The sequence below is a fragment of the Triticum aestivum genome, chromosome 5A (genome assembly GCF_018294505.1).
Source record: "Triticum aestivum cultivar Chinese Spring chromosome 5A, IWGSC CS RefSeq v2.1, whole genome shotgun sequence".
NCBI classification, from domain to species: Eukaryota; Viridiplantae; Streptophyta; class Magnoliopsida; order Poales; family Poaceae; genus Triticum; species Triticum aestivum.
The window spans coordinates 639,553,420-639,625,508 of NC_057806.1; positions in this window are offsets into that span (position 1 = coordinate 639,553,420).

A 72,089-nucleotide genomic window follows, 5' to 3' on the forward strand; every position below is an offset into this window, starting at 1 on the left:
ATCAGCGGCTTCGACGAGGCATTTTTAGTAAGTGCTTGAACGAACTTCGAAAAAAAAAGTTCGGCGAGGAAGTCGACTAACAGAGTAATGTCTTTAGGTATGCTCACAGGTCGTCCTGCAGAGGAGATGCCCGGTTCTACGGCTGACCTTCTTCCCGAACTCTCGCAACTGCACGAGCGAATTCGGCAGGCGATGCGGGGTATTGCCCAAGCCTTATGGCCTGCCCACTCCGTGCCCGAGGGCCTTGGAGAGCTTGCGGAGAAGCTAAAGGGAGCTCAGCGGCGCTTCCGGTTGTGGAAGATATCGGCCTGCCGACAAGGCGCTAGGGAGGCCTCGGCCATAGTGAAGACCCGTTTTACGAAGTCTGACCCAAACCACATGGCCGAGGTCGGACCAGTGGGGCCTGACGGGAAGGAGATCCCTGTGAGCTTAGTATACGGCCAAGTAGAGTTGGCCGCGAAGTATTCCCAGCAGGACTGTAAATTAGACAGCTTGTTAGATGGTATAGAAGAGGAATACAATCAGTCAGAATGACTATGTAATTTTGAATTAACATGTGTAATGCCTTCTAGACGGATTGTAGATCGTTTGTCGTTGCCGACCTTTTCGCTTCAACCTCGGGACCTGACGGTCCGGAGTGTGTCCGAATACCATAGCGGTTATATAAGAACCGGGGTATGCGTGGAGACCAGGCGTAGGGGTTATTAGTGCTTTATCAGACAAGTGCCCAACTAGTTATGTTATATTACATGGTTAGTAAGAAACATCTTCCAGAGAGAATAGTTCCGTTAGGGGTTCCTTTCGTTGGGAGGCGTGCCCTAAAGTGCATGTCCAGACTGCGTGAAAAGACGCAGAAAAAAGCATCTGGGGGCGCATAAAATGAGTAAAAAGATCATCTTTTATTTCATCGACCGAATATTCCCTTAAGGACGCTAGCTTTCGGCTTCACCCAGTCTGAGGTACACATCCTGCTGACCCGACAGTAACAATCGCAGAGGTGCTCCCTTTACCGCCTAGCCGAACAATCGGGAACGTAGGGGTAAGCACAGGAGCCAGGCAACCCAGCTTGGCCAAAACTTAAGTCATATCGATGCATATAATGGTGAAGAAAAAGGTACATGCGGAAGTTTGACGCATGTGTTGGGCGTGAAGCCCATATAAATAAGCTTCTGTTAAAGAAGCCCCCAGGTTTAATGAGCGCGAGTGGCGCGTCACTGGATGAGCCTTTAAGGGCTATAAAAGAAAAGAGGGGAAGGAGAGAAATGTAAGACAGAAAATGCAAAAAATGGACAGAGGAAGGAGACGAACATAGAGTCCGACGCTAGGCGTAGAATCTTCGGAGACGGGTGGCGTTCCACGGGTTCGGCTCGAGTCGATTATCCGACGCATCTTGCAGGCAGTACGCCCCACCAGTCAGGACTTGGTCGATTATGAATGGACCTTCCCACTTGGGCTTGAGTTTGTCCTTTTTCTTATCCGGCAGGCGTAGAACTAGTTCGCCAACATTGTAATTTTTGGCCCGTACTTCTCTGCTTTGATATCTTCGGGCCTGCTATAGATAAAATGCGGAACGGGCTTTTGCCACATCTCGCTCCTCCTCCAAGGCGTCCAAGTTGTCCTGCCGATCGAGCTCGGCTTCTCTTTCTTCGTACATGCGCACTCTAGGTGAGTCATGAATTATGTCGCAGGGCAGAACTGCCTCTGCGCCGTACACCATAAAAAATGGTGTGTATCCAGTGGTGCGATTTGGCGTGGTCCGCAGCCCCCATAGCACAGAGTCGAGCTCCTCTACCCACTGGTTGTTAGATTCCTTGAGGGACCGCACCAGTCTGGGTTTAATGCCTCTCATGATAAGACCATTTGCATGTTCGACCTGGCCGTTGGTTTGTGGGTGATAGACGGAAGCATAATCGAGCTTGATGCCCATGTTTTTGCACCAGAGTTTTACCTCGTCGGCGGTAAAGTTTGTATCGTTATCGGTTATGATGCTGTGGGGGACGCCATAACAGTGTACAACCCCGGATATGAAGTCTATCATAGGTCCGGATTCGGCCATTTTAACAGGCTTGGCTTCTATCCATTTGGTGAATTTATCCACCATGACCAGTAAGTATTTTTTCCTATCGGCCCCATCTTTAAGGGGTCCGACCATGTCAAGCCCCCAGACCGCAAAAGGCCAGGTGATGGGTATAGTTTGGAGTGCGGTGGGTGGCATATGGCTTTGGTTGGCAAAAAGTTGGCAACCAGCGCATCGTTGGACTAGGTCCAGAGTGTCTGCCCGGGCCGTCGGCCAATAAAAGCCTATATGGAAAGCCTTGCTAACAAGGGACCGAGTAGCGGCGTGGTGACCACCGAGTCCGGCATGAATTTCAGCCAGAATGTTCCGCCCTTCCTCTTCGGAGATGCACCTTTGAAGGACTCCGGTAGTGCTTTTCTTATAAAGCTCTCCCTCATGGACTCTATAGGCTTTAGATCGCCGCACTATGCAGCGGGCCTCGTTTTGGTCCTCCAGGAGTTCCTGCCTAGTAAGGTAGGCTAGGAATGGTTCTGTCCACGGGGCGATAACCGCCATTATTACGTGGGCTGAAGGTGTAATTTCATTGGCAGAGCCTCCAATTGTGTCATATTGTTCGGCGTCGAGTGGTGCGGCTGGGTCCGGGCTGTTATTTGCGGGTTCCCCCTCCCATGCTACGGATGGCTTGAACAATCTTTCCAAAAAGATGTTGGTGGGGACTGCATCGCATTTTGCTCCGATGCGTGCCAGGATGTCCGCTGCCGGATTGTTTTCTTGGGCTATATGGTGAAACTCCAGCCCTTCGAACCGAGCTGACATTTTCAGGACGGCGTTGCGGTAAGCTGCCATTTTTGGGTCCTTGGCTTCGAAGTCTCCATTTATTTGGGATATCGCGAGGTTTGAATCCCCGCGTACCTCTAGGCGCTGGATACCCATGGATACTGCTATCCGGAGACCATGTAGGAGGGCCTCATATTCGGCTGCATTGTTGGAATCCGTGTACATGATCTGGAGCACATATTGGACTGTGTCTCCTGTGGGGGACATCAGGACGATGCCAGCCCCCAGTCCGTGCAACATTTTGGAGCCGTCGAAATGCATAATCCAGTTTGAATATGTGCCGTACTCTTTAGGGAGCTCGGCCTCCGTCCATTCTGCGACGAAGTCGGCCAAAACTTGCAATTTAATAGCTCGCCGTGGCTTATAGGTTATGTCGAACGAGAGAAGCTCGATGGCCCATTTTGCAATCCGGCCCGTTGCATCGCGGTTGTTGATAATATCGTTGAGTGGTACTTCCGAGGCTACTGTTATGGAACACTCTTGAAAGTAGTGTCGTAGCTTCCGGGATGCCATGAATACCGCGTATGCAATCTTTTGATAATGCGGGTACCGTGATTTGCATGGAGTGAGGACAGTGGATACGTGGTAGACCAGCATTTGAAGGGGGAATTTGTGTCCATCCGTTTCCCGCTCGACAACGAGCACTGCGCTAACAACTTGATGTGTTGCTGCAATGTACAATAACATAGGTTCGCCGGTGTTTGGCGCGGCCAGGACTGGGTTTGTTGCCAATATGGCTTTTATTTCATCAAATCCGGCCGTGGCGACATCCATCCACTCAAAGTGTTCGGTGCACCGAAGGAGGCGATAGAGGGGTAGTGCCTTTTCTCCCAAGCGGGAGATGAAGCGGCTTAAAGCTGCCACACGTCCGGTTAATTTTTGTATTTGTTTGAGGTCCTTTGGGATATCCAATTGTGACAAAGCTCGAATCTTGGATGGATTTGCTTCAATTCCTCTACCGGATACAATGAAGCCCAAGAGCTTTCCGGCTGGAATGCCGAAGACGCATTTTTCCGGGTTGAGCTTGATGTCATATTTTCGGAGGTTATCGAATGCAAGCCTCAAGTCGTCTACTAGAGATTCGACATGTCTTGATTTGACGACCACATCATCCACATACGCCTCCACTGTTTTGCCGATCTGGTTTGCCAGACATGTCTGGATCATGTGCTGATATGTTGCGCCGACGTTTTTCAGCCCGAAGGGCATTGTGTTGAAGCAGAATGGGCCGTATGGCGTGATGAATGCTGTTGCGGCTTGGTCTAATTCTGCCATCTTGATTTGATGGTAACCGGAGTATGCATCGAGGAAACACAATGAGTCGTGTCCTGCGGTGGCATCAATAATTTGATCGATACGGGGGAGGGGGAAGGGATCCTTTGGGCAAGCCTTGTTAAGGTCTTTAAAATCGACACACAGGCGCCAGGATTTGTCCTTCTTTGGTACCATCACCAGGTTTGCTAGCCAGTCCGAATGTTTTATGTTTCTAATGAATCCGGCCTCCAATAGCTTGGCTAGCTCCTCTCCCATAGCCTGTCTCTTGGGTTTGGAAAAACGCCGAAGGGCTTGTTTGACAGGTTTGAATCCTTTTAGGATATTTAAGCTGTGTTCGGCCAGCCTGCGTGGGATCCCTGGCATGTCTGAAGGGTGCCAGGCGAAAATGTCCCAGTTCTCTCGTAAGAACTCTCGCAGTGCGGCGTCTACATCAGGGTTCAGTCGTGCCCCGATGGAAGCTGTTTTATTGGGGTCCATTAGATGGACATGGAATTTGACTATTTCGTCAGCTGGCTTGAAGGATGTGGATTTGGATCTCTTGTCGAGTATCACATCATCCCTATTAACCATGGAGCGCAGCGCAGTCAGTTCCTCGGCCGCTAAGGCTTCAGATAGTGCCTCAAGGGCTAATGCGGCCGTCTTGTTTTCGGCGCAGAGTGCTATGTCCGGATCACTAGCTAGAGTGATAATTCCGTTCGGCCCGGGCATCTTAAGCTTCATGTACCCGTAATGTGGTATTGCTTGGAAGATTGTGAATGCTTCCCGCCCTAGTAAAGCGTGATATCCGCTTTTGAACGGGGCCACCTGAAACGTGACTTCTTCGGACCTGTAATTATCCGGCGTGCCGAACACCACATCTAGTGTGATTTTTCCTGTGCAGCGCGCTTCCCGACTGGGGATTATTCCTCTAAAGGTTGTGCTGCTTCGCTCGACGCGGTTCCAGTCTATTTCCATTTTTTGAAGGGTTTCCTCATAAATGAGGTTCAGTCCGCTACCTCCATCCATGAGCACCTTGGTGAGGCGAAAGCCGTCCACTATGGGACTGAGGACCAATGCGGCTGGTGCTCAGGCTGTTCGGAATCTAGGTTCAACACTTGCGTTGAAGGTAATGGCAGTGTCGCTCCATGGATTTATTGTTACAACTTGATAGACTTCGGCGAGGCTGCAGAGTGTTCTTTTTCGCACATTGTTTGATGCGAAAGTCTCGAAGACTGTGAGAACGGTACTGGTGTCCTTGGGCTGGCTTTCTGCGGCCTCCGGAATTAAGAGGTCCTCGCCGATTTTGGCCACCTGCCGGAGTATCCAACATGCTCTAAGGCTGTGAGTTGGTGTGGCGTCCTCTGTACTGTGAATTCTACAGGGTCCATCAAGCCATCTTTCCAGTACGGTTCCATGCCCTGTAGAGGGTTTTGGCTTTTTGGTGCTTATCCCGGGTGTCCTGTGATAATGCACCCTCTACGGGATTACTATTCAAGGCCGGATTATCCCAAAAATTTATTTCGGTTTTCCAGGCGCTTTCCATCACACAGTATTTTTGTACTATGGACGCCAAGTCAGCGAAGCGTGTGATATCACGACGACTTAAGGCATTAAGGATTCCCTTGCCCGTGCAATTACTGCAGAAAATTGAGATTGCGTCTTCCTCGCGGCAATCCTTTATCCTGTTCCTAACCAGGAGGAATCTGGCCCAGTAATGATGTACTGTTTCTTCGGGCCTCTTCCTGATTTGGGAGAGATCGCTTATGATCGGGTGGGCGGGTGTCGTTGAATCTGAAACCTCACCCAATCCAAGATTCGGAGGCCGAAGAGTTTCCGAACTCTGAAGTTCGGATTCTTGGATGTTGTCCAGTGAATCTGGCCCATTGCCTGATCCTAAGCTCAGGTCTTGAGTTACATCTCCCCCTCCGCGGGTATCCGGCTTGGAGGGGTCGGGAATTCGGATGTAGCTAGTCCTTAAAATAGATGAAGGGTCGCCGCACTGCGTCTCTACCACGGCAACATGGTGGGTGACTTGGGGAGAGTTAATTTCTCTTAGATCGGGTTAAGCCCAACCTGGTCATAATCCGTAGCGACCCCCAGGGCGGCGATGCGATCCAAGAGCTTGTTTACGGAAGAGAGCTCCATTGGATCTAGCTGCTCGACGAGCTCCGAGCTGACATGTAGGTTGCTTTTGATGACCCGAGAGGTCACCGTCGGCGCAACAGCCGAACAGGCGGTCATGAGGAAACCACCTAGCCGGAGGGTTTGGCCGACAGCCAAGGCTCCCTTAGCAACGATGCCGTCTTTAAAGACGGGAGGAGGCATCCTTCCTGATTGTGACGGCACAGAGGAACTCTCAATGAAAGCACAAATGTCGGTGTCAAAACCAGCGGATCTTGGGTAGTGGGTCCCGAACTGTGCGTCTAGGTCGGATGGTAACAAGAGGCTGGGAACACGATGTTTTACCCAGGTTCGGGCCCTCTTGATGGAGGTAAAACCCTACGTCCTGCTTGATTAATATTGATGATATGGGTAGTACAAGAGTAGATCTACCACAAGATCAAGGAGGCTAAACCCTAGAAGCTAGCCTATGGTATGATTGTTGTATATGGAGTTGATTGCCTACGGACTACAACCCTCCGGTTTATATAGACACCGGATAGGGTTAGGGTTACATAGAGTCGGTTACAATGGTAGGAGATCTTGAATATCCGCATCGCCAAGCTTGCCTTCCACACCAAGGAAAGTCCCATCCGGACACGGGACAAAGTCTTCAATCTTGTATCTTCATAGTCCTGGAGTCCGGCTGAAGGTATAGTCCGGCTACCCGAACACCCCCTAATCCAGGACTCCCTCAGTATGTGTCTGGTTCTGTTTAAAAAAATAAAAGGAAAATAGAACATGCATGTGATATGACATGAAGGTCAGGTTGGTATGCACTAGCAGTCCAACCATTCAAAAACTTCAAGAAGGTTCAGGTTTTTTAATTGTAGACAGTATTTCCCCTTTGCAAAACAAGAAGTTCAGGTTGTGGAGAGTCCTAAGTTCAGGTACATCTAAGTAATCAAATACTATAGAATTAAAAAACATGGTGTGAAGTTCATTCTGTGAAGGGTGCTCAGTTCAGGTACAAAGGCATCGGCAGATGCTTAGCTCAGTGCATAGTGTGATGGCTCTCACCACTTTTATATGAGAAGTTCAGGCTGTGAATAATGCTAAGTTCAGTTACAAAGGTATATGCAGATATAACTTGTGTGCTAATAGACATTTTTTTCTTTTATGTCAGCAAGACGAGAGACGCATGAAGAAGCTTAGAAGTTCCCAACAGCAATTACACAATCCAAAGCCTGTACGCGTTGCACCACCCCCTCAATGGGTCACACCTCAAACGCACCAACAGCATTACCAACCTGCTCCAAACCAAAAATGGATGACACCCAAAACACACGGATACTTCCAAGATGCTGGGTCGCAGCCCTATCCGCAAACGTTTGCGCCTCCACCTAATTGGGTGACGCCGGAAATCCCCCGCGGATTCTTTGTATCCACATGCAGGCTCCCAAGCACGCCGATGGAGGAGGGGGTTAGCTCAAGTCCTATGTGTAACTCTGGAGGTTATCCTGGTGTGCCTCATCAATGCCAAAGCGAAGCAACTAAACCGGATCCCAGGCCAAATACAACAGCAACACACACACGGAGGAGAGTGATCTGCACACTAGCACCGTTTGATCCTGCTGCTGCTGCTACAAGTCAGAATTCTACGGGGCATAAGGTAGATGGATTGCTTCACAAAAAAAAGAGCAAACCAAGACCAGGATTGCAATACCTCCACAACCACCTCAAGCAAAAAGGACGCAAACAAGAGAGAGGCCATCTTCAGCCCTCCTTCCTCCTCGTGATCCACTGCTGCATCCTGCTATGATTACTCCGCCATGCCCCATCCCAGAGGGAAAGCAGCCGACACCGGCGGAGTTGCGATCATACATGCACGTAAGTGAAACAAAAAATATTTATATATGCATCTTGTATTATCTGCACATTTTCTGCTCCCTCCAGAATAACAAGTTCATAAACTGCATTTTAACGTGCTATTTGGATTTTTTTTCTTTTTCTGCAGACGCCGGATCTACCGGATTATCTAATACCAAGACTAAAGATGCGATTCAAAGATGTAGAGAAAGCAACGGAATTTTATAACAGATACGCCAGGCACGCTGGTTTTCGAATGAGGAAGACGGGTGGAAATGACAACCACAAGTATTTTGTTTGCGCCTTCCAAGGGATACACACATCTTCTGTTTCAGAGGCCAACAGGAAGCAAAACAAAACATCACAGAGGACGGGCTGCAATGCAAGAATGAGGGTGAAGGTGCAGGAGGATGGCACATGCGTGGCAGTGGACATTGAGTACAATCATAATCACCAGCTCATGCAAACTGATGACATGCTGGTATTTTTGCACTCACACAAGAATTATGAGCCCACTATTCTGGAGTATGTAAAGCTCCTGCAGTACCATGATGTCAAGCACACAACAATCATGTCCATGCTATCTGAAAATGAAGATAGAAGCTACTTCCTAAGCATGACCGGACGAGACCTCCTAAACCAGTAAGTATTCAAACACCCACATGCTGCAATGTAAAAATAGCATCCTAGCACACAACCCCTTTGATAGCAAAAATAACAAATGCATGTTGGCGTGTGATTTGCAGGAAAGACATGAATGCAAGGAAAGATGATTTGGATGATGTATTAAAACTTGTTTCATTCTTCAAAGACATGAAGGCAATAAATGATGAGTTTTTCTATGACATCCAAGTGGACAAGGACAAGTGAATTAAAAACATTTTCTGGTCCAATGCAAGCTGCCGAGGAGCCTATCAAGACTTGGCGATTGTGTAACATTTGACACGACTTACAAGACCAACAGATTTCATATGCCCCTAGGAGTGTTTGTTGGAACAAACCATCACTTGCAGTCAATGATATTTGCTGTTGCCCTTATAAGAGACGAAGATGCAAAGTCATTCAAGTGGCTGTTCGATACATTTCTATGGTGCATGAAGAACAAGCACCCAACTTGCATTCTAACAGGTGAGTTCAAAAAAAAACTCCTCAAGTTTCATCATCTTTTCAGTCTATGGGTCTCTGTTGATTGGGTACATTTGTTTTTTCTGAAAAAAATGTAAAGAATGCAGTTCAACCACTGTTAGCACAAAAGTCCAACTAGCAATACAAGAAAGTAAAATTATCTATCACATGTTTAGAAAAAAAGTAGTTATGAATGTGAATTTCAAGTACATGAATCATAGAAGTTCAAGGATGAAGCTGTTAGATAAAAATATGTAGCATGTTCAGAAAAACATAGTTATTTATGTGAAGTTCAATCATTGCTACCACAGAAGTACAACAACACTGCTGTAAGAAAATTTTTGAGTGTGACACTACTAGTTTGTCCTACTACTAACTGTGAAGTTCAAGCACTGGTACCACAGAAGTTCGGCAACACTGCTGTAAGAAAAAAAATACATGCGACATTCTTAGATAGCCATACTACTAGATGTGAAGTTCAATTACTTGTGCAACATAAGTTCACCATCAGTACAAAAAAGAATCAAGTTTCATTTTTTTTAGTTCGATCAGACCAGTGCCCATCGATGGCGAAAGCTATACCACAATCATTTCCAAACACCGTCCACAAGCTATGCCATTGGCACATATTGAAGAAGTACAGGGAATACCTCGCGTTGTTGTACAAAAAGTATAAAACATTCAAAGAGGAGTTCACAGCTATATTGAACTGGCCGCTGATGCCAACGGAGTTTGAAGATGCCTGGGCTAAACTCGTGCACAAGTACCACCTGGAGAACGACCAGATGATGATGCAGCTCTGGAGTGATAGGAAGATGTGGATTTCAGCATATTACAAGAACATTTTCTGTGCTAGAATGACTTACACACAACGAAGCGAGAGCATGAACCACATGCTAAATAAAGGGTTTGTCAAGGGGACCCAGAACCTACACAAGTTTACTAGGCGGGTCAATGCTTGCATACAAACTCGGATGCAGAAGGAGAACGAGCAAACAATGACCCGCATGGTATAATGACAAGTACAAAACACCACCATCATGTTCTGTTTACCTTCAACATGTGCACTTTGAATTTTAAAAAATGAAACCCATGATTTTGCTTCGACTAATATCTTACTTTTTGACATGTGCAGACCAATCCTGTGACAAAGACAACTTACGGCTACGAGGAGGACATGTCTATCAAGTACACGAGAGCCGTGTACACCGAGATGAGAAATAGGATGAGAAAGGCCACGCTATTTCGCGCAAAGTGTACAACAGAGTCCACTAAGTACCTTGTGTACTACCACGACAAGCCTGGCCATGATGATGAAGAAAGATTTTCCTGGTCAAAGCATGAATTCTAGGTTGTAGCTGACCCAGACAATGAAATATACGAGTGTGAATGCAAGCTCTGGACACACACAGGTGAGCGGGAAAACAAACTCATTAAATAGCTAGAATAGTAGTATCATATCAAAATTTATGAAACTCATTGCAGGCTCACAAACTATGTATTCTGCATTCATCGCAAAATGCAGGCCTGTTCTGCCTTCACATCATGAACATACTGGACTACCTAAAGCCTGACAAATTTCCAAACAAGTATATCCTCAAACGGTACACAAAGACTGCAAAATCACAGCCAACCTTTGATACAAGGGACTACAACACAACCACATCGGATGGCAGCTCAAGGCTATCGAAGCAAGACATCTTGCTGGAGCTAAATTTGATGGTTAACAAGAAAGCGATGAGATGTGACCAGCAGTATGACAGAGCCTACTATGTTCTCAAGAGGCTCGTAGAAGAGCTTGATGCAATACATTCAGCAAATCGAGTGGATGCTGAAGAAAGGATGGCTGAAGAGGACGCTGAAATTGAAGATGACCTTCACTATTATGCAGCTGAAATGCTCAACGCCGCTGCTGAAGCCAACCAATGCAAGAAGGGTGATGGCCAATCAATGGAGCAACGACAGCAAGAGACGATGAAACCGCCGCTGTATTCTGAAACAAAGGGTAGGAAGAAAATTACTGCAGCAAAGAAAAGTGACAAGAGAGCGCAAATAAAGGCACCACCTGCAGGAAGAGTCGTGGTGCTCGATGAGAATGGAGTGCCACTTGGACACAGGAAATGTAGTGTGTGCAACCAGGTTGCGGGACACAACAAGCTGACCTGTCCAACACTCTTGGAAAGAAACAATGCCGAGGAGGTCAAGCAACCCAAATCTCAAAAGCAGCAACCCAAAGTTATGGAACAAAAGAAGGGACCACACCCACATAAAGCAAGCACCAGACTTTGTAGCATATGCAAGGAGTATAAACCACATAATGCAAGAACATGCCCGAAGCGAGCAGATGTTGAAAAGACAAGCAAAAAGCCAGAGAAGAAACAAAAAGCAAAACCCAGAGCCAGCAACAAGAAAGAGGTGGAAGAGGTAGAGGAAGACGAAGACGAAGACACCGTCGAAGAAGAGGAAGACAAAGACGAAGACACCGTCGAAGAAGAGGAAGACGAGGAGGAAGAGAACGATGAAGAGAAAGAGGAAGAGGATGATGAAGAGGAAGAGGAAGAGGAAGAGGACGATGAAGAGGAAGAGGTACATGTCAAGCAAAAACCTATACAACCAAAGCCTAGGAGGAGCGCAAGGCTGATGAACAGTTAGAATAGGTCAATTAATACAATGCAAACTTATGTCATGTCAATGTCCAGAAATATTATGTCATCCCCTTTTATTGTTGAACTTTCAAAGAAGTCCTGGTAACATACACTGTGAAGTTCACGTAGTATTACTGAAGAAGTCCTGGTATGTATGAGATGAAGTGTTGTGCTGATGATGTACTGCATGAAAGAGCAAGCAGTAATAAAATGAAAAACATACACTGTGAAGTTCAAGTAATATTACTGGAGAAGTCCTGGTATGTTATGGGATGAAGTGATGTGCTGGCGATGTATTGCATGGAAGTGCAAGCAAGAACAAACATGAAAAACATATACTGTGAAGTTCAAGTAAGCTTACTGCAGAAGTCCTGGTATATTATAGCAGGAGGTGCTCGTGTTGTATTCCATAAAAGTGCAACCAGCAAATAATCATATAGTATTGAAGTTCAGGTCAGCTTATAGAAGAAGTTCTGGTATATAAAAATCGATGTAGGAAAAAATATGCTTAAAAAATAAAGTTTCACCGCATAAACTAAGGTTAGCAAGCCTAAGACAACGCGTTCAAATGTGAAGTTCTGCTTGGATACGTGAAGAAGTTCATGTACAATGCCGACAAAAGATAAAGAAACGTCAACAATATTTCTGCACAGATTTACATATGAAATACGTTCGCACTTGAAAAAAACACAAAAAACAAATATAGATTCTACGCAGAAGCATACATATTGGTTGGGGTTGAACAATACAAATACATTACACAACACAGAATATCCTCTCCATCTGAAACCAGCAGCCCATCCACATCTCAAAGCAGAAGTTCAAGTCTACGGTTATATGTTGGGAGCCCGAAAATAAACAACACAAAAAAATAAAGCAGTTAACCCAAAACCGAGGCAGAAGTTTAGGTACATCTGTTGGGGCCAAAAACATTCAACACGTGGATACTGAAAAACGACAGAGTACATTGAAATTCACAAAGTCAAATCATTCTTCACACCAAATGCATTTGTCCACTGTATCATAAGTAATAGTGCTGCAACAATAGATACACAAATCACTAAAAACATTCTTACAACCAAATCTTTACGGAATTGTTCCAATCATTATCAAACCTAAAAATATGTACGAAATCAAATCTACAGATGAAACTAATGCTTCGAATTCACGGGTCAAAGGACTGGATCTCTTTAGGGAGCTCTGAACGCACGACTTCATTCTTCTCGCTAAAAATCAGAGTGTGCATGAACTCAGCCTTCCAGTCATCTACAGCAGCCTGTAAACAAAAGAAAGGTGAAAACGATGTTTTAGTAACGGATATCTAAAACCACAGCAGGAGCGTCTCAGCAAAAACACACAAGAATAATCAAAGGATGATGAGACAGGAACAAAGAAAGAACATACTTCCACATCACCAAAATCTTCAACAATCTCATCGCCATCATACGAAGAGCTGAACTTCATGGCAAAGAAACCACAATCATTACTCTTCTGCTTCGGGACATCGATGAAAGTCGGCCTCTTTGCAATAGTCACCCAGTTAGGTTGCTTGCTCGCCTTGTATGTAGCCTTGCCGTACACCTCCTCGAGCAACCCAACAAATCTCTTCATCTACCGGAAATAACAAAATTAGATGAAGTCAAAAACATGTTAACCAAAATAGTTAAGTTCAGGTACATAAAAAAGCGACACTTGCATAAGATCCACCTAAACAAAATAGCAGAAGTTCAACTTCTAAATGACAGATAGTTCAAGCAGTATTACCAAAATAGATACAACAACATATTTTTTCAACACAAGGCATAATAAACTTCGTGTCAAACAAGAGAATGTGAAAGGAGGTTCAGGCTAAGAAACACTCATGATATTTTGACAGTCCCTGTGGAAACTCGATCGCGACGTTTGCATATTATCGTAAGAAAGTGAATCAAGGATGTCAATGCTCCCACGATATCTATTCAACACATACACACTGTAGTGCGCCATTGTGCCAATTGGCTTGAATAGAATCAAGAAAACCTGCCAAGAATGAAAGGACCGGTGAACACAAACTATAAAAGCATATGTACTGATGAACCGGCATGAACAAAAACTTTCTTGACAAACTCAGCAAAAGGATGCACGTGAAATTAAAAAAAGCAAAAGTTATGAAAACCTAACCAGTTTTGCGTTAAGAAGTTCTTCTTCCTTGCGAACAAACATTGGGAGGAGACCAGCAAATTTTTTTGCATCAAACTTTGGAACTGTTGCACCGAAGAAATCATACTCCAGGCAGTATTGTGCATTCACAAAAACACAATTAAAACACCTCCCAAATGCTACTACAACAAAACTAAGGCAAAAAGAAGGAGATAGGGGTGCAAAGAACTAAAACCTATATGAAGTAGGGACTAAGTACAATCCTGTCAGCACTAGTGAATATCTCAGAGGTCTCCGGCTTATCCTTCCACAAATTTATGAGATAATCCATTATGTCTCCTTCCATCTTCCGCCCTTCACCGAAAAGCGTATAAAGGATACGTCCTGTGAGGTCAATCACATTCGCATGGATGGTAAACATGCAGTAGCTTGTCCTGCGGAATACAAAACGATGGTAAAAAATATATTAGAAGTTCAGATACAACAACAAAGAGAAGTTCAGACACTATAACTCAAAAGGCAAGAGGAGACATAAAACAGAAGTTCAGATACTACAACAATGGCAGTTTAGACAATACAACAACAGAAGTTCAGACACTACAACTCCAAGGCAAGGGAGCGACAGATGAGGGTAACTCACTCAGAATACTTTTGCAGACCGTCTTTACTCAACACATACTGTTTCAACTTCCGGGCCTTGGATAGATGAGGGTAACTATATTTTTTCAGGGGAGCGACAGGAGAACGCCACTTCAAAGGCAATCTTGATGCTCTCTTGGAGGAAGTTATGTTCCCAGACTCAACTGCCGGTTTCCTCCTGGTGATCAAAACATTCTTCCCACCTCTACCAGCAATAGTACCAGCAACACATTTAGCATTCTTCGGGTAAGCAATCTTCTCAAAATCATCATCTGACGAAATCACTTCTACTTCGGCTGCTTCGACTGCATCAGCCTTCCTGTAGCAAGGGGTTTTTGGAGTACCATGAATACCACCAGCCTGCTTCCCCAACTTGGAAGGAAAAATGGTCCTAGGTCTATCATCTCCTATCGGAGTTGTACTCATTGGTTCCTCCCTAGGCTGTTATTCTTATGACCCGAGGAATGAGTAGTGGTAATCGGTCAGCTCCAACGGTTCCACTGTCAAAAGAAAAAAGGAAGAGAAAACATCACCATTAAATACAGCTAAAGTTCAGGAACATCACAATGTGCAGTCCAACTAATAAAGATGACATGGTTACTACTCAAGCTGACCTAAAAAAATTAGTTGCAGTAAAAAACTAAATGAAGTTCAGGCACAACCAGAGGCACAGTTCAAGATAAGCCGATGAACTGTAAATCATTCAACTACAGCTAACAAAACCATAGAAAGGCATCATCTCTGAAGTTCAATTATAAAAGAAATGCTCATGTCCATTTAAGCAAAATGAAACACACAAGCAAAATTAAAAAACATAGAAATGAAGTTCATGTACAAAGAAAATGCTCCTCTCCTTCCGAAACCAGCAGCCGAGCCAGACCTCAAGCAGAAGTCCAAGTTCAAAGAAAAATATGAAGTTCAGGTAGAATAAAAGATGAAGTGCAGGTAAGCAGTACAAGTACCAAAATACTTACATGTGTAGTAGCCAAATAGAGCTTGGAAGTCTGTCTCAAACAGTTTAGAAGAAGCGATTGAGTACAACCACGTCTTCCTGATATCCCCGATATTCTCATGGGAATAATTTGCAAGAACCCCGTCATGATACGAATTAACATTCGTAAGCATGAAGAATCCGCAGTCGATACAGCCATCAAACGAAGTAAAAGAAATAGTGTTAGGACAGAAAAAGAAAGCCAACGAATTAAACATATCGCAGCTTAAGTACAACTACAGTTAAACAGATGTGATAAAGAGAAAAAGTCGAACTCATACTTGTTTTGCTGCTGGGGGACATCAATCCAATCCAGAGGGAAATTGTCGATGCTAATAGGACTGAAGGGTGTCTCCCTGTCATTGCTGGCATCCTTCCAAAGGCTCTTGATATTGTCGGTCATCTGTCGAAACAGGCGTACCACACATTCATCTTTTGGTCCATAGTAGGAATCGAGAAGCTGGAACCTTGAATTCTTCATGTCAAGGAACACCGACACCCAATGATCGACACCACCCATGGAAGCAGGAAGCTCAGGCGGGTCAAAAGTAGGGAAAACAACAGGAAGCATCATAAACACACGAATCATTAAAAAATGAGAATTAATATCAGAATGGTACAAAAGAAAAATAAAACAAATATTAACACAGTGGATCGCACTTCAGAACTAATACAGAGGCAAAGAACAAGATATTGCATACCAAATCATGTGCATCCATGCTATCTGGACCACTCGCCATGAAGTACTTCCTCACACGGGAATCAAAATGACCTCTAAAAATCTTGTCCTAAAATAATGCAGACAACACCAACATATGAAAAAATACAAAAATGAGACGAACAAGTTTTAACTAAAATGGTAAGGAACAAAACAGAAAAGAAATCACTGTATGGTTGACTTACACAAACCCAATACGGCAGGATGAGTTTATTCGATCCCTGGTACTTTACACGTAGACAATAGAGTGCACACTCAGCCACATTAGATGTAAGCATTCCGCGAGCACCAAAAAATATTGCGACTTCTTGAACAGAAGCTTCACACTCCTTGTTTTGGAACATAATCATTGATCTAAAACAAGCGAATAGAAAGTAACACAAGTTAAGCAGCAGGAACTCAGGAAGTTCATAACACATGTTAGCACAGAAGTTCAGCTATATCACAACAGGCAGTGCAGTACAGAAGATGCCAGAAGTTCAGCGCTAGAGAAGCAAAAAAACAAGAAGTTCAGGTACATAGAGTTTAGAAGTTCAGGTATGAAATCACAGGCAGTTCACAGGGGGTACATGGATGATGTAAATGTTGAGCAGCTGCACTCACCTCTTGGAACGATCGTTTCTAAGCCTAGTTACACTGTAATAAAAGTCATCAACCTTCTTTCACATGACAGCAAGGTCGCTATCTGCTCACCAAAAAAAATAGCAATTAACAGCAACACTCAAAGCACATAGATTCACGACAGTTTCAATTAAGACCAACATTCAAGCACAAACATTCAAAACATAAGCACATCTCAGCTGCTACATCAGAAAAGATAAAAAACAGCATCATAGACATCACAACCCATGCATTACAAACATCCACTCACATAGCAAACAGGTTCACTTAACATTCTTTACAACCCACACGACAAACAACAAAACCAGAAGTTCAACTTAGACCACACAGGCAGTTCACAGGGGATATCATGGACTAAACCAAAACAACAAAGAGGGAAGGGAATGGGGAAAGAAGAGAGAAGCATGCTCCTCTCTTCATGGATCCTTGCCTAGACCAGTGGCAGCACTGGAATGATCAACCTCCTCTCCATAGCTATCGCTTTCGGTATCTTCATCGTCATCTCCAGCAGATGTTACAGCGTCGTCAGGAAGGACACCAGCAGCAGCTGGAGCAGCTAGAGAATCTGAAACAAGAAAAAAATTTCGTTGTGCCTGTACAACATTAACATCAACTGATGGCTCTGCTACAGGAGACTTCTCCGGGCTTGCAGCAGCACTACCACTAGTTTCAACAGCAGACTCAACAACATCTTTCTCCAAAATGATGTCTCCAGTTGTCTTGCCCTGCTTAGCATTTGAAACCTCAGCGACAATGGACGACCGAGGTTCAGTCAGGACCACCCCGTCGGAGCAGCCGGTGCCTGAGACGGACATGTCTGCAACCTTCTCTGGAGGAACACTAACATCATCATTCTGCTACTGCAAAAAGAAATAGAAAGTCATTACAAAGGGCTGACTGAACATCATGCACAGGAGCAGCAAGTCCGTCTGAGGGGCAACAAGACAAAATGGACAAGAAAAATGGTACCTCATTTTCACTGCCATGAACCTCATCGACTATTACGCCACTAGCCGGAGCAGGTTCATGCACAGGGGCAGCCTCATGGACAGGAGCAGCTTCATGCGCAGGTAAAACATCCTCCTCAACCCTAGCATCATCATGAACAGCTTAAAAAATAAAAAAAATCATTTAGAAAACAAATACCTAATCAGTAGAAGTTCAGATTGCACAATCAGAGAAGGTCAGCTATCACAACTGACACATAATGGAAGTCCAAAATACAGTAAACATAGCAGGTTAGATATCAAACTACTCTAAGATACAAAAGGGAACAAAAAAGGGCCAGTCATCGAAGTTATGGAAGTTCAGGTGCTGTAGCAGTTGAAGTTCAGGTTCAATAAACAGATAAGGTCACCTAGGAACACTAGTGCTAAAAAGAAACAGTTTACGACACATCAAATCAACAACGCTCGCCTATGACCACAAACAGTAATAACTGAAAGCTAACGTTTAACATTGAACATTAGTGCAAACCTCTTTGGTATGCTCCACGTGGCCTCCTTCACGACCCGAACGAACAGAATCCTGCCTCTGAATCTGTCTCACAACAACACTTGCCACATCTTCAAAAGGCTTGCAACGAGCATCCTGCATTTCCTTGAACAGCCCAACGCTAGTCCGAAGGTGGGAAGTGCTCTGACGAAGCTCTTCAAGAAATTTAGCTTCAATACATAAGACCTCCTTCGAAGACTCAGCATCAAACCCGTGCCCAGGAGGAAGAATCCCATCAACGCGACTAAGACGCTCAGCAGTCGAAGGAACACGAGCCAACTCCCCACAAACAGTTTCAAGAAGACTGTCAATCCTAACCAGAGAAACATTGACAGCTTCAAACAAATCCTCGCAAGAAACGCCACCTGCAGCACTCACACGGGCAGAAGAACCTCCTGGATCTACAGGGGGCACCAGTATTAACATCCTGGGAGAATTCAAATAATGGGGAACTTCCACTCCCTAGGCCGGCAGAATGAGGCATAGTTAGAACAGGACGTTCGATAACCCTAAAGAACACAACCTCAGCCTGTGTCTTCCACTGCATACAAAAACAGAAGTCAACGCGTTAGAAAACAAATGAAGGAACATGGGAACAAAAAATATACAAGACCATACCAGAAGTTCAAGGAAAGAATAATGCATAGAAACACTCACAGGCAGTCTCCCAAACACCCATTTGGCTGGGTCATCATCACCTTTCGTGACCAAGTCAGCCGCAGCAAGCTCAAGAAGCTTGGCCTGATCCATGAAATTGATGCGAGGGGTCCTCAAGTCAATATTAGGCGTCTTGCCAATGATAAGGCAGTCCAGATACATAAGAAGCGGCACGATGGCACAGCCTGTGACAGCTTTTCCTCTGCTAGTACCTTGCTGATACCTAACAACAGCACTCCGAATATCTTCAACAACCAACTGGCAGTAGTCCATGTCTGCCATATCCTCAAACAGAAGGTTCTCGGCCATTGATGCCTCCCTGGACACTCGTGTAGACGTTCCAGGGATAACCACCTTCATGAAAACAATAAGGTAAAGCACCTGCAGAGCAAGATCATCCTTCATCTCATGCTTCACAAGTTCAGCAAGGATATTCCGCAAATCCTTTGTCTTGATGTCGTCACTCCTAGCATACCCAAGCTTGCCCTTCAACCTCATAACAGCATCATCGAAACCATCATTCGAGGGCCTGGGGGGGGGGTACGATTACCTTGAGGGAACCCAAAGAGATGGTGAATAGCATCACTTGTAATATGTATAACCTTGTTCACCTCACCCATGTCCAAAATCATGGTTGAAGGGTCAATCCTTGTGTAGATGTTGCCCATCAAAGGACGAGAAATGTTGGAATCAACCTTCAAGTCAAACACACAACCAAAACCAGCCTTGATAACCCTCGCCTTGTGCCTATCTTGTAGCATTTTCGCACACGTCTTGACCTCTCCTAGTGAGCAGCGAACCGTCTTGTTAAAACGTTTCGCCTCACCTCCTCCTTGGCCACCTTCTTCGGGCGCTTTGCCTCCTCTCTTCCTCCTCTCAGGCCGCTGCACAAGCTGATATTGAAAAAAAATACATTGACAAGGAAAAAAAGCAGAACAATGAGACACACAACCTTCACCAAAATTCAACTTATGCCTACATATACACACTACATCTCAGAAGTCCAACCATGTTTACATAGGCAGTACAACCATGTATGACCAGAAGTTAACATGCTTTCAAAAATGTTGGAAAAATTTACAAAAAGCAGAAGTTCAACCATGTATACCAAGGCAGTAATCAAATATGTATCTCAGAAGTCCAACTATGTCTACATAGGCAGCACAACCATGTATGAACACTAGACAACATGCTTTCAAAAAAATGTTGGAAATTTACAAAAGCAGAAGTTCAACCATATATACCAAGGCAGTAATCAAACATGTATCTGAGAAGTCCAACTATGTCTACATAGGCAGTACAACCATGTATGAACACTAGTCAACATGCTTTCAAAAATGTTGGAAATTTAAAAAGCAGAAGTTCAACCATATACACTAAGGCAGTAATCAAAACATGTATACAAAACAAGTTGAGCTAATTTCTTCATGTAGATACCCAGAAGTCCAACTATGTACACAAAGGCAGTAATACCATAAAAGCAAAACACGTCGGCTAATTTATTCGTCTATATTGAGATGGAGCAGAAGGTCAGCTATGTACGCCAAGGTAGTGCTAAAAACAATAAAACTACAGCAACAACGACAAATTCTCTAAAAAATAGTAAACATGAGACATTCATACCTGATTAGCTGTAGCAGCATCATCGACGTCGTCCTCATCATGAGCATTGAAATCAGCACCATCATTGTCCTCTGGATTAACACGAGAACGCTTCTTCACACCCTTGTTGACCTTTGCAGGTGGAACCTTGCGCTTCACGCCGCATTTCTTCCCCTTACTGGATGCACCAGCACCAAGCAGAGAAGGTATAGGCGTGCAGTGGCAAGCACACGAGGACTACGACATGGCGTACCACCAAGGCCTAACCCTTCATCTTCAACAACTTCTGCAGGCCTTGAAACACGTGGGCTCCTCCGAGGAGTAACTTCACCAGCTACTAGCTTCCTCGCAGTAGTCTTCTTGATTTTCTTCTTAACAGGGACAACCGTGCCATCACTACCACACAACACGTCTTCTTCAACAGTGAGCTCAGCTGCATGAATAGATCCAGGAACATCAGAACCTTTCTCAAGGCAGGCCGCCCTCTTCTTGTCAAAATTTTCTTGCTTCTTCCTCTTATGTTGGTCCTCCAGGAGAAGCTGAAAAGGCACATCCTCGAGTTGCGTGACAGGTTCAGTGCCATCAACAGATTGCGACTGCGTCTCTGACATCTGAAGAGAGCACAAAGGATCCGGAACGGAATCACAACCTTTGACTAAGGGAGCCCCCTCCTCAGCTATAGCAGGGTTTTCTGATAAACCCAACTCAGATAAAACATCATTGACGGTGTTCACAGCTTCCTCCTCTGTGGACACATCTGCAAAAACACAAAAAATCGAAGCAAAAAATAAAAAAAATCATGAACAAAAACAAAAACAAACGACATGAACAAGCTAAAAAAACATGGCTGAAAAATTTAAAATGAAAAGAAAAGGGGTTTCACATACTAGGTGAAGCAAGAGCTGCAGAAGCAAGATCCTCGAGGCTTGAAACATTCTCAAGGCTCGAAGCAACCTCGGCAATCAAAGTCAAAGGGATAATGGGTGATTTAGCCATATCAGATATTGGAGCATCAGTATGAACCTCTGAAGCTCCATCTTGATCGCAGGCATTTTTTAGAACTATTCAACTCATCACCAACTACAAAAAATGCTAGTAAAAAGGCAGTTGCGTTCTAATGCACAATCCTACACCAAAGGGACTTCTACTTTGACAACAATGTCCAATAACAAGAAGTTCAACAATACCTAACAAAGCAGTAAACACAACAAACAAACTAAAATCTACATACTAACTATAAAAACAATCTACACTCAGAGGGGCTACTACATATAACATGAATGTCCAAAAGTTCAACGATATATAACAAAGTAGTAAACACAAAATGTGCATAACAGAAGTTCAACCAAATTTCATTATGAACAAACAATAATTAAAACCAGAAGTTCAACTATGTGACCCAAGCAAATAGCACATAAAAAATATGTAGCATGACCACAAATAGTATTTCACAGCCAAACTAAATATCAATACCATGAACATGATAACAAATAAAAAACAAAAGATATACACTATAAATATGAATCATTGGGGAAGTCCAACAACACTTGGTGACATAGTTTCACCTGCAAATCATCAACTAAAAAGTAAAGCAACACTACTAACTCAAGCTAAGGGTAAAAAGCATACACATAACCTTTCTTAGAAGTTCACACTAATAAGAATGGCAATCCAACAAGAAAACTAAATGTAGATATGGGCAGACATATATAAGAATACTGCTTTAAAATACAAGATCCAACTACATTAAGATACCTGGAGAAGGTTTGGAAGCCATGACAACACAACGCCCTTGACGAATGAAACTCCAAACACAACCTACTAAAAACAGGGGATAGAATGCATATAGTTAGTAGGTAGAAAATCATACAACAAATACAAAAAACAACTAAATGAAACCCTAGGATGAAACAACTAGATAATATCAACAAGTATGAAAATATGAACAATAGCACATACAGGCAAGCACAAACCAAAAAAGAATCCAGAAACTAACTAGCATGTGACAGACACAATCTAGACTTCGAAATCAACAATACTAAGACAATTAGATACATCAGATTCAGCATGAACCATAACACCACACCCTCTCTCACATGCATATAAATGCTGAAATCACCAAAGGGGAAATGAAATCCAATCAACTCTGAATGGAGAAATAGCACACACAAGCATGTCATAGACAAATCTGACCACGAGGGAATGGAATCCACCCACCACACGCACAAGAACCCTACCTAATCTCCCATCAAACCATCAGAAGAAGGGGGTAGGAGGCGGACGCGAGAGCACACAGGAGGCAGACTCAACAGATCTGGCGAAACTAAAAGCAAGCATTAGGGGGGCGGGGGCAGCATTTGTACCTCTCGAAACAACCCCCGCACACACGAATCCCGCGGCGGTTCTTCCACTCCCCACGATGCCGCGCGCACCTTGCAACCGCGCAGGAAGTTGCCGCCCTTGCTTCAGAGCAGAATAGAGCGGGTTGGGCGAGGGAGAGCGGGGCGTGGGGAGAAATAGGAGCGGGGGCGTGCGCCGGTTACTCCAGCACGCGGGCAGGGGACAGGGGCGGAGAAATCGGGGGGATTTTGAGGCGAGGAAGGCTGTGGAGCGACAGAGAGGGGGAAGAGAGCGAGCGACAGGGGGAGATGGGTTTTCTGATAGGTGGTGATGAGGGAGATGCTCACTTAATGCCTATCTGTCATGGGAATTGCAGCGCCACTGAATTTACAGTTTTACCCCCCCAACAGCTAAAAAAGTAAATACATCTATAGATAAATGAATGCACCATTTGAATGCATCTATTATAATGAGATAACTTCACACGATAGCACTGCTGATATCCTTAAAACCAAAAATAGATGGCAAATGCACTACCAAAGGAAGAAAAATACATACATAAACATGCACCTAAAAAACAACAGAAAGAAGTTCAAAAAATAAAGAACAGAAGTTCAAGTACTCTAATAAAAGAAGTAATGGCATAAGAATAAATAAACCCTAAGAGACAAAATGAAGAAGTTCAAGTACAAAAACAAATGAAGTTCATATCTAACACTAAACCATAATAACCCTAAAGCCTAAAAACCCTAAGATAGATAGTGGGGTCACGGATGTGACGGACTCGCCTCTGCATGCGACGACGCGGCACGCTGCGTCGTCGCCTGCTCCGGCTCGTTCCTGTCTCGGCCTCGCAGGAGGAAGGGAGGGGCGGAGCCGACCCCCCTCCCCCTGCTCGGCCTCGTGCTACCGCATTGGTCAATACGCGCAATGCTGATTTCAATATCTACAAAATATTTAAATCCAAAAAATAAGAACCTCAAATTTAACATGTTAAAAATGATTATCACACTGAAGTTCAGGATAGTTATTCAGTGAAGAACAACAACTATTATAAGTACATAACATACTAGAAAAAATAAAAAATACGCATATCCATCGCCCAATTACATGGCTGTTCATGGGACTAAGTCAAAAAAATCCAAACGAATGCAAAGAATGAAAAGTAACATAAAAAAGAAGGAAATACATAGGAATTGCTTTATAACTTTGCAAAGAAGGAAAAAGCAGAAGTTCACGTATAAAGAACATAGAAGTCCAGCTTCTACAAACGACCCTTACATGATCTGGAAAAAGTGCATGCATACTTGGTCTAATCCCATGATTGCTCATGAGACAAAAGTATAAAAAGGAACATCTGAAGAATTAAAAATACGAAAGGAAACCAAACAAAGAAAAATATAGAGCACCATGTGCCTTCGCCTTGCAAATGTGGAATGTAATCTGGAAAACCAGAAGTTCAACCATTAATAAAAAAAAGAGAAGTCCAGATCTTACCAAAGATAAGTGGATGATCAAAAAACTATACCAAAACATAGACTAAGGGAAAAAGAGGGTGCATGTTCTTGTGGTCCAGCTCCACGCTTACAAACTAGCTACAACAAAAATTTCAGAAGAAAATCTAGTAAGGGTTTCTGATACAAAGGACTTGCTGCATTATCTTGCAGCGAAAAGAAAAAAGAAGAAGTTCAGGTATGACAACGCAGAAGTCCAGCACAGAAACTCGGACAGACCCAACAGGATCCACCTGATCCTCCCCCGATCCCGATCCCGAGCCGCTCCAGCCCCGACAGGATCCAACGAAGGAAAAGAAGAAGTTCAGGAATGAAAACGCAGAAGTCCAGCTTGTATAACGACCATTAGAGGATCTAGAAATAATGAACAAATGAATTCGTCCGAAGCATAAAATCATCTCCACAAGATTGCAACACGTCTGCACCCCCTTGGAAATGATGTGGCAACTACCTTTCAACAACTGAAAGGACCAGAGGGTAAATTTCAAAACCGCTAAAATAACATGTGCAGAAACCCACAGGAGTGCCAACATCAAATCGCTAGAAATCAAACCGTAAGTACCCTCCCGATTAAAATTTACGGATTAGTAAGCCTCGAATTTCACTAAAGTATGCAAATCAGGCAGCAAACTTTAAAGAAAAACGAGAAATCAATAGAAGCGCGGGTTGCATCTCGGGCGGATGAAGAACATGGGCGATTTCAAATTTGTTTGAAATAACAAAGAATTTGTGCTCCAAACTCGTACTAAAACCTAATCCCCATCGTTCCAGAACTTCGACAACATCCAAAAAAATGCATTAAACTTGTAACAGAAACAAGTTCATCATGACCCCGAGAGCAAATCCGCCAACGTGCTAGAATCCGAATCAAAACAATCATTTAGACTCTAAAAAACGTGTCCACATTACACTTACATCACAAACAACACGAATGATCAGAAAAACTCGCAGGGAAAGCCACGGTTGCGAAGATAGCCAGAAGGTCAGGTTAGTACACAGGGAAGTTCAGGCGCGTTACTCAGGCAGTTCAGGTTGTGATCAGAATATTATTCTGATCCCGTGATCAGAATAGTGTTTACATATATATATATATATATATATATATAGGCACTATTCTAATCATGGGATTAGAATAACTATTTGGATCACGGCGCACTATATAGGAGCGATCTGCTGTTACCGAACTTCACAAACCGCCGACAGCAAACAAAAAAGAAACTATCCACCCCGCGTCGTCGCCCAACTCCCCCACACGGGCGATTTCCACTACCCATCCCCGAGCGTCGCCGGCCTCCAACTCCCCGGCGAATCCCCCTGGATCTGCCGCCACCACGCGACGGCCAGCTCCCCTGACAAGGATTCGGTGGGGCGGTGCTGGCCCGATCCCCTGCCGCGACCAACCACCTCTCACTCCGTCCTCCACTATGGCCATCATCGGCGGCCTTCTAGCCGCGCTAGAGCTGCCCTCGCCTGGATCCGGCCCTACACAAACCCCTCGCCTGGATCTGACGCCTGCGTCGCCCTCGCGCCTGCTTCCGGCCGCTGCGCTGGACCTGCTTTCGGACGCCGCGGAACACCCGCCCTGACCACCTCTGCCCCACCCCCAACCTCCCCCGCGGCGCCAACTTCCCTCCCGTCCGGTGCGACCTTCGCTCTACTTCATCGCGGCCTTCCTTCAACTCTGGCTTGGCATGCCCTCTGCTCCGACATGCCCTCCTGAACCCTCCGCCTCCCACCACAATCTTACTGCCGCTGGCCACCGGAACCCGGTGCGCTACCGGTGATCCCGCCGTCGTCGCCCACCAGCACGCCGAGCATGGCGCCGCGGATCCCATCGCCACCGCCTGCTAGGGGACCCTGTGAACTCCGTTTGTCGCCTCTGCACCCCCGCAGCTTCCTCGTCCTACAGGCGGCCACGGTCCTCCATGGAGGACTCCCTCTATCGCCTCTGCACGCCCTACCTCGACATCCCTCGTGGGTGACCTACATCGGCGCCTCTCATCAATCATTCTCGTCATCTCTTCTGGTCCGCGGGTGCGCTCCTAGACCTCTCGGCCCACCATGCCCCGCTGCCAAGCTCTTCGGGTTTCATTGGCGTTACCGCGGGCAACCACGCACACCTCCAGGCATGGTCGTGGCGCCTCCCGTAACAGCTTCAGCGCAGTCGCGGCCGTCACAAGCACCTCCCAGCTGTAGTTGTGCGCCCCCCATTATGCATCTTCGGAGCTTTTCGGTCAACAAAGCTTATCCCTGGGTCGCGGTTGTCATTAGGGTCAGCTGCTACCACACGCAGATCCCCCGACCTTCATTGCTTCACAGCGGCGACCTTCCTAGAGAATCATCGGCGGCCTTCATTGTGTGCGGCCGACCACACACAAAACAGCAGTGCTCCACCAGTCTCACGTCTGTACGTGGCGTCGTGGCTGGCAGCCTACCACACATTGCTGCTCCGTTCCATCTCTTCCCTGCATTCTACCTCCGCTCCACACTCCTGCCCCATGCTCTGCTGCCAATGCATTGCTGCCCATGAGGTTATTTGGGCAGACAAAGCCACAAAGGAGAGAAGAAAAGGGGCAACTGGAGAGAAAGCAACCACGTCTATCCTCGTTCAATGTGGTGACTGGACCTATGCCTCGATTCCTCCTAAACTATTGCTTCCGTAATTTCTCTGTTTTCACGTGAATTTTTGGCTTCTCTTACAACTGTTCCAATATGTCTGGATTTCTAGCGGAAGTTCATGTACAATACTGACTGTGTGTGAGTTCACATATGCCAATTTCCATGAGAGAAAAAAGACCAAAAAAATGTGATTTCCAAAAAAAATTGTGAATCAGCACTTTTTTTGTGAATGTGTACATTCAGAAAAATGCGTGTGTGAATATAGGCTGCTGGACATGTCCAATACAATGTCCATTGTGCAGCAGTACAAAAATATGTGTTTTTTCAGGGGGTTTTCTTACTCGTGTAATATTGTATTTACTATTTGGCCTTTATATCACTCAAAAAATTAATTGGTAGATTTCTGAATGCTGGTACATGAAAAAATTGATTAAAAGATAAACATAAAAAACATCATATAATTTTGAGGGCTTGCAAAAGAAAAGAGAAATATTTCTGACTAAGTCAAAGGTTCTCGTTCATATGGTTCTATTCGATCGCATGTTGAAGTCAAAGGAATTTTGTCGAGGAAGTTTAAATACACTGTCTCAGGAAAACACCAAGATTTAAAGAATACATTAAGCATGAATTACAAGAATTTTTTCCTTTGAATTTCAATTAAATAATTTTGCTCGGAAGTTCAAGTACACTCTCTTAGGAAATTATCAACAATTCAAAATCAAAATACATGATATAGTGAATTAGAATAAAAATATGGTAAAATTGTTTTGTTAGGATCACCGTGAACATCACATCGGAAAGAAAATTTAAAAATTGAATAAATGCAGGCAGAGAGTTGCATCTACTCTTGTCTAGTTTAATTTTTTTTCAAGCGATTTAGTTCAAGTTATAATCGTCCACAAAAAATTGGACAAAAACCTCGATGTTCTTTCTCAACTATAATATACCAAGAATATGAATCTATAACAAATTGGACTTTTGGTGGTGTGCACATGATGTTGACATGCCGAAAATGAAGTTGTTTAATGTTTGTAAAAAACTCATATTTTTCCAAATACTAAAGATTAAAATGAAGAAGTTTAATTTAAAATCAGAGTAGCTCAATGTATATAAAAACTCAGGTTTTCTCGTGACTAGAGAATAAAACCAAGAAGTTCAATTGGAAGAAACAGAGCAGTTTGATATTTATTTGAGAAAAATCAAAAATTTCCAGTTTCTAAAGAATTAAACCAACCTGTTCAATTCAAAATAATGAAGAAGTTCGATGTTTCGAAAAAACTTCAATTTTCACATTTCTAAAAAAACACAATGAATTTTAAATAAAAAAGGTAGAGCGGTTCAAACTATAAAAAACTCAGATATTTTCACGTAACCGAGAGAAGTTCAGATTGATAACTGCCAGAAGTTCACGTACTACACGGTGTGCATTTTGTATGAAAAAAAGAATAAAAATGCAAAGGCTAAAAGTTTTGTTGCTAGAAGTTCAAGTACTCGGCCCGGGAAAGTTCAAAAATTCTAGTGTCAGAGGTTGAACAAAGAATCTGTGATAGAAGTTCAAGGTGAAAACAGCGGGAAGTCCAACTACTACATGGAATGCGTTTCAGATAAGAATATAAGAATAGAAAACAAAAGTCTTAAAAGGTTTGTTGCAAGAAGTTCATGTGCTCCTCCTAGCATAGTTCAAAATTAATGTGTGAGACATCCGTCATTCATTTACATGTTGAAAAAAGGCAAAAACAACATTGTTTTGCAATTTAAAAACCGCTCTCAAACGACAAAGAATTTGTAACACCAGTCTACATGAAAAACTTGCTGCTATTCATAAGCTTCCCATCGGGTATATTATGTGCCACATTTCGATGGACGGTCTAGAATGTATACCATTTAAAACACGTTTTGATGTATTCAAAAAATTCTTACCTATTGAAATAAGTTCATAGTGAAAACAACGAGAAGTTCAAGTACTACAAGGAATGCATTTCAGGTGAGAATAAAAACATAGAAAAATAAAAGCATAAAAGGTTTGTTGAAAGAAGTTCAAGTGCTCTGTCCAGGGAAATTCAAAAATTCTTACGAGAGAGATTCACCTCGTATTTCCATGTTCGATTTTCTCCGTGTAAAAATCGAATACAATTCTTTACTCGAAAATATGAAAAGGTGAAGTTCAAATTGAAATATCAGAGAAGTTCGGAGTTTATTGAAACCTAGGATGTACCTATTCAATAAATAAAAAACACAACGACATTTTTTGCACTTTTAAAAACAACTGATAAACAAAAAAAAGGTTGCTAGAAGTTCAAGTGCTCAACGATTAAAAGTTAAAAAAAATCTTGTGAGAGAGGTTCACCGTGTATTTAGATGTCCAAAATACATAAAAAATATATGTTGTTTTTTGTGTTTTAAAATAATTCTCTCAAACCAGAGAGAAGTTCAAAGTGATAACAACCAGAAGTTCATGTACTATATGATGTGTATTTCATATAAGCAAAATACAATAAAGTGAAATAGAGTGAAGTTCAAATAGACATGTCCCAGAAGTTCAACTACTTCACGAAGTGCAAAAAACAACAAGTCAAAAACAGAGCGAGGTTCAAACAAACATGCCCGAGAAGTTCAACTACTTCATGAAGTGCGTTTCCATTCGCAATGAAGGCATAAATCATGATCTCGTCATTTCTCTAATTTACTTCAAAACAACAGGAATATCATTTGTGTAAAATCAAGTCCTCGGTCGAAGAAAGTTAACAAATATATTATGAGGGAGGTTTGTACAAAGAGAATATCATTTGTGTAACACTGACGAAAATGGATAGGAAAATTAAAAACGAAAATACGTCACAGAAGTTCAACGAGAAAACAACACGAAGTTCGACAACTATAGTGACTGAATTTGAGAAGAAAAACTTTTAAAATTGTCGCGAGTATGAAAGAACGATCAACACAGGAAAGTTGCATGTTTACAGCAGCTTTCCATCGGTATATCACTTGCTCAATTATGGTGAGTGGATGGAGAGCTAAGAGCAGTGGATGTTGATCTACGGGCAAAAAAATCACGTGAAAAACAGAGTGAAGTGCAAGTAGACATGCCGAGAAGTTCAGGTTCTTCACGCGCTGCATTTTCGAAGAATCTGTTTCGCGATAAAGGCAGAATGAACGATCTCGCCATTTTCGAAATTACTTGAAAACGGCAAGGAATCATAGAAAACCATCAACATGAAAAAGTTTTGAATTTTCCTTAGCTTTTCAGCGGTATATTATTTTCCCCATTCCGATAAAGTTTGTAGAAATTACGGCAAAAATACGTTTTTAGCCATTTTCAAAACTGACATAAAACCTCAATGAATTAGGAGAAACAATATCTACAAAAAAGTTTTGCATTTCTTCAAACTTTCCAACGCCATATCATTTACTCCATTTGGACGTACGGTTAAAAAATTAGCTCAAAAATACGAACTCGGTGGAACTTGTACCGTTTCCTAAATTACTTTTAAACCGTTCAAAATTAGAAAAAACTTTCAACATAAAACAGTAGCGCATTTTCATAAGCTTTCCAACGCCATATTATTTGCCTCGATTGGATTAGCCGTTTATAAATGACATAAAAAATACAAACTCGGGTGTTCCATTTGCAAAATTCTACGATTTTCCAAATTACTCTTTAACCGTAGGGAATTAGACAAAACTTTCAACATGTGGAAGGAGCGGTTTTTCAGCATCTTTCCAACGCCATATTATTTGCCTCATTCCGATAAACGGTTTAAAAATGTGATTGAAAATACGATTCATGTTTTTTGTAAGAAGAAAAAATGGTTTTCAAAACTGCTCTTAAACCGCTTACATTTTGCCAAAAATTTAACGTGGATCATGATACTGATGTCCATAGCTTTCCAATGGTATATCGCAAGCCCCATTTGGACACCTTTTAGCTGAAGTTCAACCTAGTACTCAGGGAAGGTCAGGCCCGTTACTCGGGAAGTTCATGTTGTGATCAGAATATTATTCTGATCCCGTGATCAGAATAGTGTTTATGTATATATATATATATATATATATATATATATATATATATATTACATCATTTGACCGATTCCTCAGCGCTGACGTTTTCGTTTTTGAGTCAGCTTCTTTCCCTTCTTGTTCGTCGAAGAATAATTGAGCCCCTCATTGTGACTTTGCCTTTTCCATGGAGTACGATTTTTCTTAGGTAATGTAGTATTGATTCTTCTTTTGACGTATACTTCATCATCATCATCATCTTCCCTCATTGGGTTGCCTTACTGATCATAGTCTTCCTCGTTGGCGACTCCATCCATTCCAATGATGTTCCTTTTGCCTCTCCTCACGACAACACGACTGGGATTGCATGGGTCGGTTATGAAGAAGCATTGTGTCACGTGCTTAGCGTGTACCCATGGCTCGTTTTTTGCGATAGAGTTCACGGTAGCGCTCTTGGCATCGGGTATAGTCATGGTAGTGAAAATCCGGTTTTCTCTTTCGACATTCTTAGCCCATCTGACACGGAACATCGTCGTGTTGTGCAGTCCAGAGTAGTCAAGCTCCCAGATCTCCCTGACCCTTCCATAAAATCGTCCAGTTGCGCCGTTGTCGCTACCGGTCATGCATTCCATCGTCACCCCTGAGTTCTGATCATCACTGTCCATATCTTTGGCCTTCGTGTAGAACGTGTATCCGTTGATATCATATGCATGATAGGTTACGAGGTTGGGCGAGGGGCAATGTGCTAAGGCGTATATGAGCAATCCATCCTTAGATCCCTCCTCCGGGGGATTAGCAATAATATGCTCTTTGAACCAATGCATGAAAGTGCAGTTGTGCTCTCTAGTAACTTCAGCGTCTGTCTTGCATACCCCCCGGTCACGATACTTCTTTGCGATAATTTCTTTGTGCAGTGCCAGAAAAGGATCTACCTCGTCTAGATGTTGTAGCACTACCAAGTTTGCTCTGTCAAAGTCGCCGCGTCGATCTGAGTATGCCACGTGCAATTCCCTGCGACCGTTGCAGTGACCTTCTCCATCGAGCCTCCCATCGTGCTTGTTAACGGGCAAACCAACACTAACACCAGGCGGCTGGTCTGCGCCATATAGAAAATTCTCACAGAAAGAGATGCACTCTTGTGTCAAATAGCCCTGGACGATGCTTCCATCCGGACGGGACATGTTACGAACGAATCCTTTGATGATCCCATTCATCCTCTTAAACGGCATCATGTTGTGCAGGAATGACGGCCCCAGGTCTATTATGTCATCCACAATATTGACACATAGATGCACCATGACGTCAAATAACGCGGGTGGGAAGTACATCTCAAGCTCATTCAGTATCACAACAATCTCTTCATGTAGCCTTCGGAGCTGCTTCACACTGATCAACTTTCGAGATGGCGTCGAAAAAGTTGCAGAGACCAATAAGCATGTCACGGGCGTGCTTGTCCATTATCCCTCTAAGGGCAACAGGTAGTATATGCGTCATCATCACATGACAGTCATGGGACTTCATCCCGCTGAACCTTTTCTTGTCCGTGTCTAGATATCTGCTTATCTTGCCACAGTAACCGGAACTAACTTTGACTCCGGTAAGGCACTTAAAGAATTGATGGATCTCAGCCTGACTTAAGGTGAAGCAAGAAGGGGGGCAATAATCCTCTTTCTTTATTTTCTTTCCCTTCTTCTCCCGTGCCTCTGTCTCCGTCTCTGTCTCGTCTGACATTTTACGGGCGGCATGTGTAGATCTTCCCTGTTTTTCAAATCTTGCAAGTCTTTTCTTGCCTTCGACCCATCCTTGGTCTTATCCGGCATGTTCATCAGTGTTGCGAGCAAGCTCTCAAGGACATTCTTACAGATATGCATTTGATCAAGGCAATGAGGTATATCGAGTTTGTGCCAGTACTCCAAGTCCCAGAACACATACCTCGTCTTCCATACCTTCAGCAGCGGCTCCGGCGCCTTTCTCATCGTCTTTCCCGACGTGGGGCACTCCTTCCAGTTTTCAATAGCTCATCGATTTCGGCACCGCTCCTCTTACGTGGAGGTCCTCGATGCTCAGCATGACCATTGAATAGATCTCCATGGTTTCTCCACGGGTCGTCCTGTTTGAGCCATCTTCGATGCCCCATGTACACGATTTTCCCAGACCCGCCATCTTTCCTTGACGTTAGCTGCTGAGACATCGTATCATCCATGCACCGCGTGCATCCGCAATATCCATGGCACACCTGGCCTGCCACATATCCGTAACCGAGATAGTCCTGCACTGTCGTGATCAGCGCGGCTCTCATGTTGAAATACTCGCCTTTGCTGGCGTCCCATGTCTTGGCCGGTGTTTTCCATAACGTGTCTAAATCCTCTTGAAGTAGCCCCAGATACAAATTAATATTATTTCCTGGTTGTTTCGGCCCTTGAATAAGCATGCTCATGTGAATGTACTTCGATTTCATGCATAACCTGGGGGAGGTTGTACATCCATACAAACATGGGCCATGTGCTATGGTTGGTGTTCTGATTGCCAAACGGATTCATGCCATTGGTACACGTGTCGAGCACGATGTTCCTTGCATCACATCCAAAATACCGATAGAAGTTGTTCAACACTCTCCACTGGCTTCCATCCTTGACGTGTCTCAGCTTCGGATCATCTCCATCGTCGGGCTTCTTCCTCTCCGCGTGCCAGCGCATTAGCTTTGCTTCCTTGGGATCTACAAAATACCTCTAGAGACGGGGAGTGATCGGTAAGTACCATACCACTTTCTGGGGACATTTCTTCCCAACCTTCTTGTATCGAGAAGCATTGCACAGTGGACAACTTGTTTTTTCCGTGTGCTCCTTCCGATAAATTATGCAATCGTTGATGCATGCATGGTATCTAACATGTGGCAGATCAAGAGGGCATACGATCTTCTTGGCCTCATCAACACTACTAGGACATAGATTACCCGCGGGAAGAACATCCTTTAGGTACTTGAGATGCTCATCGAGGCTAGTGTCGGTCCATTTGTTTTTAGCCTTCGTCTTCAGGAGTTGGAGCGTGAAACTCAAGCGGGTCACCTCAGGATTGCAACCATCATACAATGGAATGTTCGAGTCTACCACCAGTTGCTCCAGCTTAGCCTCCTCTCTAGAAGCAGCTCTCTTAGTACTCGTCTCCTTGCGAAGTAATGCTTGAACATGAGGGTCCCGCACGATTGAACTTAGTACCGATGAACTCTGCTGCGTGGAGTCCATGTCGTTCTCTCCGCTGCCATGTCCTGCCCCTTCTCCGCCGCCATGTCCGGCCTCTTCCCCGCCGCCATTATCGATCATCTCTTTGTCTTGCCTCGTGTCATCATTGCATGCCTCATCGGCATCCTCAAAATCGTCATCCTCATCTTCAATTATCCACCGAGTATAGTCATCCATGAAACCAGTCATGAGCAGGTGCGCTTCGACATGACCATCGTCACGGGGGTTGAGCCAAACTATTCCTTTGCATTTTCAACACAGACATAAAACCTCTGTCAGGTTATTTCCTTCATTTCCTGCACCGCCGACCGCAACCACCTGTCCACCATCGTTCCACTGACCATCGTCAACTCTGCACGGTAATAATAAACAAATTGATTATAAAAATGCGTGCATTCATCAAAGTCATACAAAAATTCGGCATGACCTTCCTTAAAAACATGACATATATAGATCTAGAGTTTGCCCGGAATTCGCCGAAACGGAAATAAGTCGACATTTCGGCAAAACATAGGCAACTCAAAAGCACAATTTGGCGTCAACTCATGCCACACACAAAATTTCCATAAACACATCACACACACATAAACATATTTCCATTTAGCAAAAGCATGAAATTTTAATCACCTCTATCTCGAGATCGAGCACACGGTGGAGATGATGTTGTAGGGAGATCAAAAGTGCACAAAGCTCTTCTTGACAAAGATAGATCTAGTTAGGGGCAAATAGGCCACTTAACTAAATGCTACATCTACCTAGCTACCTAATTTGGGAGGAGACAACTTTAACTAGTGGAGGGGAAGGAAAAAGAGAAAGGAGATGCATTAATGGAGGTGGTGTAGTTATAGCTAGAAGTAATGAAGAGAGAGAAAGGTAGGTAGAAGAGGGAGAGTAATGGGGGGAGAAGTATTGAGGAAGAAGAAGAGTGAGAGAGGGAGGATGCGGGAGGTAGGGGAAAGGGAGGAGAGAAGATGGGGAGGGGGAGGTGGAAAAAGGAGGTGGGTGCTATGTCTTAGCAGTAGCGCGGGAGCAAAAGTGCGCTGCTTCTAAGAGCGTAGCAGCAACGCGCTTTCCTATCACGCGCTACTGCTAAACGGGCCAACCATGTGGACAATTTCAAAATTAGCAGCAGCGACGTGACTAAAAAGAGCGCGCTACTACTATGGCATTAGCAGCAGCGCGCTTCCTGACGCCGCGCTACTGGTAAACTTAGGTCGTTGTGTACTGTCGGTGGATTTTTGTAGCAGCGCGGTTTAAACATCACGCACTACTGCTAAATTTGCACCAGTAGCGTGCTTTCCGTAACCGCGCTGCTACTAATTAGCAGCAGCGCCTCTTTTCATGCCGCGCTGCTGCTAAGATTCTGTGTATAAGGTTTTCCCTAGTAGTGCTACATAACCTTGTAGATCGCGAGCGGAAGCGTTCAAGAGAACAGGGTTGATGGAGTCGTACTCGTCGTGATCCAAATCACCGATGACCAAGTGCCGAACGGACGGCACCTCCGCGTTCAACACACATACGGCTGGGGAAGACGTCTCCTCTTCCTTGATCCAGCAAGGGAAGGAGAGGTTGATGGAGATCCAGCAGCACGACGGCGTGGTGGTGGAAGCAGCGGTGATCTCGGCAGGGCTTCGTCAAGCTCCAACGAGAGAGAGAGAGAGAGGTGTTACGAGGGGAGAGGGAGGCGCCAAGGGCTTGGGTGCGGCTGCCCTCCCTCCCCCCCACTATATATAGGGCCCCTAGGGGGGCGCCGGCCCTAGGAGATCCAATCTCCAAGTGGGGGCGGCGGCCAAGGGGGGGGGACTTGCCCCCCAAGTCAGGCGGGGCGCACCCACCCCTAGGGTTTCCAACCCTAGGCGCAGGGGGAAGCCCATGGGGGTGCACCAGCCCACCAGGGGCTAGTAACCCTCCCACTTCAGCCCATGGGGCCCTCCGGGATAGGTGGCCCCACCCGGTGGACCCCCGGGACCCTTCTGGTGCTCTCGGTACAATACCGATTACCCCCAAAACTTTCCCGATGGCCGAAACTGGACTTCCTATAAATAAATCTTCACCTCCGGACCATTCCGAAACTCCTCGTGACGTCCAGGATCTCATCCGGGACTCAGAACAACTTTCGGGTTACCGCATACTAATATCTCTACAACCCTAGCATCACCGAACCTTAAGTGTGTAGACCCTACGGGTTCGGGAGACACGCATACATGACCGAGACGACTCTCCTGTCAATAACCAACATCGGGATCTGGATACCCATTTTGGATCCCACATGTTCCACGATGATCTCATCGGATGAACCACGATGTCGAGGATTCAATCAATCCCGTATTCAATTCCCTTTGTCAATCGGTACGTTACTTGCCCGAGATTCGATCGTCGGTATCCCAATACCTCGTTCAATCTCGTTACCGGCAAGTCACTTTACTCGTACCATAATGCATGATCCCGTGACCAAACACTTGGTCACATTGAGCTCATTGTGATGATGCATTACTGAGTGGGCCCAGAGATACCTCTCCGTCATACGGAGTGACAAATTCCAGTCTCGATCCGTATCAACCCAACAAATACTTTCCGGGATACCTGTAGTATACCTTTATATTCACCCAGTTACGTTGTGACATTTGGTACACCCAAAGCACTCCTACGGCATCCGGGAGTTACACGATCTCATGGTCTAAGGAAATGATACTTGACATTGGAAAAGCTCTAGCAAACGAACTACACGATCTTGTGCTATGCTTAGGATTGGGTCTTGTCCATTACATCATTCTCCTAATGATGTGATCCCGTTATCAATGACATCCAATGTCCATAGTCAGGAAACCATGACTATCTATTGATCAACGAGCTAGTTAACTTGAGGCTCACTAGGGACATGTTATGGTCTATGTATTCACACATGTATTATGATTTCCGGATAACACAATTATAGCATGAATAATAGACAATTATCATGAACAAGGAAATATAATAATAATCATTTTATTATTGCCTCTAGGGCATATTTCCAACAGTCTCCCACTTGCACTAGAGTCAATAATCTAGTTACATTGTGATGAATCGAACACCCATAGAGTTCTAGTGTTGATCATGTTTTGCTCGCAGAAGAGGTTTAGTCAACGGATCTGCGACATTTAGATCCGTATGTACTTTGCAAATATCTATGTCTCCATCTTGAACATTTTCACGAATGGAGTTGAAGCGACGCTTGATGTGCCTGGTCTTCTTGTGAAACGTGTGCTCCTTGGCAAGGGCAATAGCTCCAGTATTGTCACAAAAGAGAGTGATCGGCCCCGACGCATTGGGTATGACTCCTAGGTCGGTGATGAACTCCTTCAACCAGATTGCTTCATGCGTTGCCTCCGAGGCTGCCATGTACTCCGCTTCACATGTAGATCCCGCCATGATGCTTTGCTTGCAACTGCACCAGCTTACTGCCCCACCATTCAAAATATACACGTATTTGGTTTGTGACTTAGAGTCATCCAGATCTGTGTCGAAGCTAGCATCGACGTAACCCTTTACGACGAGCTCCTCGTCACCTCCATATACGAGAAACATATCCTTACTCCTTTTCAGGTACCTCAGGATGTTCTTGACCGCTGTCCAGTGTTCCATGTCGGGATTACTTTGGTACCTTCCTACCAAACTCACGGCAAGGTTTACATCAGTTCTGGTACACAGCATGGCATACATGATAGACCCTATGGATGAGGCATAGGGGACGACACTCATCTTTTCTCTATCTTCTGCCGTGGTCGGACATTGAGCTGAGCTCAATTTCACACCTTGCAACACAGGCAAGAACCCCTTCTTGGACTGATCCATATTGAACTTCTTCAATATCTTATCAAGGTATGTGCTTTGTGAAAGACCTATGAGGCTTCTCGATCTATCTCTATAGATCTTGATGCCTAATATGTAAGCAGCTTCTCCAATGTCCTTCATTGAAAAACACTTATTCAAGTAGCCCTTAATACTGTCCAGAAGTTCTATATCATTTCCCATCAAAAGTATGTCATCCACATATAATATGAGAAATGCTACAGAGCTCCCACTCACTTTCTTGTAAACGTAGGCTTCTCCATACGTCTGCATAAACCCAAACGCTTTGATCATTTCATTAAAGCGAATGTTCCAACTCCGAGATGCTTGCACCAGCCCATAGATGGAGCGCTGGAGATTGCATACCTTGTTAGCATTCTTAGGATCGACAAAACCTTCCGGCTGCATCATATACAATTCTTCCTTAAGAAAGCCATTAAGGAATGCCGTTTTGACGTCCATTTGCCATATCTCATAATCATAGTATGCGGCAATTGCTAACATGATTCGGACGGACTTCAGCTTCGCTACGGGTGAGAAGGTCTCATCGTAGTCAACCCCTTGAACTTGTCGATAACCCTTAGCGGCAAGTCGAGCCTTATAGATGGTAACATTACCATCCGCGTCCGTCTTCTTCTTAATGATCCATTTATTCTCTATCGCTCGCCGATCATCGGGCAAGTCTGTCAAAGTCCATACTTTGTTTTCATACATGGATCCTATCTCGGATTGCATGGCTTCAAGCCATTTGTTGGAATCTGGGCCTGCCATTGCTTCTTCATAGTTCGAAGGTTCACCGTTGTCTAACAACATGATTTCCAGGACAGGGTTGCCATACCATTCTGGTGTGGAACGTGTCCTTGTGGACCTTCCAAGTTCAGTAGCAACTTGATCCTAAGTACCTTGATCATCATCATTAACTATCTCTCTAGTCGGTGCAGGCACCACAGGAACATCTTCCCGAGCTGTGCTACTTTCCGGTTGAAGAGGCAGTACTTCATCGAGTTCTACTTTTCTCCCACTTACTTCTCTCGAGAGAAACTCTTTCTCCGGAAAGGACCCGTTCTTGGAAACAAAGATCTTGCCTTCGGATCTGAGGTAGAAGGTATACCCAATGGTTTCCTTAGGGTATCCTATGAAGACCCATTTTTCCATCTTGGGTTCGAGCTTTTCAGGTTGAAGTTTCTTGACATAAGCATCGCATCCCCAAACTTTTAGAAATGACAGCTTAGGTTTCTTCCCAAACCATACTTCATACGGTGTCGTCTCAACGGATTTAGATGGTGCCCTATTTAAAGTGAATGTAGAGCGTATCCCCAAAATGATAGCGGTAAATCAGTGAGTGACATCATAGATCGCACCATATCCAATAGAGTGCGATTACGATGTTCGGACACACCGTTACGCTGAGGTGTTCCAGGCGGCGTGAGTTGTGAAACGATTCCACATTTCCTTAAGTGCGTACCAAATTCATGACTTAAATATTCTCCCCCACGATCTAATCGTAAGAATTTTATCTTTCGGTCACGTTGATTCTCAACCTCATTCTGGAATTCCTTGAACTTTTCAAAGGTCTCAGACTTGTGTTTTATCAAATAGACATACCCATATCTACTTAAGTCATCAGTGAGAGTGAGAACATAACGATAGCCACCGCGAGCCTCAACGCTCATTGGACCGCACACATCAGTATGTGTAATTTCCAATAAGTTGGTTGCTTGCTCCATTGTTCCGGAGAACGGAGTCTTGGTCATTTTACCCATGAGGCATGGTCGCACGTGTCAAATTATTCGAAATCAAGAGACTCCAAAAGTCCATCTGTATGGAGCTTCTTCATGTGTTTGACACCGATGTGACCAAGGTGGCAGTGCCATAGATATGTGGGACTGTCATTATCAATCTTACATCTTTTGGTATTCACACTATGAATACATGTAACATCACGTTCGAGATTTATTAAGAATAAACCATTGACCAGCGGGGCATGACCATAAAACATATCTCTCATATAAATAGAACAACCATTATTCTCGGATTTAAATGAGTAGCCATCTCGTATTAAACGAGATCCAGATACAATGTTCATGCTCAAAGCTGGCACTAAATAACAATTATTGAGGTTTAAAACTAATCCTGTAGGTAAATGTAGAGGTAGCGTGCCGACGGTGATCACATCGACCTTGGAACCATTCCCGACATGCATCGTCACCTCGTCCTTCGCCAGTCTCTGCTTATTCCGCAGCTCCTGTTTTGAGTTACAAATATGAGCAACGGCACCAGTATCAAATACCCAGGAGCTACTATGAGTACTGGTAAGGTACACATCAATTACATGTATATCACATATACCTTTAGTGTTGCCGGCCTTCTTGTCCGCTAAGTATTTGGGGCAGTTCCGCTTCCAGTGTCCCTTTCCCTTGCAATAAAAGCACTCAGTCTCAGGTTTGGGTCCATTCTTTGACTTCTTCCCGGCAACTGGTTTACAGGCCGTGGCAACTCCCTTGTCGTCCTTCTTGAAGTTCTTCTTACCCTTGCCTTTCTTGAAACTAGTGGTCTTATTAACCATCAGCACTTGATGTTCCTTTTTGATTTCCACCTCCACTGATTTCAGCGTTGAAAATACTTCAAGAATAATTTTCACCATCCCCTGCATATTGTAGTTCATCACAAAGCTCTTGTAGCTAGGTGGGAGCGACTGAAGGATTCTGTCAATAACCGCCTCGTCCGGGAGGTTAATGTCCAGCTGGGACAAGCGGTTGTGCAACCCAGACATTTTGAGTATGTGCTCACTGACAGAACTATTTTCCTCCATCTTACAACTGTAGAACTTGTCGGACACTTCATATCTCTCGACCCGGGCATGAGCTTGGAAAACCATTTTCAGCTCTTCGAACATCTCATATGCCCCGTGTTGCTCAAAACGCTTTTGGAGCCCCGGTTCTAAGTTGTAAGGCATGCCGCACTGAACAAGGGAGTAATCATCAGCACGTGACTGCCAAGCGTTCATAACGTCTTGGTTCTCTGGGATGGGTGCTTCACCTAGCGGTGCTTCTAGGACATATGCTTTCCTGGCAGCTATGAGGATGATCCTCAGGTTCCGGACCCAGTCCGTATAGTTGCTGCCATCATCTTTCAGCTTGGTTTTCTCTAGGAACGCGTTGAAGTTGAGGTTGACATGAGCGTTGGCAATTTTATCTACAAGACATTTTGCAAAGGTTTTTAGACTAAATTCATGATAATTAAGTTCATCTAATCAAATTATTTAATGAACTCCCACTCAGACAGACATCCCTCTAGTCATCTAAGTCATACATGATCCGAGTCAACTAGGCCGTGTCCGACCATCACGTGAGACGGACTAGTCATCATTAGTGAACATCTTCATGTTGATCATATCTTCTATACGACTCATGTTCGACATTTCGGTCTTTCGTGTTCCGAGGCCATCTCTGTACATGCTAGGCTAGTCAAGTCAACCTAAGTGTATTGCGTGTGTAAATCTGGCTTACACCCGTTGTATTCGAACGTTAGAATCTATCACACCCGATCATCACGTGGTGCTTCGAAACAACGAACATTCGCAATGGTGCACACTTAGGGGGAACGCTTTCTTGAAATTATTGTGAGGGATCATCTTATTTAAGCTACCGTCGTTCTAAGCAAATAAGATGTGAAACATGATAAACATCACATGCAATCAAATAGTGACATGATATGGCCAATATCATTTTGCTCCTTTTGATCTCCATCTTCGGGGCGCCATGATCATTGTCGTCACCGGCATGACACCATGATCTCCATCATCATGATCTCCATCATTGTGTCTTCATGAAGTTGTCTCGTCAACTATTACTTCTACTACTATGGCTAACAGTTAGCGATAAAGTAAAGTAATTACATGACGTTTATGTTGACACGCAGGTCATAAATAAATTAAGACAACTCCTATAGCTCCTGCCGGTTGTCATACTCATCGAAATGCAAGTCGTGATTCCTATTACAAGAACATGATCAATCTCATACATCACATATATCATTCATCACATCTTTTTGTCCATATCACATCACATGGCACATGCTGCAAAAACAAGTTAGACGTCCTCTAATTGTTGTTGCAAGTTTTTTATGTGGTTGCTATAGGTTTCTAGCAAGAACGTTTCTTACCTACGCCAAAACCACAAAGTGATATGCCAATTTCTATTTAGCCTTCATAATTAGGACCCTTTTCATCGAATGCGATCCGACTAAAGTGGGAGAGACAGACACCCGCTAGCCAACTTATGCAACTAGTGCATGTCAGTCGGTGGAACCAATCTCACGTAAGCGTACATGTAAGGTCGGTTCGGGCTGCTTCATCCCACGATGCCGCTGAATCAAGATAATACTAGTAACGGCAAGTAAATTGACAAAATCAACGCCCACAACAACTTGTGTTCTACTCGTGCATAGAAACTACGCATAGACCTAGCTCATGATGCCACTGTTGGGGAACGTAGCAGAATTTTAAAATTTTCTACACATCACCAAGATCAATCTATGGATTCATCTAGCAACGAGGGAAGGGGAGTGCATCTACATACCCTTGTAGAACGCGAGCGGAAGCGTTCAAGAGAACGGGGTTGATGGAGTCGTACTCGTCGTGATCCAAATCACCGATGACCAAGTGCCGAACGGATGGCACCTCCGCGTTCAACACACATACGATTGGGGAAGACGTCTCCTCTTCCTTGATCCAGCAAGGGAAGGAGAGGTTGATGGAGATCCAGCAGCACGACGGCGTGGTGGTGGAAGCAGCGGTGATCTCGGCAGGGCTTCGCCAAGCTCCAACGAGAGAGAGAGGTGTTACGAGGGGAGAGGGAGGCGCCAAGGGCTTGGGTGCGGCTGCACTCCCTCCCCCCCACTATATATAGGGCCCCTAGGGTGGGCGCCGGCCCTAGGAGATCCAATCTCCAAGGGGGGCGGCGGCCAAGGGGGGGGGGACTTGCCCCCCAAGTCAGGTGGGGCGCCCTCCACCCCTAGGGTTTCCAACCCAAGGCGCAGGGGGAGGCCCATGGGGTGCGCACCAGCCCACCAGGGGCTGGTTCCCCTCCCACTTCAGCCCATGGGGCCCTCCGGGATAGGTGGCCCCACCCGGTGGACCCCCGGGACCCTTCCGGTGGTCCCGGTACAATACCGATTACCCCCAAAACTTTCCCGATGGCCGAAACTGGACTTCCTATATATAAATATTCACCTCCGGACCATTCCGGAACTCCTCGTGACGTCCGGGATCTCATCCGGGACTCGGAACAACTTTTGTTTTACCGCATACTAATATCTCTACAACCCTAGCGTTACCGAACCTTAAGTGTGTAGACCCTACGGGTTCGGGAGACACACAAACATGACCAAGATGACTCTCCGGTCAATAACCAACAGCGGGATCTGGATACCCATGTTGGCTCCCACATGTTCCACGATGATCTCATCTAATGAACCACGATGTCGAGGATTCAATCAATCCCGTATTCAATTCCCTTTGTCAATCGGTACGTTACTTGCCCGAGATTCGATCGTTGGTATCCCAGTACCTTGTTCAATCTCGTTACCGGCAAGTCACTTTACTCGTACCGTAATGCATGATCCCATGACCAAACACTTGGTGACATTGAGCTCATTGTGATGATGCATTACCGAGTGGGCCCAGAGATACCTCTCCGTCATACGGAGTGACAAATTCCAGTCTCGATCCGTATCAACTCAACAGATACTTTCGGAGATACCTGTAGTATACCTTTATAGTCACCCAGTTACGTTGTGACGTTTGGTACACCCAAAGCCATCCTACGGCATCCGGGAGTTACACAATCTCATGGTCTAAGGAAATGATACTTGACATTGGAAAAGCTCTAGCAAACGAACTACACGATCTTGTGCTATGTTTAGGATTGGGTCTTGTCCATCACATCATTCTCCTAATGATGTGATCCCGTTATCAATGACATCCAATGTCCATAGTCAGGAAACCAAGACTATCTATTGATCAACGAGCTAGTTAACTAGAGGCTCACTAGGGACATGTTATGATTTATGTATTCACACATTTATTATGATTTCCGGATAATACAATTATCGCATGAATAATAGACAATTATCATGAATAAGGAAATATAATAATAATCATTTTATTATTGCCTCTAGGGCATATTTCCAACACTGGGGGCGGCCCCTGGGGACGTGACTGGAAGCTAGGTCACCCCAGGGGCCGAACTAGCGCCGGTTCGTCCCTAGACCGCTATTTTTTAGCGCCCTAAGGGCCGAACGGCTGGAGATGTTCTTATGGCGACCTGCTCCACAACGGCTTCCGCCTCCTCGGCGCATCCCGTCAGAGCCCAAAGCCCTCGCCTTTGTATTCTCATACCGCAAAACGCGGTAACGCATCACCCATGACAAGGAGAATTTCATATGCTCCTTCCGCAAGGCCCACCACAACATCCCACCACTCCTTGGTCTCTAATCCAACGACATCCACCGTTGGCTCAACTTCATTTCCACCACAGCCTGCGTGATGAATATTCGGGCCCCACCGTTGGCCTCTTGTCGTCGCCCACGAATTCAGTTACCGTGGCTACGGCTACACCCATGGTCGTGTGCTCCTTGAAGCCACGATGTGTCAGATCCACTAACCGGCGAACAAAACCTCATTCTGTCGTGCCTAGTTTCCTCTGGGGGCAGAGCTGTGGTGCAGCGCTGGTCTGCGATACCAATCACTGCCACTTGTCATCATCCCATGTCGTCTTTGCGTACTGCAAGTACGTGGCCACATGCCTTCTGGCTGCTGGCACCCGTCCATGGATGGTGCCCATCCGCGCCTTTGCGTGCATCTACAGCTCTGTGATCGGAAGCTGGGGCGTCCGCCCAGCAGCCACCATGGTCATGAGGTGCTAGTTCAATTCAAAGCCGAGCGCATGGCCTCGAACAGAGCTGTTGTGTTCTGCATGACCGGGAAGTGCAGCAACTTCCTAGAATTTAACTTGGAGAAGCAGAGGCTTCTACTGACGGAGACACCGGATGTTATAGAGGGCAATGACTTCGGACTGAGAATTTTCTAGACAAGCTAGTTTCTACCAGTGTCATGCTAGCCAATTGAAATGTGCCAAGTCTTCATGTACACATATCAAATACAAAGTATTTCATTCATTTTCTTTATCATATGTCATTTCTCCTGTCTTGCTGCAGAACCACCCACTACTTTATGAGGTGTAGAACTTTGTTGTACTCAATATATTGTATTCTTTAACCCCCACGGTCCATCCACGCATACTTTTAATTTGATCCTAAAATTTATAACACTTTTGAATTTCGAATCATAATGAAACTTATATCAAATCTAAGATGAAATATAAATGCACTGTGGAATGAAACAACAACAAACACTTGCTAAAGGGAATGTATGAAAATAATGAAAATGTGTAAAACTTGCGATGACACGGAAATAAAATCATATAGAAATATGTGGAAATAACACTTTTAGTTCCTATCCCAACCATGAAAGATAATTCAACAAAATGATATGAAAAATTATTTGAATACTCTAAAAAATAGAAATGAAATAGTTCTGAAACCTGAAATGAAAAACTATACCGAATAAATAATTAAACGTGCAATAATACAATGAAACACAAATGAACTAGTTTGATATAAACTCAATATTGTTTCATATTTTGATTTTTTTGAAAAGTATTCAAAAATGGTCTTGTTTTGATGATGTAAATATCATGAATACTGATATCCTAACATTTTTTCAATCGGATATTTAGTTCAAACAAACTATATAATCGAATTGAAAAGTGTGGGTGGGTCATGTAATTCTACCTTTTAATTCCGAACATGTCCACTAGTCACTTTGCTATGGGGCCTTCTCTCTATATGTCACACACGTCACAGAGTTGGGTAAGAAGGTTAGATGGATTCGAGGCAGAAGGTATTATGATGTATATGTGTTAGACAATAGCGATTGATATAGTAATACAAGGACACATCTCGGGAAATGATGGATGGCATCAACCTGTTCCGCTAGAAAATCTTTTCACAATGATTTTCTTCTCAGGCCGGCTAAGGACGCGTGTATGGGTTTAGCTGCTGTGATAGGCAAATTCTTCATGTTGTTTTTATGGGATGGTTGCGCATGGATTCATCGTATCACTAATACATGTCCAATTTATCTATAATCTTTTATTGTTCCATGTTATTATAGTATCAATCTTGGATGTTTTATATGGAATTATATATCATTTTGCCGGACTAACATATTAACCTAGTGCCTAGTGATAGTTGTTGTTTTTTGCTTGTTTTTGGCTCTTCAGGAAATCAGTACCAAACGAAGTCCAAATGCTACAAAACTTCTTGACGATTTTTGGTGGACCAAGAGAGACCCTAGAAGGTTCGGAAGAAGACTAGAGGAGCCATGAGTGAGCGACAAGCTCACCAGGCGTACCCCAAGGGGGGCACCCCTTGGGCTTGTGGGCCCCTCATGGCACATCTTGACCTAACTCTACATCTCTAAATTCTCAAATATTCTCATTACATCAGAGAGCCACCCGAAACACTTTTTTTTGCAGTCGCAAGTCTCTGTTCTTCCCAGATCCCATTTGGAGGCCTTTTCGGTACTCTGTCGAAGGGGGAATCGATTACAGAGGTCTTCCATATCAACCTTGGTGCCCTTCTGATGATATATGAGTAGTTTACCACAGACCTATAGGTCCATACCTATTAGCTAGAGCGCTTATTCCCTCTCTTTGATCTTCAATACAATGTTCTCCTCAATGTTCTTTGAGTTATGTCTGATGTAATTCTTTTTGTGGTGTGTTTGTTGGGGTCCCAGGAATTGTGGATTTATGATCAGATTATTCATGAATATTATTTGAGTTTTCTCTGAATTACTTTATGCAAGATTGTTACAGCTTTGTATTTCTCTCCAATCTGTTTGTTTGGTTTGGCCAACTAGATTGATTTATCTTGCAATGGGAGAGGTGCTTTGTAATGGGTTTGATCTTGTGGTATTCCATAACAGTGACAGAAAGGGAAAGGACATGTATTTGTATTGTTGCCATTATGGATAAAACGATGAGGTTTATTCATATTGCTTCGATTTACTTTGTCTACATCATGTCATCTTGCTTAAAGTGTTACTCTATTTTTATTAACTTAATAATGCTCTAGATGCATGCTGGATAGCTGTTGATGGGTGGAGTAAAAGTAGTGGATGTAGGCAGGAGTCAGTCTACTTGTCTCGGACGTGATGCCTATATCCATGATAATTGCCTTGAATATCATCATAACTATGTGCTTTTCTATCAATTGCCCAATAGTAATTTGTTTACCCACTGTATGCTATGTGTTCGAGTGAGAAGCGTCTAGTGAAAACTATGGCCTCCACATCTACTTTTATCATATATAAAATCCAAAAATACCTTGTTGTAATTTCATTACCGTTATTTTATTTTGTGTTTTTATTTTTTTATCTACCACTATGAGATTTAATCCTTGCAAATAATCGCTGAGGGGATTGACAACCCCCTTGATCGTGTTGGGTGCAAGTATTTACTTTTGTGTGTGCATGTACTGGTAACGAGGTTCTGCATGCTTCTCCTACTGTATTGATAACCTTGTTTCTTAACTGAGGGAAACACTTATCTCTACTGTACCACATCATCATCTCCTCTTCGAGAAAATCCAAACGCAACTCTCAAGCGGCAATCACTACTACTAAATAACTTATAGGTGGAGGATTAATAGTACCGAGCATTAATACACAATGCTACTCCTAATTTGCAGCAGCGTGGGGTGGCAACACGCGCTACAGGAAAAAGTAGTAGTAGCGTGCGCTCAACAACAAGCGATGCTGATAGGTGGTCCCCACCATGCCCACCGGGGCTGCCTATAGTAGCAGCGCGGCTGATGAAAGCCCGGCTACTGCTAAACAGATAGCAGTAGCACGGGGCCCATGCTACTTGTGAGCTGCGTTGGGATTTCCTCAAAGAGGAGAGGATGAAGCAGTACAGTAGAAATAAGTATTTCCCTCAGTTATGAAACCAATGTTATCAATCCAGTAGGAGAACCAAAAAAACACTATATAGACATCACCGGCACACAAACAACAAATACTCGCAACCCAACGCGTAGAGGGGTTGTCAATCCCTCAACGGATATGAGTAAGATTAAATTGTATAATTTTTGATAGATAGATTGAACAAAATTACAGCAAGGTGTTTTTAGTTTTAATATATGACAAAAGATAGACCTGGGGCCATAGTTTTCACTAGAGGCTTCTCCCATGAAAATAGCATACGGTGGGTAAACAAATTACAACTAGGCAATTGATAGAAAAACAAATAATTAGGACGATATACAAGGCAATGATCATATATAGGCATCACGTCCGAGACAAGTAGACCAAAACAATTCTGCATCTACTACTATTACTCCACACATCGACCACTATCCAGCATGCATCTAGTGTATTAAGTTCTTGAAAAAATGGAGTAATGCCTTAAGCAAGATGACATGAGCTAGACTAGATAAACTCATGTATGAATAAACCCCATCGTTTTACCCATAATAGCAATGATAGATCTGATCATAAACTCACAATTCATCGAATCCCAACAAACACACTGCAAAAAGTCATTACATCAAATAGATCTCCAAGAACACTGAGGAGAACATTGTATTGAAGATCAAAAAGAGAGAAGAAGCCATCTAGATACTAACTATGGACCCGTAGGTCTGTGGTAAACTAATCACACATCATCGGAGGACAGCAAGGATGATGAAGATCCCCCTACGTAATCGAATACCCCTCAGACAGAGTACCGGAGAAGGACTCCAGATGGTATCTCATGGTTCTAGAACTTGTGGCAGCGAAAAAAATATTTTGGGTGTCTCTCTGATGTCAGGGGAATATTTGAGTATTTATAGAGGTGGTATTAGGGTTTGATGTGCCATGAGGGGCCCACAATCCTAGCCCCCCACCCCCCCAGCGCGCCCATAGGGCATGTCGCTCCCTCGTGGCTCCTCTGGCCTCCTCCCGAACCTTCTAGGCCATCTTGTGGTCCAGAAAAAATTAATCCAAAGTTTTTTCTCTGTTTGAACTTTGGACTTCATTTGATATTGATTTTCTAAAAAGCCAAAAAAAATGCAAAAAAATAGCAGTTGGCACTAAGCAATGAGGTAATAGGTTAGTCCCAAAAATAATATATATTTGCATCTATTGAAATATAAAACATCCAAAATTGATACTATAATGGCATGTAACAATCAAAAAGATACATTGGAGACGTATGAGCCCAGTACAGCACTGCAACTATGGTTGCACTCTGCCAGTTGGTGGGTCCTACCTAGCAGCGCTGCTAGGCATGCATTACACGCTACTACTAATGGGCTTAGTAGTAGCGCGGGCCCTATCCCCACGCTACTACTAAGTCAACCTTATCCCTCTCCCTCACCCATTGACTTTCTCACTCCCTCTGCCTCCTCCCGCCGTCGCCACCTCATTATCGCTGCCGCCCTCCCTCCTCCTTCCTCGGTAAGCCGTTGCCCTGCTCCCAATGCACTCCTCCGGTCGCCATCCACCCTCCTCCCGCTCTCTCCTCCTGCTTCCTCCAACATCCCTCCTCGTCCGTCCGCCCTCCTCCTCTCTCCTCCCTCCTCTCTCCTCCCTCCTCTCTCCTCCCTCCTTCTCCTCCTCCTCCTACATCATCCTCCTCCTCCCCTCTTCTCCCTCCTTCGCCTCCTCCTCACTATATGCAAAATAGTTAGTTTAGGTATAGAAATGTATTGGAATGCTATATGAGAAATTTAGATATATGCAAGATAGTAAATTTAGGTACAGAAATTTTTAGTAATAGGAAACTTTAGTAAAATAATTTAGTAATAGAATATTTTAGGTATAGAAATGTTTTGGAATGCTATATCAGAACTTTTGTAGGTATCAAATTTAGTAATAGAAACTTCTAGAAAAAAAATAGTAATAGAAAATTTTCAATATAGAAATGTATTGGAATGCTATATGAGAAATTTTTAGGTGTCAAATTTAGTAATAGAAGTTTTTAGTAAAAAAATAGGTATAGAAATTTTTAATAAAATATATAAATGTATTGGACACTTTAATTATTTTTATGTCATTGTCACTTTGTCATCAATGAATGCTATTTGAGATTCGATGATCTAAAGTTTTCACTCGGGGGAATATGTAGGCTTTGTAGTGATCATCGCCGGAGCTTCCTCTAGTTCCTCTACAGCCGTGTCGGCGAGCTAAAATTGCACCTCCTCCTTCTCTTCTCTCGGACATGTCTATGATGATATTTGGACATTTATTGGTTCTCTTTGGACAAGTGGCCTATGTTTGCAGGGAACACCTCTGACTGGCCTATGTTTTTTTGGAATGTTGATTCATTTCTGTTCTGGCAAATCTTAGGCCCTTGATATGTCCTATTTTAGAAAAGGTCGTGCCGAAATTTTCCATGGATTTCAGCATGACTTGTGCTATAAAGTAAGAAATATCGAGTGCCCGTGATTTGCGGGAACATGAATTAAATGACATTTTCGTAAACCTGTTGGGGAACGTTGCATGGGTAAAGAACCTATGCTCACCAAGATCAATCTAGGAGATGCACATCTATGAGAGGAGAGTGGTATCTACAGACCCTTGTAGACCGGAAGTGTTAACGATCTAGAGATCGTGGTTGATGTAGTCGTACTCGTGTCGAGATCCAATCCGATCCAAGTATCGCACGTGCGGCACCTCCGAGTTTAGCACACGTATGGCTCGGCGGAGTCCTCTCCTTCTAGATCCACCAAGGGAGAGAGAGGAGGTAGATGAGATCTGAACCAATATGATGGCGTGGTGGTGGTGGTGGCAGCGGAACTCCGGCAAGGCTTCGCCGAGCGCGTACCGGTGAAACATGGGAGGAGTTCGGAGAGGTAACGGGCAAGGGTCGAAGGGTGGCTGCCCCCAACGCCTCCCCACCTTTATATAGGCGTGGAGGGGGCTGGTGACTTGCCCACCAGGGCCCTAGAGTCATTGGTCAAAGGGGGAGGAAGGAAATCCCTCCTTTCCTTCCCCACCGATCACTATCTCGCCTTTTTGGGGATCCTAGTCTTATCCCTTCGGGATATGATACTATTCCTTTTAAGGGAGGATCTTGGTGCCCCTAGAATAGGGTCGTGGGAACTTTCCCCACTACTCGCATTCATGTGGGTCCGCATGCAGGTGGGCCCCACTCCGGAACCTTCTAGAACCTTCCCTGTACAATACCAAAAAACTTGAACTTTTCCCGAAACCCCGACAACAACTTTCCATATATGAATCTTTACCGACTATTTCGGAGCTCCTCGTGACCTCCCGGATCCCATCCGGGACTCCGAACAACCTTCGTATTTTCCATTATTAATATCTCAATACTACCCTAGCGCTACAGAACGTTAAGCGTGCGACCCTACGGGTTCGGGAATACGCAGACATGACCGAGACCCCTCTCCAGTCAATAACCAATAGCAGGAACTGGATACCCATATTGGTTCCTACATATTTCACGAAGATCTTTATCGGTTGAATCACGATGTCAAGGATTCAGCTAATCGCGTATGCAGTTCCCTTAGTCCATCAGTATGTTACTTGCCCGAGATTTGATTGTCGGTATCTCCATACCTAGTTCAATCCCGTTACTGGCAAGTCTCTTTACTCATTCCGTAATACAGTATCCCGTGGCTAACTCCTTAGTCGCATTGCTTGCAAGCTCATTGTGATGTGGTATTACCGAGTGGGCCCCGAGATACCTCTTCGTCATACGGAATGACAAATCCCAGTCTCGATCCATGCCAACTCAATTATGTTGTAGAGAATATTTATAGTCACACAGTTACGTAGCGACGTTTGATACACACAAGGTACTCCTCTGGTGTCAGTGAGTTGCATGATCTCATGGTTATAGGAACATATACATGACATGCAGAAAACAATAGCAATAAACTTGATATGACCATATGCTACGTTTATAGTTTGGGTCTTGTCCATCACATCATTCTCCTAATGATGTGATTTCGTTATCAAATGACAACTCATGTCTATGGCTAGGAAACCATAGCCATCTTTGATCAATGAGCTAATCCGGTAGAGGCTCACTAGGGACATGTTGTTGTCTATGTATCCTGATACCTCTCCAACGTATCTATAATATTTTATTATTCCATGCTATTATATTATTTGTTTTGGATGTTTAATGGGGTTTAATATGCACTTTTGTATTATTTTTGGGGCTAACCTATTAACCAAAGGCCCGTTGCAAATCGTTGTTTTTTTGCCTATTTCAATGTTTCACAGAAAAGGAATATCAAACGGAATCCAAATAGAATGAAACCTTCACAAGGATCTTTTTTGGAACAAACGCAATCCAGGAGACATTGGAGTGGAGGTCAAAGAAGCCACAAGGTAGGGCGGCGCGCCCCCACCCTCCTGGGCCCCTCGTAGCTCCATCGACCTACTTCTTTCGCCTATATATACTCTTATACCCTACAAACATCCAGGGGAGCCACGAAACCACTTTTCCACCGCCGCAACCTTTTGTACCCGTGAGATCCCATCTGGGGACCTTTTCCGATGATCTGTCGGAGGGGGATTCGATCATGGAGGGCTTCTACATCAACACCATAGCCTCTCCCATGATGTGTGAGTAGTTTACCACAGACCTTCGGGTCCATAGTTATTAGCTAGATGGCTTCTTCTCTCACTTTGGTTCTCAATACAAAGTTCTCCTTGATGTTCTTGGAGATCTATTCGATGTAATACTTTTTGCGGTGTGTTTGCCGAGATCTGATGAATTGTGGGTTTATGAGCAAGTTTATCTATGAACAATATTTGATTCTTCTCTGAATTCTTATATGCATGATTTGATATCTTTCCAAGTCTCTTCGAATTATCAGTTTGGTTTGGCCTAGTAGATTGACCTTTCTTGCAATGGGAGAAATGCTTAGCTTTGGGTTCAATCTTGCGGTGCTCGATTCCAGTGACAGAGAGGGAACCGACACGTATTGTATTGTTTCCATCGAGGATAACAAGATGGGGTTTATATCATATTGCTTGAGTTTATCCCTCTACGTCATGTCATCTTGCCTAATGCGTTACTCTGTTCCTATGAACTTAATACTCTAGATGCATGTTGGATAGCAGGTCGATTGTGGAGTAATAGTACGTAGTAGATGCAGAATCATTTCGGTCTACTTGACACAGACGTGATGCCTATGTTCATGATCATGCCTATATATTCTCATAACTATGCGCTTTTCTATCAATTGCTCGACAGTAATTTGTTCACCCACCGTAATATATGCTATCTTGAGAGAAGCCACTAGAGAAACCTATGGCCCCCGGGTCTACTTTACATCATATAAGTTTCCAATCTACAATTCTAGTTTACTATTTATTTTCCAATCTTTACTTTCCAATCTATACAAAAATACCAAAAATATTTATCTTATTATCTTTATCAGATCTCACTTTTGCAAGTGGCCGTGAAGGGATTGACAACCCCTTTATCGCGTTGGTTGCAAGGTTCTTATTTGTTTGTGCAGGTACTAGGCGATTTGCATGTAGTCTCCTACTGGATTGATACCTTGGTTCTCAAAAACTGAGGGAAAAACTTACGCTACTTTGCTGCATCACCTTTTCCTCTTCAAGGGAAAACCAACGCATGCTCAAGAGGTAGCATATCCACACATGTATTTGAGTTTCCAGTCAATACAATTATAGCATGGATAATAAATGATTATCATGAACAAATAAATATAATAATAACCACTTTATTATTGCCTCTAGGGCATATTTCTAACAAAACCACATGCCATTTTTTATGTCATTACTTGGTATAAGTAACAGGTTGACTATCATTCTGTCGGGGCTCCTTGTGTGACTTTCAGTCTGTTCTTGAAGGAAGGATGCAACCATATGCTATTGAAATATCATAGAGGAAGAACCCCGAATGTTGTCGTGGAGGTCATTTCCTCTCCTTCTCTTCTCGTTATATACCTTGGTAATGCATGAGAGAAGGGGAAGCGACCATCACTGATGGTTGAAATATCTGTGAGGGAGTGTCCACCATATACTGTTGAAATATCAGAGAGAAACAGACCTCACTTTTGTCGTGTTGGTCGCTTCTCCTTCGTTCCCATGTCCTAGATAATTTGGTGTAATGCACTCAGGAAGGAAGGGAGGAGCGACCATCACCGACGGTTGAATATATCAGAGAGGGAGTGCCCACCATATACACCACGTACATCAGATGAGAGTTGATGCAGCTTGAAGCTACGTCGGTATTTCCCCAAAGAGGAAGGGATGATGCAGCACAACGACGGTAGGTATTTCCCTCAGTGATGAGAACAAGGTTATCGAACCAGTAGGAGAACCAAGCAACAATACATAAATGACACCTGCACACAAATAACAAATACTCACAACCTGACGTGTTAAAGGGGTTGTCAATCCCTTTCCAGTAACGGCACGAGAAATTGGCAAACAAACGTGAATAAATTGTAGTAGATTGATAGATCGAACGCCAAATAAAATAAATAAGAATAAATTGCAGCAAGGTATTTTTGTATTTTTGGTTTAATAGATCTGAAAAAATAAAAAGGCAAATAATATAGATCGCAAAGGCAAATAATATGAGAAAGAGACCCAGGGGCCGTAGGTTTCACTAGTGGCTTCTCTCGGGAAAAATAGCAAACGGTGGGTAAACAAATTACTGTTGGGCAATTGATAGAACTTCAAATAATCATGACGATATCTAGACAATGATCATTATATAGGCATCATGTCCAAGATTAGTAGACCGACTCCTGCCTCCATCTACTACTATTACTCCATACATCGACCGCTATCCATCATGCATCTAGTGTATTAACTTCACGGAGAAACGGAGTAATGCAATAAGAACGATGACATGATGTAGACAAGATCTATTTATGTAGAAATATACCCGATCGTTTTATCCTTAGTAGCAACGATACATACGTGTCGGTTCCCCTTCTATCACTGGGGTCAAGCATTGTAAGATCGAACCCACTACAAAGCACCTCTTCCCATTGCAATATAAATAGATCAAGTTGGCCAACCAAAACCCAAATATCGGAGAAGAAATACGAGGCTATAAGCAATCATGCATATAAGAGGTCAAAGAAGATTCAAATAACATTCATGGATAAAAAGAGATAGATCTGATCATAAACTCAAAGTTCATCCGATCCCAACAAACACACCGCAAAAAGAGTTACATCATATGGATCTCCAAGAGACCATTGTATTGAGAATCAAACGAGAGAGAGGAAGCCATCTAGCTACTAACTCCAGACTCGATGGTCTACAAAGAAATACTCACGCAACATCGGAGAGGCACTAATGGAAGTGGTGAACCCCTCCATGATGGTGTCTAGATTGGATCTGGTGGTTCTGGACTCCACGGCGACTGGAATTGATTTTCGTCGACTCCCCTAGGGTTTCTGGAATATTGGGGTATTTATAAAGCAAAGAGGCGGTCCAGGTGGCACCCAAGTTGGGCACAGCCTATTGGGGAACGTAGTAATTTTAAATTTTTCCTACGCACACACAATATCATGGTGATGCATAGCAACGAGATGGGAGAGTGTTGTCCACGTACCCTCGTAGACCGAAAGCGGAAGCGTTAGCATAACGCGGTTGATGTAGTCGTACGTCTTCACAATCCGACCGATCCAGGTATGGAACGCATGGCACCTCCGAGTTCAGCACACGTTCAGCTCGATGACGTCCCGCGAACTCTGATCCAGCAGAGCTTCACAGGAGAGTTCCGTCAGCACGATGGCATGGTGATGGTGATGATGTTGCTACCGATGCAGGGCTTCGCCTAAGCACCGCTATGATATGACCGAGGTGGAATATGGTGGAAGGGGGCACTGCACACGGCTGGGAGAGATCGACTGATCAACTTGTGTGTCTGGGGTGCCCCCCTGCCCCTGTATATAAAGGAGCATGGGGGAGGAGGTGCGGCCAGGCAAGGGACGCGCCAGGAGGAGTCCTACTCCTCCTGGGAGTAGGACTCCCCTCCTTTCCATGTTGGACTAGGACTTGGGGGGGAGAGGAGAGAGAGGGAAAAGGAAAGGGGGGGGGGCGCCGACCCCCCTCCTTGTCCAATTCGGACTGGGGGGAAGGGGCGCGCGGCTGCCCCTTGGCCTCTTCTCCACTTCCTCCACTAGGCCCATTAAGGCACATTAGGTTACCGGGGGGTTCCGGTAACCTCCCGGTACTCCGGTAAAATGCCGATTTCACCTGGAACACTTCCGATGTCCAAACATAGGCTTCCAATATATCATCTTATCTTGTTATCCTCGATGGCCAATATATCAATCTTATCTTGTTATCCTCGATGGCAACGATCCAATACGTGGGTGTAGTTGAAATGGCGGCTCTCTGCTCTCCTCTCCCACCTCTCCTCTCCCACCTGCTCTCCACCACCAACCATGGATCTCAGTAGCTGCCCTCAACATGGAAGGATTATTGCACTGGGATTTTGCTCCTGGCCTTGCTTTGGCCGATCAGGTGAGAAGGAAGTTTGGATCAACAGTCCATTTTTCTCCCTCTCGAGACACCAAGGAGTTCTTTTTGGTTGTTTCATTCTCTTTGGCCTCCTTCCCCCTCACGGTGGATTCTGTTGGAATTGCTTTGCAATGTTGCATTGGAGGCATTTGTTCTGGTTTTAGAGTGACTCCCATCTCTGCAAGATCTTTCCGGTTTTCTGTTGCCAATAACAAGGTGGGGCATTTCATATATGGGCTCAAGGATTGCATTTGGCCTGACTTTGTATGCCATTTCCACTTGTTTAATGGTCGTTTCTCCAAAGCCCTTCCTGTTGATTCTCATTGGCATGCAGATACACAACTTGGGGAAATCTTACTCTATCAACCGGTGGAAAGCTCCATCGAACCTTTCAAATATGAGCCAACCTTTGGATCATTCTTCTGCCATGGAGGTAGCAAAATTTGGTTTGGTTAATCTGGTTGCTTGGAACTTTTCTGATAAAAATGCACATGAAGCTTCATCATCTGCCAATGTTCCTCATGATGCTCCGAATCAAAAAATTCAAATTCAATTTGGATCGTTGGAGCCAGTAACTCAGCCAGGCTTGATCAACGCTAAGCGTAATGATCGTTTATCCTTAATGGCAGATTTTATTGCTCGGGAGGAATCTGAGGTCATTAATTCCTGTCAATGTCTGTGTTTCAGGACCTTTAATTTCCCTATTAATTTGGTTTATCCTCCTTTGCCGCTATGCTTCCTCAATTCGGCGTTCAAATATGCACCGCCACATGAGTCCTAGCCACCTTTCCTCTCGGCTAAACATAAAGCAGATTTGGCTCAGGCGGCATATTCTTTATTTGATATCAATAATCTGGCCACAAATTGGGCGGCTCTCTGTAGTAGATGCCTTCAATGGGGACACAGCAGGATTAACTGCCAAGCTCGTCTCATATGTATTAACTGCTCCGGCCTAGACCATAAGGGAATTGCATGCCCCAAACGCGCCACGCCTGCATCTTTATCTGCAACTGAATCAATTTGCACAGAGCGTATCAATCTTCCAAATATGACGCTTCCCAAAAAGGCTACAACCCCGGTCAAATAATGCAGCACAACCGTCCGATGTGCAACTTGCGGTGCCTACAGCCACGTGGATGCATCCTGCTGGAAACATCGCTTCAGCTTGAAATGGAAATGGGTACCTAAGGTAACCCACACACACTCCGCCTCCGTTCTCGCTTCGTCTTCCACCTCGATAATCCAAAAGCCCCAGCTCTGCTCCGTCCCATCGGCAGTACCTGCTCTTGCCCTGTATCAGAGCCCCTCGCCCATGACGAACTACCCCTTCAACCCAGTCCCCTTCCTCCCACCCGGGTTTGCTGTTGAGCCCGGTCCGGCGGACCGCGTGGTGCATAGCGGCATGGTGGTTGGCCCCATTGCTCCTCTCAGCCATGAGTTCTTGGTGATTGCAGAGACGAGCCATTATGTCCATCTGCATCGTCGTGCTCTGATCCGCAACCAGATCGTGGCCCTCCTACATGAAGCGCAACTCTTCACTACTGAGGTCAGTGATCATCCTTTTGGGGTTGGAGTCTTTGGCTTTATCAACTCGTTCTTGAGAGATACGGCTGTCGCCACGACGTTTGAGCTTGAAGAGGAAGATCTGCTTGTTACTTTCATTCCCCATAATGAAGCTCTTAACCGTCGTACTACCTCGTTGGGTCCTCAAGTTTGGTTGATGTTCTTTGGCTTCCCTTATGACTATCAAACTGATTATTACGTCACTAAGGCTTTGGGTGGTTTTGGCTCCCTTGTTTCCTGGTACAATCCAAGACAAGATTGCAGATTCATGCTGCTCAAAGTTAGAGTGCTCCGCATGCGTTTGATCCCGAAGAGTTTTGTTGTGTGGCAACTCGGAGGTGCCAGGGACTGTTGGATAGTTCAGATCACAATCCTTCGAAGCATTGATGGCCATGGACTGCTACCTGAAGTTCCGCCCGCTGATGAAGAATTACCACCCCCTGACGGCGAGCCTCACCCTTTGTTTGGCCCTGACCTTACTGCAGAACAGCTTTATCAGCAGCAAGTGCACAACTGGCTTGTGCAGAATGGTGCTCCTCCCCCTGGCAATGGTGGCGGCCAGGGCGATGCCCACAATGCTCAGGGTGATGGCACTGTGGCCTGGGATGCGTGGCCTGCTCCCCCGCCCCTTGTCATGCCCCCACACCGTGTTAATTATCAGGCATGGCTTCATGCTCAAGGCCTCACATTTCAAGATGGTATAGTTCCTGACAACAATATCACTGACAATGCATTTCAAGCCTGGAATAATTGAATCACCATGACTGACAGTTCAAGCTCTGAGTCTTCTGACCTTGCTATCGAGCAACACACACTGATTGAGCTACCTGCTCCTCCTGTGCCTTCTGCTGCCCTGACCATCTCGGTGTCTCTGCATAATCAAGGGATCTCTTTTGGCCTCTCTGCTCAAGGTGATGAGCTTCTTGCTGTTCTACTGGATGACCCAATCCCGTGCCGCAACCTGAATACCTTCATTTTCCAGGCGCTTCGTCCAATGATTGAAACATTCGGCCCCTGGAGCTCTGGTTATGGCCTGCGTTCACTGCACTCAGAACTTTCAGTTCTTGTCACAACGGATTCTTCAGGCATTAGATTCATGCAACAACCTTTGTCTGTGCTGCCTGCGCCTCCAACTGTGCATATTGAAGCGATCCACCCTGTTCTAGAGATTTTGGATGGCTCTGAGAATGCTACTGTCAAGGAATATTCTCTCCCTCTGGAACCTGCTAGTTTGGACAGCCTTACAATTTTGCCAGCGTCTGAAAGTGCCACTTTACTGTCTGCTGAGACTGTCAACACACTCCAGCCAGCTTCTGATGACAGTCTATCTGGGCTACCTGATGCAATTGATCCTACCCATGATACCTTGGTTGCCCTTCCAACTCAGGCACGGGCCCGCCCCAGACGCTCGTGACCTGCTGCTCCTCTCTCCAGGGTGGATGTTCGACGTAGCTCACGCTCGAACAAATACAATGGCTTCAAGGTCCCACCGCTTACAGACACCCATGGGTACACCTCCAAGGTCAAGCCCAGGTTGGCTCCCTCCTTTGGATCTTCAAGCTCTGCTCCTTCTGCGGATGATGGCATCCCCCCTCCAACACCGATATCAACTCTGCAACAAATTGGCATCAACATGTGCGCCATTCCAGAAGCTGAGCTCATTGCTAAAGCTCTTCTCTCCGTGCCGGATGTTTCTACTCCAACAACTTCAGGTAGTCCTGCCGTTCAAGATCAGGAGGAGGGCACCTCTACTCCTCTCCAGTAACTCTGCTTCCGTGCCATGCCCTCTTTACACTGCTGGAATGTTCTCTCATGGAACATCAGAGGCTTAAACTCTGAGAAGAAACGTTTAGCTCTTAATAATGCGATCCTCTCAAGTGGCTGCGCCGTAGTTTGTCTTCAGGAGACCAAGTTGCCTGATGTTACTCCTCCTTTTGTTAAAACTTGATGTCCTCGTCAGTTTGATCAGTTTGCTTTTGTTCCTTCGCGTGGTGCCTCGGGTGGGATTCTCACCATATGGAAAAGCTCTGTTTTCTTCAGCACAGTAGTTTCAAACGACACGCATGCGCTAGTTACCTCTTTCGTCAGTACGCAAACCTCTCAAACCTGGACACTAGTGAATGTTTATGGTCCATGCGCTGGCAAAGATCGCGATACTTTTACTAATTGGCTCTATGATGTGAACATTCCTAATGGTCAGGACTGGTTACTCCTCAGTGATTTTAACTATATGCGTGCACCTGAAAATCATAACAAGCCTGGGGGAAACATGCAAGACATGCTCACCTTTAATGACATCATACATAAACAGCAACTTATTGAGCTGCCAGTACAGGGCCGTGCTTACACCTGGAGTAAGATGCAAAATGATCCCCTCCTCGAGCAAATTAACTGGTTTTTTACGTTGCTTAACTGGACCACGGTTTACCCTAAAACCTTGGTGAAACCCCTTGGTAAACCGGCTTCTGATCATATCCCTTGTGTTGTCAATATTGAGACCAAGATTCCCCGCAGTAATATTTTCCGTTTTGAGTCCTACTGGATCCTTCACCCAGGATTTATGGATGTTGTGCGAAATGTTTGGGAAAGGCCTGTTAAGTCAGAGAATGCTGCCACTAAACTTTGCCGCAAGTTCAAAGCCCTGAGACATGCATTGAAACACTGGAGTAAGAACATCTCCCACCTCTCTATTGCTATTTCTAACCGCAATTGTGTACTGGCTGACCTTGACGAGCTTGAAAACAAACGCACACTCACTATACCAGAGGCTAACTTTAGAACAATTCTAAAAACTCACTTGATCAGGCTCCTCCAGTACCAAAAGCTTTATTGGAAAAAACGCTGCACTATTAGGTGGATCAAATTTGGCGATGAAAACACTAAGTTCTTTCAAGCCATTGCAACAGAAAGATACAGACAGAATAACATTGCGAGCTTACGTGACGACAGTGGTGCTATAATTGAAGATCATACTAGTAAAGAGGCCCTCTTGTTCCTCACTTACAAAAATCGTCTGGGCTCCACGTCAGCCTCTGAGATGAAATTCTCTCTGCCAGACCTCATCAGAAGATCTGATAATCTTGATGCTCTGACTGAGCCGTTCACACAAAAAGAAATTGACCAAGTTGTTAATGACATGCCTCCAGATCGTGTACCTGGCCCTGACGGTTTCAGTGGTGCTTTTCTCAAAGCTTGTTGGCCTATCATTAAGCACGATTTTTATGACCTTTGCGCTCAATTTTACGATGGCACCCTGGACATTAACAGCATCAATGATTGGCTCATCACGTTAATCCCTAAAGTCAACTCCCCGGAAACAGTAAATGATTACAGACCGATCACGCTTTTGAACTATTGCCTCAAGCTGATTACAAAACTTCTAGTAGATCGGCTACAATCAAGGATTTTGGACTTAGTTCATCACAATCAATATGGCTTCATTAAGGGGAGGACTATCCATGATTGCCTTGCCTGGGCTTACCAGTATCTACACCAATGTCAAAGCTGGGGCAGACAGATCATTTTGCTCAAACTTGACTTTGCAAAGGCCTTTGACACAATTGCCCATGACCCGATGATCCAGATTATGCGTCATATGGGCTTCAATGACAAATGGATTTCTTGGATCCAATGCTGATTCTCCTCTGGGCTCTCTTCTGTCCTTCTCAACGGGGTGCCAGGCCGCCAATTCCAATGCCGCTGTGGTGTCCGACAAGGGGACCCTTTATCCCCCCTCATTTTTGTGCTCGCTGCGGATTTATTATAGTCTGCCATAAATGACGCTTTCAGACAAGGTAAAATCGAGCTCCCCTTTCCTTGTGTTGAACAAACTAACTACCCTATTATTCAATACGCCGACGACATGTTGATAGTCCTACCTGCATGCATCCGTCAAGCTTCTTTGGTCAAGGAGATCCTATTGGATTACGCCACCTCTATTGGTTTGAAAATCAATTTTCACAAGTCCACTTTGATTCCGATCAACCTCGACCCCTCCTCTGCGGATGTTCTTGCAAGGGTTTTTGGCTGTAATGTTGGCATGCTGCCTTTCACCTATCTTGGCCTGCCTCTGGGTACCACTCGGCCTATAGTCCAAGACCTCATGCCTCTTGTTTGCTGGTTGGAAAGGCGTCTAACGTCAACCATTGCTATGATGACTTACGGTGGCAGATTATCCTGGCTGAATGCTTTAGTCACGTCTCTTCTTATATTTGCCATGTGTACACTCAAATTTCCACCCAAGCTTCTTGAAATCCTAGACAAAATCAGAAGACGCTGTCTCTGGACTAAGAAAACCGAGCAAGGTGACAAATGCTCCTCTCTTGCAGCTTGGAACATGGTCTGTCGTCCCAAAGATAAAGGTGGGCTAGGAGTGATCGATCTCAAAATACATAATGAAGCCCTGCTCCTAAAATTCCTCCATAAATTCTACAATAAACTGGATGTTCCCTGGGTTCACCTGTTATGGGATAATCTCTACGTCGACAAAATACCTCATGCAGTGGACCAGGCCGGCTCTTTCTGGTGGCGCGATATTCTAAAACTGACACCAACCTTCAGAGGCATCTCTCGTGTTCAGTTGGTAGATGGAAGGACGACCTTGCTTTGGAAAGATATTTGGGCGCGTGATGTGCTGCATGACTCCCACCCACGTGCCTTCTCTTTTGCGCTGCATGAAGATATCTCGGTTGTTGACCTCTAGGCCTCCAATGATCTGCATGAAACCTTTCAACTCCCTGTACCTCCAACCCCGCTGGACGAAATCCGAGACATGCAGCTAACGTTGGCCAAGATTTGCCCTTCCACGTCAAAAACTGATGTTTGGCACTACGTGTGGGGCGCGGCTGAGTTTCGACCTAAGGATTACTATTCTTTCTTCTTTAGAGATGCTCATGCCGATCCCATGTTCAAGCACCTGTGGAAATCAAAATGTACAATGAAGTTGAAGGTGTTTGGATGTCTGCTTTTCGTGGAAAGGCTCAACACACGCAATATGTTGAAACAGAGGCACTACAATATTGGTGACGATTTTAATTGCCTTCTTTGCGGGCTGCCAATTGAAGAAACGGTGGACCACATGATCTTCACTTGTGATTTTAGCAAGATCTGCTGGACTAAACTTAGCATTCATTGGCCCACTTTTGATAACCGTCTCACTGCCATCAGATTAAACAGAGACTCATGGCCTGACCCATTCTTCATGGAAGTTTTTCTCACTGCTGCGTGGAGCATATGGAAGGAGAGGAATAACAAGCACTTCCGAGGAGTTGACCCTACCATTGGGTCCTAGCTGTCACGCTTCAAAAACGACCTAGGTCAGCTACAATATAGAATCAAGGAGGCCCATAGAGGCTCATTTGGAAACCTTTGTAACACTCTAGGTTTATCCTTCTTGGTCTTTTCTCTCTTGGTTCCCCCCGTGGAGGACTGGTAGTTTGCCTCCCCCCTAAGCCATGGGGAGGGGTGGTAGTTGGTTGGTTGTGTTTGGCGTTGTATATGTCTATGTAAACACCCCATTTATATAGATATATATAAATCACAGTGGGAGTGCTCTCCCACTGTCAATTCTCTCAAAAAAATATCAATCTTCATGTCTCGGCCATTTCGAGACTCCTCGTCATGTCCGTGATCATATCCGGGACTCCGAACAACCTTCGGTACATCAAAATATATAAACTCATAGTGAAACTGTCATCGCAACGTTAAGCGTGCGCACCCTACGGGTTTGAGAACAATGTAGACATGACCGAGACATGTCTCTGGTCAATAACCAATAGCGGAACCTGGATGCTCATATTGGCTCCTACATTCTCTACGAAGATCTTTATCGGTCAGACCGCATAACAACATACGTTGTTCCCTTTGTCATCGGTATGTTACTTGCTCGAGATTCGTTCATCGGTATCTCAATACCTAGTTCAATCTCGTTACTAGCAAGTCTCTTTACTTGTTCCGTAATACATCATCCCGCAACTAACTCATTAGTTGCAATGCTTGCAAGGCTTAAGTGATGTGCATTACCGAGAGGGCCTAGGGATACCTCTCCGACATTCGGAGTGACAAATCCTAATCTCGAAATACGCCAACCCAAAAAGTACCTTCGGAGACACCTGTAGATTACCTTTATAATCACCCAGTTATGTTGTGACATTTGGTAGCACACAAAGTGTTCCTTCGGTAAACGGGAGTTGCATAATCTCATAGTCATAGGAACATGTATAACTTATGAAGAAAGTAATAGCAACAAACTAAACGATCAAGTGCTAAGCTTATGGAATGGGTCAAGTCAATCACATCATTCTCCTAATGATGTGATCCTGTTAATCAAATGACAACTCATGTCTATGGCTAGGAAACATAACCATCTTCAATCAACGAGCTAGTCAAGTAGAGGCATACTAGTGACACTCTGTTTGTCTATGTATTCACACATGTATTATGTTTTCAGTTAATACAATTCTAGCATGAATAATAAACATTTATCATGAAATAAGGAAATACAAAATAACTTTATTATTGCCTCTAGGGCATATTTCCTTCAGTCTCCCACTTTCACTAGAGTCAATAATCTAGATCACATCGCCATGTCATTTAACATCAATAGTTCACATCACCATGTGATTAACACCCATAGTTCACATCATCATGTGACCAACACCCAAAGGGTTTACTAGATTCAATAATCTAGTTCACATCGCTATGTGATTAACTCCCAAAGAGTACTAAGGTGTGATCATGTTTTGCTTGTGAGAGAAGTTTAGTCAACGGGTCTGCAACATTCAGATTCGTAAGTATTTTGCAAATTTCTATGTCAACAATGCTCTGCACTAAGCTACTCTAGCTAATTGCTCCCACTTTTAATATGTATCCAGATTGAGACTTTGAGTCATCTGGATCAGTGTCAAAACTTGCATCAATGTAACCTTTTACGACGAACCTTTTGTCACCTCCATAATCAAGAAACATATCCTTATTCCACAAAGGATAATTTTGACCAATGTCCAGTGATCTACTCCTAGATCACTATTGTACTCCCTTGCCAAACTCAGGGCAGGGTATACAATAGGTCTGGTACACAGCATGGCATACTTTATAGAACCTATGGCTGAGGCATAGGGAATGACTTTCATTCTCTCTCTATCTTCTGCCGTGGTCGGGCTTTGAGTCTTACTCAGTTTCACACCTTGTAACACAGGCAAGAACTCTTTCTTTGACTGTTCCATTTTGAACTACTTCAAAATCTTGTCAAGGTATGTACTCATTGAAAAACTTATCAAGCGTCTTGATCTGTCTCTATAGATCTTGATGCTCAATATGTTAGCAGCTTCACCAAGGTCTTTCTTTGAAAAACTCCTTCCAAACACTCCTTTATGCTTTGCAGAATAATTCTACATTATCTCCGATAAACAATATGTCATTCACATATACTTATCAGGAATGATGTAGTGCTCCCACTCACTTTCTTGTAAATACAAGCTTCACCGCAAGTCTGTATAAAACTATATGCTTTGATCAACTTATCAAAGCGTATATTCCAACTTCGAGATGCTTGCACCAGTCCATAGATGGATCGCTGGAGCTTGCATATTTTGTTAGCACTTTTAGGATTGACAAAACCTTCTGGTTGCATCATATACAGCTCTTCATTAATAAATCCATTAAGAATGCAGTTTTATTTATCCATTTGCCAGATTTCATAAAATGCGGCAATTGCTAACATGATTTGGACAGACTTAAGCATAGATACGAGTGAGAAACTCTCATCGTAGTCAACACCTTGAACTTGTCGAAAACCTTTTGCGACAATTCTAGCTTTGTAGATAGTAACACTACTATCAGCATCCGTCTTCCTCTTGAAGATCCATTTAATCTCAATGGCTCGCTGATCATTGGGCAAGTCAATCAAAGTCCATACTTTGTTCTCATACATGGATCTCATCACAGATTTCATGGCCTCAAGCCATTTTGCGGAATCTGGGATCATCATTGCTTCCTCATAGTTCGTAGGCTCATCATGGTCAAGTAACATGACCTCTAGAACAGGATTACCGTACCACTCTGGTGCAGATCTCACTCTGGTTTACCTACGACGTTCGGTAGTAACTTGATCTGAAGTTACATGATCATCATCATTAGCTTCCTCACTAATTTGTTAGTAGTCACAAGAACAGATTTTTGTGATTAACTACTTTCCAATAAGGGAGCAGGTACAGTTACCTCATCAAGTTCTACTTTCCTCCCACTCACTTCTTTCGAGAGAAACTCCTTCTCTAGAAAGGATCCATTCAAAGCAACGAATAACTTGCCTTCGGATCTGTGATAGAAGGTGTCCCTGTCGTGGAATTGTCACGGCAGATGTCCTCTTGCAAGGACTTGATCGTGGAGCCATCGCAACTAGGAAGCTTAAAGGGGTTAATCGGGACAAAGGACACGCGAGGTTTATACTAGTTCAGCCCCTTATGGTGAAGGAAGGCTACGTCTAGTTGGGTTGGAATTGCTTGAGGTTTCGATGACCAGGGAGCGAGATACGCTATGCCCGGTTCTCGATCTCTTGTTTCTTGCCCTAAGCCGCCGGCGGGTCGTCCCCTTATATACACGGGTTGACGCCCTGCGGCCTGCAGAGTCCCTGCCGGCTCATAAACAGTGTCCGGATCGGTGACTAGTTAATTCTTCCTTATGATACAAGTCATGCCATCATGGCGGTTTACCACTATGGGCCTTAAGTCGCCTGTGGGCTTTAGACCCTTTATTGAACCGCCATCTTCATGCTTAATCTTGGGCTTCTTCTGATGAATCCTTCTTTGCGTAACCCGGCCCCTCCTGGGCAGCTTACACAAATAGTTATATCCCCAACATTAGGCCCCAGATTGATTTGAACCGGTTCATGTCAATCTCAAAATACCTTAAGAAACAAGCCTTCAGTCTTCTTGTCTGCGCAAAGGTTTTAACCCGCCATGACGTCATCTTCTGGATCTGCGTTAACCCGTCGTGACATCATCTTCAATTAAATTCATATTTTACTCCATCATATCTTCCAACGGATCTTTGCCTTTACTGACCATTCCGAAAAACGACGCGTCGGGGTCGCTGGATAATGATGTTCGGTCCCCTCGTTTCTCGTGCCATCTCAGTCGGCCCTTCCTTATAAATAGGTGCAACCTAGGTCTTTCCCATTCTCCTTCTTCGGTCGTCTCCTCCTCGCACTATTTCTCTGCCGCTCGAGCTCTGCCGCCGCCACTGCAGATCTCCTCGTCTTCTCCAACTCAGGCCGCTGCATCAACCTGACTTGACCAGAGAAACGCGACGGAACCCTGCAACAGCTCTGCATCCGTAAGTACTTTTCCTTCCCTGCTTTCAGATCTGCATTGCAGCCTCCCGAGTTCGTCGGTGTTCATCGCCGCCCGTTGCAAACCCTTGATAGTTTTCCTCTCCAGTGCTCCTTTTTGATCTTTAGACAGTTAGAACTACTGCGGTGGCTGTTCCGCACCCATCTCGAATAGAAACAGATCTCATTTCCCTTGTTTAAAGGCCTCTTTCGAGTGTATGAACTTCTCTGCACTGGTTTTAGGTCTAGAAATTTTTCTTTTCAGAACGATCGTTTGATCCAAAATAATAGCTGCAACTTGTGAAACCTGTTTGTTCCACACTTAGTCAAAAAACTGCATCTGTCGACTCTGTTTCAGCCATAGTAGTTCATGTGACCGGTTTAAGATAATACTGACTATCAGCACTGCCTGCTTTTGGCGACTTAAGAAAATTTTCATCATCTTTAATACTTGCAGCTGTTTAAACATTATCACACAACCACCTGTATGTCATTAGGCCCCTACTTAAGACGCCATCTCAGACAACCCAATAATGCTTATTCTCCGGGTTATAATAAACCGGAAAATTTCCTTTATCTTGTTGTAGGCTTCAATTTACTCAATGGCACCCAAAGCTGTTAAACCTCCGATTACCTGCAACTGGGTCCCATCCATTGTTACGGAGAGCAAACTGTCAGAGTTTGTGAAGTCCGGCCATCTGCCCAAGAAGGACGTCATGTCTTATCGTGCTCCTGACCCGTCTGGAGAGAAACCTCAACCCAAGGAAGGGGAGGTGATCATTTTTACCGATCACATGAGCCGGGGATTTGCTCCTCCCGGTTCAAAATTCTTTAGAGACGTTTTGCACTTCTTTGACTTAAGACCTCAAGACATCGGGCCCAACTCCGTGTCAAATATCTGCAACTTTCAAGTTTTCTGTGAGGTTTACCTTGGAGAAGAACCCAGCCTACTTCTGTTCAGGGAATTGTTCTATTTGAACCGGCAGAATGGACGGGCCAACGGGCCCAGTCTGGAGCTTGGTGGCATATCAATTCAAAGGCGGAGAGACTGCCTGTTCCCTTATGCTGAATTGCCGAGTCATCCAAAGGACTGGAACCAGACATGGTTCTACTGCCAAGATACTTCTCCGGCTGGCGAAAATCCACTGCCCGGCTTCCGCGCATTGCGCCTTGAACCTACTCACCTGCTGTCGGATAAGTTGACAACTATTGAACGCCTGCCGCTCACTCCCAAAATCAAGAGGATTAAAGCTCTTTTAGGGAACGTCTTAGATGGCATTGACTTGGTCCGAGTCTGGATTGCTTGGAGAATAATTCCGTTAAGTCGCCGCCCCAGCTTAATGTGTAATTATTCAGGCGAGAAGAATGACCCTCAACATCATAACCCTGACGACTTACCAGATGACGTAGTGGAAGCTACAACTCAGTCCTTGTTGAAAGAGGGCATAGTGAATAGTAACGCCTTCGGCTTAATACCTTTTTGCCAGAAGAACCCGGCCCCTGCAGTAAGTTTCCAGCCATCGGGTTATGTTTTATCATGTTAGGCTGTATTCTTACGCATAACCAGTTATAACCTTTTACAGGTAAATGATAGCTTCTAGAACACGCAATATGATCATGAGGCGGCCAAGAAAGCCAGGGCGGCCAAGAGAGCCGAAAAGAAAACCACCAAGCCCACCACCTCAAGGAAAAGGAAGCCAAGCACCTCTAAGCTGTTTCAGCTTGATGATACTGATGATAATGAGGAAGAGGTAACCTTTGAATTTCCCTTTCTCCTTTATTTCTACCTTACTGATGCTAACCTTCTTTTAGGAAGACACGGGAAACAGCCAACCGTCGAGGAAGAGGTAATTGTAATCTCCTCGGACTCCGAGCTTCAGCCGCGTCAAAAAATTCGAAGAGTAACTAGGAAAATAAGATTTTCACATCCTTTGGCTTACCAAGATCCTGACTTTCTTTTGAAGCGATAGATTTATGAGAGCCAGAGGCAGACCCAGACCAGCAAAGACGCGGAACTCTCCTCCGGCTTACCTGATGTGACCAGGAAACGCCAGACTGAGGTATCTCCGATTTACACCTTCTTTTTCCTTTGGCGGATTTCATTTGTTAGCCTCTCAATTATTCTGACTCCAACTATCAGGATATTTCACCTTCCTCCGGTGAGTCTATGCAGTCCAACATGCCAGCCTTCAAAACTGCTCCCGGGTAATATAAACTTGTTGTACCTTATGCTTTATTTTACTCATATTTGTTGTATTTAACCTGTCTACCTTTCCCACAGTGTGCAAGTAAAGCCCAGCAAAAGGGCAAAAAAAATAAGCCGCCCCAAGAGCCGGTTGTGATTGAACCAGAGCTGGGCACAGCTGCTCCTGATGCCTCTGCTCACGAGCCGCCGCCTCAACCGTATCATGATGTTCCTATATCTTCCTCTGACCCGCCTACTGAACAAACCTTCAATGATTCTGGTAACCCGGAGGCTCCTAGCCCCGCCAAGGCAAATGATCAGGAAGTTGAAATTCTCAAGACTCAGTTTGTTGAGCCAGCACAGCCATCTGTACTTGCCAAGTGTTCTAAAGAGGAATTGGTGGAACACCGGAAGGCCAAGCTGGACATTGCTGACTATACTCATTTGAGTATTGGACAGATTGTCTCCGGCTATATCAATCAAGTACAAAGCAGCCATGACCTGGAAATTGACATGGTGAAGCAGATACAGCAAAAATCTGAGGTATGACTTATGCTAGCTTACTTTCAATCACACTTACTGTACCAGCCCCCATGTCTATTTCTTATGAATAAATATGCTGTCGACTTAGAAAAATTGTTAGAGCTACTTCCCGGCTTAAAGAAAAAATAATTGAACCGGATGTAACACAATACCTTTAACTTGCGATATACATTAGCCCCCAAGTGCCAAATATCTTTGCTTGCAAGGTATTTGGGACTTAATATTCAGGACCGGCTTAATAATTTAGAAAGCTTCGATATACATTAGCCCCCAAGTGTCAAGTATCTTTGCTTGCAAAGTTCTTGGGATTTAATAGTACTTACCGTAACTTTACTACTATCCGGTGTAATGCAGGCCACCATAAGTAAATTTGAATCGGAGATTGCTGATTTGAAAAATCGCCTGGCAACCCAGGAAAGTGAAATTGAAAAGGCCAACTCCAAATTTGAATTCAGTGTCTCTAAACAAGAGAAGTTGAAGCAAAATTTTGAATCGGAGAAGAAAATTTGGGATGATGAAAAGGCTGCACTGGTGACCCGGGCCGAGACAGCAGAGGCATCGCTTGCGGAAGCAACGGCCGAACTGTCCGACTTAAAGCGCCAGATATCTCGAATGGTTTCAGCAATCTTCGGTGAGTGACTTACTCAAACCTTCAACGCTGCAAAAATCCTTGAACGACCATTTCAGTTGTCTCCTCTGACTCACCTTATGCTTGACAACGCAGGCCCCAGGAGCACAAATCTTAAGCAGAACATGGTGATCAAGCTGAAGGCGGTTTATACTCTGGTGGAACAACTCTACACCGGGTCACAACATGCTCTGGCCGTTGTGGCTTTATCAAACGATGTTCCTAATCTCCTGCAAGATATGCTGAAGCAGCTTGCTGTGCTACCTCAGCGAATCCAAGAGTTAAGACGAGCATCTGCAAGAGCCGGAGCTATAGCCGCATTGAGCCGGGCCAAGGCGTGGCTTCCAGAACTAGACCCCGCTGATATTGCTCTTGGGTATCCAAGTTTAAAGGAAGATGGCACCGTGTTTAATGATAAGGATTTCACCGCCTGTGTGAAGGATATACGTCCGGTGGCTACTCTTATTGGGAATGATACTGACCTCACCAAGTGTCAGCCGGGTTATGACAAGGAGAATCGGAGAATCCCCATGCCGCATTACGACGATGCTAGCTTGATCCCTCCAACCCGTAAGCACACCTTTGCTCCTGAAGTCGACCCAACCGATTTAATAGATGACGAAGCTGAGTTTGAAGCCTTGAGTGGCATTGACTGGGCCTCATCATCCTTCCAGGACAAAGCAGCCAGCGGAGAGACGGAGAAGGATAACCCGGGGGCTTCAAGTCAACCCCAAGAGTAGCTTGTCAGGCGCCACCTGCTTATGTCATCATAGAAAACAATGCATCATTGAGACTCGGAGAGTCTTGTAATAAAGTAGAAGATACCTTGAGTTTTGCTATGCCTTTGCGCATGCTTATGGCCCTTAATACTTGCATAAGCCGCCGCCATTATTCTCTTTGTAGTTTGTATGAATCTGTTATGTCCTTTGCAAAAAATACCTTGCATTGCCCTATAGTGCTCACAGCTGTTTTTTCTGGCTTATATAAACCAACCCCT